The 72,089-nt window shown below is 34.8% G+C and overlaps 1 protein-coding gene across 2 annotated transcripts; it reads left to right on the top strand.

The window, feature by feature from the left end:
• The first annotated feature begins 60,927 nt into the window (after nt 1-60,927).
• On the top strand, nt 60,928-64,208 carry LOC110661770 (uncharacterized protein At2g27730, mitochondrial). 2 transcript variants are annotated; one of them, XM_021820517.2, is made up of 3 exons: nt 60,928-61,250; nt 61,734-61,811; nt 63,975-64,208. In XM_021820517.2, the coding sequence occupies exons 1-3, from the start codon at nt 61,110-61,112 to the stop codon at nt 63,999-64,001; spliced, it is 246 nt and encodes an 81-aa protein (XP_021676209.1). In that variant the 5' UTR covers nt 60,928-61,109; the 3' UTR covers nt 64,002-64,208. The 2 variants fall into 2 exon arrangements, with proteins under 2 accessions (XP_021676209.1, XP_021676208.1); XM_021820516.2 differs by having other exon boundaries at nt 60,938-61,250; nt 61,728-61,811.
• Nucleotides 64,209-72,089: the final 7,881 nt, after the last annotated feature.

Below are 72,089 nucleotides of genomic sequence, written 5' to 3'. Positions count from 1 at the left end.
GCATGCTAATTTGGAGATTAATGAAGAGGGTCAGATGGTAGCTACTTGGCAAGCGAAGCCAATGCTGGCAGAACAAATTAAAACAGTTGCACAGAAGGATGGTAAGTATGTGAAGTTGATGAAAGAGGCTCAGGATGGCAAGAAACTAGAATTATCAATAAATGATGAAGGCTTATTGTTATATAAGGGTAGAATGTGGATTCCTGAGAATGTTGAACTGAGGTAGACCATTTTAAAGGAAGCACATGATTCACCTTTTGCAATGCACCCCGGTGGAACCAAAATGTAGAGAAGTGTGAAAGAGCACTATTGGTGGAGAGGAATGAAGAAAGACATTGCAGAATATGTTGCCAAATGCCTAACTTGTTAGCAAGTAAAGGCAGAACACCAAGTGCCTGTAGGGTTGCTACAGCCATTGCCAATTCCCGAGTGGAAATGGGAAAGAATCACTACGAATTTCGTGACAAGACTTCCACGTACACAAAAGAATCATGATGCAGTTTCGGTTATTGTTGATAGATTGACCAAGTCTGCACACTTTTTGCCAGTGAGGATGGATTACAGCCTGGAAAAATTGGCCAAACTGTACATTGATGAAATAGTGAGGTTGCATGGAGTGCCAGTGTCTATTGTGTCTGATAGAGATCTTTGGTTCACTTCTAGATTCTAGGGTAGTCTCCAAAAAGCCCTAGGAACTAGATTGAACTTCAGTACAGCATTCCATCCATAGACAGACGGCCAGTCTGAAAGGATCATTCAAATTTTGGAGGATATGCTTCGGGCTTGTGTGATTGAGTTTAAAGGGAGTTGGGACACACACTTGCCTTTAATTGAATTTGCCTACAATAACAGTTATCAGTCAAGCATCGGGATGGCTCCATATGAAGCACTTTATGGCAGAAAAGTGTAGAACTCCCTTGTGTTGGGATGAAGTGGGTGAGAGGAAGTTGATTGGCCTAGAATTAGTGCAGCAGGAAGAAAAGGTTAAGCTCATTAGAGACAGACTCAAAGTTGCAATGGATAGACAGAAGTCCTACATTGACCTAAAGAGAAGAGATATTTGGTACAGTGTGGGTGACAAGGTGTTCTTGAAAGTTTCCCCATGGAAGAGGATCATGAGGTTTGGTAGAAAGGGGAAACTAAGTCCTCACTTCATTGGGCCGTATGAGGTTCTGGAAAGATTGGGTCCATTGGCATTGTAACACTCTTATGTTCGGTAGTGCGTTCTACTGTTCCGGTGACCAGTGTTGTCCGGACAGCTAGGATGCCTAGAACTATACTTAGATACGAGTGAGGAGACATAAAATAATGAAATACAAGAAAAATAAAGGAAAAATAATAGCAATGAAATGTAACCAAGTTAAATAAGCCGAGAACTGCAACGATGGGTGACTGCACCGGGATGTTGCGGTGTGGGCCGTTGACTAGCCTTGGACCACGGGGAACCCTGGAAAATATTTTTGGGACTTAAATAAACATCTATTGAAAAATAAATGATATTAGAAATGTCAAAAAAAAATAATTAGTACAAAGAAAAGCGAAAAATCGATAAATAGACAAAAATCGGTGTCACCGAAAAATTAGGAATACAACCCGAAAAGGGGCATTTTGGTCATTTGAAACCTAGAGTTGGCTTTTGACCTAAATGTCCATTAAAAATAAGTAGTGTTGAATTTTGAAAATTCCATGAAAAATTGAAATTGGAATGAAGTGGAATTAGAGAGAAATTAAAGGGTGGACTCATAATCAATCAAAGTTAATTATTTAAATAATTAAATTCACATAAGTGGAGCACTATGGGATATTTTAATACTCAAATGGCCATGTGTATTAACTATTCAGCATCTTCTTCTTCATTTCCATAACATTGGCAAACCCAATTCTTCTCCCAAATTCACCATAGATGGCCATTCATGCAAAGCTCCCTTCCTAGTGATCAAGCCATGGTTTCACCCATCTTCCTTCACTAAAGTTAAACTACACTTCTTGGGCAGCATATTGGGAGTAAAAAGGAAAGGATTTGAAGAAGTTTTAGCAAGCTCCAATAAGAGGTAAGTGCTTATTTTCTTCCCTTGCTTAACTAAAGTTTGTGTTGAGGTTATAGGGAGTATTTTGGTTGAAAAAATCTGAAAGAAATTATTGAGTTTGCAATCTGCCCATTTTAGGCAGCCATGGGAGGTGAGTTTGCTTGAGTTTTTCTTACATTAAATTGGTAGGAATTGATGGGAATTAGTGTTGGTTGAGTCAATTTGAAGTGCTAGCAATTTAATCCTCTTATATGTGTGATTGAATAATTGAATTTAGAGTTTTGGAAGTAATTATGAAAGCCTTGGCAAACTGCCATGGTTAGCAGCTTGTAAACCCTTGAATTTGCATGTGAATTGATGAAAATTATTCATGAAATATGATGGAGTTGAATTGAGGGCAGTATGTGTGTATTTGTTATGCGAGTGTATGTGACAATTTGGTGAGTATGTATATTGAATTTAGGTTGGGTTACATGTTGAATATTAATGGTGCATTGTGTGCATTGAACACTTGAGTGTTCTACCCAAAATACTTGCTGGAATTGTGTTTAGTATTTGTAGAAGTGCTATGAATGAATAATGAAGTCATGAGGAGGAGAAGGAATGTCAAATTGGAAGTGTAATTGTCTTGTGTAGGTTGTTATTGTTGGCAGTACCTAAATTAGGTTATAAGTGCAAAATTGTGAACCCAATTGGTATGAGGCCAATAGGAGGTGAAACTAGACATCAAATAGGCCAACTTTCATTTAGAAATGTTACCAAAATTCTGCCTAGAAACTGACCTTAAAAATGACCAAATCCGGATTAGTGACTTGAAAGCCTGAAAATTGACCATTTGGGCAGTAGTTAGTTTTTTTGCCATAACTCACTCAAAACAGGTCCAATTGACCTGAAATTTTTACCATGAATAGTTTAGACATATATCTACAATTCTTATGAAGACACCAACACCCAGAAATGACCATAAGAAAGTCAAATAGCTTGCACAAGTTTAGGTACCAAAACTGGCCGAACCAAAAGTGACCTAAAAATGACCTAAGCCTACCATTTTAGTGCATGCTGTCCAGCATTGGTAAATTGACCATAACTTGGTCTACACAACTCAGATTGACCTGAAATTTTGCCCTGCAAGCAATAAGATATAGACCTACAAGTTTGTAGTTTGGACTGAAATCAGAAAATTGAGGGAATTAGGTCATCCGGCTAGGTCAAAATAGTTCATCGAAATCTGGCAAATTGCAATAAAATGCAATATACTTAAAAGTGAATTTGGTAACATGTACCAACACTAAAAGGCTATAAAATGTGACATATTGGTAACATTAAACCTAATTCATCTAGAGTGCATCGAGGGTCAACATTTTAGGTTGACTAAGGAAAATAATAGAATTCAATAAATTAATTATTAAGCCTTATTGTTAGAGATAGTTTAAATGAGTATTGAAACACTTCAAATTGTGTGTTTCAGTTAGCAAAGTGTCACACCCTACCCCTCTGTAAGGCATAACATGATCCCGTAGTATACCTAATGAATTACCAACTTCGTCTACTGATAACTCATTAAATACACTACAAGGGATTTTAAAAAACTTTTCTTACTTCTTTTACAGTGGTGAGCACTATTTACAGGTGTTAAAAACCTTTTTTGAACTGAAGTGATAGAACAAACACATTTGAATTATTTGAAATTTCTGTAAAAATTTTGGCAAAGTGCCATCTGTATTTTGGATAAAACAGTTCTTCAGAAAACCTGTAAAAAGCACTTCAATATATTTTCAAATCTCAACTCTAACATTTTTCTCAACACAACATTTTTCTCAACTCAATTCCACAGTGATTTTTCAAAGACTGAGATACAAGAAATATAATACAATTTTTACAAGCCAAAATAACTCATAATTATTTTACAACTTCAATGTACAATTTGAATTTACAACTGCTCAAAACCAAGAACACTATGTACATACAGTGGTCATACATTACAGTACAAAATGCAAAATGTGGTATACTCATTATACCCGATAATCTCTCGCTGGATGTACTAGCAGCCTAGTCTGCTGCCCTGTCTGTCTGTCTACCTGCGACAGCAATGAAAAGCTATCGCTGAGACAATGTCTCAGTGGTGCACAACATTAACCAAATACAACTTTAAATCACAGTTCATAAATCATATAAATGATAGATACATAAAACAATAGTTAAATTCAAGATAATGAATGTTATAAGGAATTTAACACAATATCACAATAAATCTCAGTAATCAAAACGTAGTTAAATTCAAAAGACAGTGAATGTCAATCAGAATTTAAACTCCATTTCACAAATTATCAAAGCTCATAATAACACAATTTAGTCAAATAATTTACGAACACAGTGTTGCCAATTCATACACAACTTAAGCCATGATACAAAATTTCCGATCAATGCCGCGTTGTACACCACGACAAAGCAATCACAACCCCACTAATTGAAATCAATGAGGAAGGGAGCTAGCTATATAATGAGTACTCATCCGATCACCTCAACTGGTAAACCAGAGAGGGAGAAAAATAAACGATCACGACCCCATAAATGGAGAAGGAAAATGAATGATCACAACCCCATAAATGAAGAAGGAATGATGTGATACTGTTATGCTAAGTGTGAACACAAAATCAATTCCAAACATTTTATTCAAATGATTCGTAAGAATCCAATAAATTTCCAAAGTTATAAATTCATTCACAAAATGGCAACACAATTCATAATTAACTTCAAATTTTCACAAATCACACTAAATCAATTTTTCCACAGTTTCAAACTATTTACAATGCTTTTCAAGCAATAAGTATCCATTCAAACACATTTCCATAATTGAAAACAATAATATACAAATAGTCATAATTTATTTCAATTGAAAAATTCAAAAGAAATAACTGTTGTGCACAAACCTCTGATAACTGTCTCCCGGTCTTGACTCAGTGTTTCCTTCCCTTTCCCTGAGTCTTTGCTAACTGAGAAACACAATTTGAAGTGTTTCAGTACTTAATTAAACTGTCTCTAACGATAATGTTTGATAAGTAATTCACTGAATGCTATTATTTGCTTAATCAACCTAATGTGTCGACCCTTTGTGCATTCTAGGTAATTTAGGTTTTAATGTTACTAATATGTCACATTTGATAGTCTTTTAGGGTTGGTACATGTTACCAAGTTCATTTCCGTGTATACTGCATTTTCTTGCAATTTGCTAGATTCCGGGATACTAGTTTGACCTAGCCGGACTACCTAGTTCCCTCGGTTTTTGGGTTTTGGTCAAAACTAAAAACTTGTAGATCTATGTCTTATGGAATGCAGGGCAAAATTTCATATCATTCTGAGTTATGTAGACCAAGTTATGGTCATTTTACTATTGCTGGTCAAATTGCATCAAAATTGGTCACTTTAGGTCATTTTAGGTTCGGCCAGTTTTTGGACCCGAACTTGTGCAAGCTGTTTGACTTGCTTATGGTCATTTCTGGGCTTTGGTTTCTTCATAAGACTTGTAGATATGGGTCTTAAATATTCATGGTCAAAATTTCAGGTCAATTGGACCTGTTTTGAGTGAGTTATGGCCTAAACACTAACTACTGCCCAAATGGTCAGTTTTCAGGCCTTAATTGCACTAATCCGGATTTGGTCACTTTTCAAGCTACCTTGCAAGTAGAATTTTGGCAAGCTTCCTTCATAAAAGTTGGCACATTTTGTGCCTAGTTTCACCTCCAATTGGTCTCATACCAATTGGAGCCACACTCTTAATGTTCTAGGCCAAAATGCATACTGCCCTATTGCATTTCTTTTATTACTCATCAAATATCACTTTTAGCATTTACCAATTCACACATTCTTACCCAATCTGGTTTGTACCATAACCTACACATATTTTACCACATATTGTTGATCATTTTGGCAGCTTACAATCACATTCAATGTGCACCATAAAGTGCAGAATTTATCAACTCATTTACAACAATTTAAGCATCTAACCATAACACTTTTACATGTCCAACTTCACACCATCATACATACACTCAAACTGCCATAACCACTATTACAATTCCACATTATTATTCCATAAACCAAGCATGAATTCCAGCATTCTTCAAGAATTAACAAACTGCCGCAATGGTACCTTTACATTCCATTAATTTCCAAGCTTCAAATTTCAATTTACATTTACATATACTAAGTATACATCACCCAAACAATTTCCTACACAATATACATTTAATCAATCATTTAATTCACCATTTACAAGCAAAAATAAACTGTATTTAAAGTGTTTCCATGGCTGCCAAAAGTACACTTCCCCATTCAACATCAAACTTTAAAAATCTCTCCATAAATCAAACACCCATAACATTCTTACTAACTTTAATGAAGCAATAACCCAAAAACACAAACTTACCACTTTGGAAATTCTTCAAAACCTCTCCAAAACTTGGTTTTCTTATTGCCTATCTAATGCCCATGGTGTGAGGATTAACTTTAATGAAGGAAAGTGCATGGAAAGTGGCTTAGATCAAGCTTGCATGAAGCTTCCACCCATGCGTCCATGGAGGAATTCCATTCTTGGTTTCGGCTGCCCTTTGGAAAGGTTGAAGATGAAGTTTAAATCTATCCAAATGCATTATAAAGGTGTTCCACAATGTGAGTTAGTGGACCACTAACTTTAGGAATTGACTTATTTAATTAAAGTTACCAAATTTATAATTTTGCCTCATTATTTCCACTTTTATATTATGTACCATATTTTTATTTTTCATTACATTTTCAAAGTTTAATATCATTTATTTTTAATGGAAATTTAGGTCAAAAGACAACTCGGGGTGTCAAATGACCACAATGCCCCTGTTCGGGTTGCATTCCCAATTTTTCGGTAACACCGGGTTTTGTCTGTTTTTTGATTTCTCACTTTTCTTTGTACTAATTAATTAATTTTTCTTTGATATTTCTAATGGTATTTGTACTTCAATAGGTGTCTATTTAAGTCCTAAAAATATTTTCCAGGGTTCCCCGCGGTCCAGGGCTAGTCAACAGTCCATGCCGTGACTTCCCGGTGCAGTCACCCATCGCTAGGGTTCTCGGCTCGCTTAACTTGGTTACATTTCTTTGCTATTATTTTTCCTTTGTTTTTCTTGTATTTTCTTTTCTTGTATTTCATTATTTTATGTCTCCTCAATCATAACGAAGTGTAGTTCCAGGCATCCTGGCTGTCCGGACAACAATAGCCACCGGAACAGTAGAACGCACTACCGAACATAGGGGTGTTACACAAAGACTCAGGGAAGAGGAAGGAAACACTGAGTCAGGGCCAAGAGACATTTATCAGAGGTTTGTGCACAATTAGTTTTTAACTAATTTTGTTCTGAATATTTCATATGATTAAATGACATATTTTTCTTATGTATTATGTTTAACAAGCATTGGATTTAATTCAATAATTATTGAAATTGTTATAGTATGTATGAATTTAGCTTTGTGAAATGGTATTTCCACAAGTATTAAGCATTATTGTGAATTGAATAAATTATGTTTTTGGAAAATTGTGATAGAACATGTTTTGAATTGTGATGGGCAATTTGCATGGAAAAATGCAAATTTATGATTTGAATTGTGATGAGCATAAAAATTATTGGATATTGGAATTAACTTTGAATCAAATTGTATTATGATTTATGCTCACTAAATGGATTGTGATATTATTTTATATCTCACTATAGATGCTTGACTAGGTTATTACCCATCTCTCTCATTTGTTGAGAAGACAATGGAGTTAATTGTGTTTTGATTACCATGGTACGTGCACAGGCTTAGATTCTCCTCTTATTAGAGGTTAGATCTAAGTTTTTTTTATGTTATGGCCCTTTCAGAAGATTCATTATTCTGATGTGTACTGTGCACGATGATTCGACCTCCCCGACCATAGGGAGTTAGAATCACCCCGAAGATGGCCCTTTTGGATTAGCCTTGCATAGTTAGTGAGATACAGAACGATTTTTGAGATACATAATGTTTTTGAATAGTAAAGAATTGTGATTTCAATTATAATTTATGTATAATTGATTTTGTTGGAATTACCTTAAATGGGTAGTTATGATTTGATAAATTAAATTTCGTGATTAAAGTCATTTTATACAAATGATTTATATTATTGGCAATGAATATTTTGAGTTTTGGAATTTGATGAGTATTCAGATTTTCAAATTATTTGCTGTAAATTTTGTCAATGTATATTGTACTATATTTTAAATTATAGTTGTGCACCACTGAGTTCACCACTCAGCGATAGCTTTGTATGCCGTCGCAGGTGAAAAGAGCATAGAGCAATTGAGTAAGCTTCTTTGAAGAGACATTCAGATCAGCTCCACGGATACCCATGTACACAGGTTTTGATGTATGCATGTAATAATATGTATGTAAGTTATTTAAGCAGTTGTATAAAAACTCTTGTAAAATATTTTGGTATGTAATTAAATGTAAATTATTGTAAATGTAAATTTGAGATTTCATTTACCTGAATAGTTTTATAATATTAATTTTGAGTCTTATAATCAATGAAATGTTTCTTTTATGATGAGATTGGTTTGAAAATGAATTGATTTGATTATTGAGGTTTGAATTGTGAGTTGAAATGAAGTTATTGGAGTTGTATTTGAGAAAACATATTGGGAATGTGTTTCTTTATAGGTTTTGAAGAACTATGTTCTCAAAATACAACTGACACTCTGCCGAAATTTTGAAAAAATTTTATAACACCATATTTTAATCAATGATTTAAATTTCACGAAAATTGATTTAAAATCACTTGTAGTATATTTAATGGGTTACCGATAGGTGAAGTATGGTAATTCATTAGGTGTACTACGGGATCATGTTACATCTTACGGAGGAGTAGGGTGTGATAGGCATATAGACTTGCATTGCCTCCGGAGTTGGAAAAGATTCACAATGTCTTCCATGTCTCCATGTTAACGAGGTACAGATCAGACCCCTCTCATATTTTGCTAGTAGAGATTGAAGTGAATCCAGACATGACATATGATGAAGAGCCCATAAAGATCTTGGCATATGAGGTAAAACAGTTGAGGAACAAACAGATACCTCTAGTCAAAGTGTTGTGGAACCATCATTCAGGCCAGGAGGCTACATGGGAGCGTGAGGAGGACATGAGGAGACAACACCCACAACTATTCAAAGACTTAGACTAGGTAAATTTCGAGGACGAAATTTATTTTTAAGGAGGGGAGAATTGTAACACCCCGAACCTCCGAGTTATGAATAGTACCATTTTTAGTCCGTGACTAGTACTATTCAAAGACACCTTGAGGACCAAAAATAAATAAAAAATTAATTGAGATAGACATAATGAAAATTCAAGTAAACCAAAGACCTAAGGATTTCACGGGTATAAAAAAAAAGAAAAAAAAAAGGAATATGACCCGATGAGGGGCATTTTGGTTAATTCACTTCAAGAGTTGACTTTTAACCAAAATGTAAATTAAATTAAATAAAAATAAAATATTGAATTATGAAGAAATATTGAGGGAAAAATTAGAGTAAAAGTGAAAAGAAAATAAAAGAGGCAAAAATCTGAATTTAAATTTCATTTTTTGACCTAATTAAAATGTAAAGGACCAATGGGCTTTGGATAACTCATTAAATGAATTAAAAAGGAATAAATAAGTATAAAAGAAGACAAAACCCTCCCTTTCTTTCCCATTTAGTTACCACCCATTCTCTCTCCTTCTCTCTTTCTTTCTTTCTTCTTCTTCCTTCTTTCTCCATTGACACCCATTCTCAAAACTCAATTTCTTGCTTTTCCTCTATGGGTTTTGCATCTAATTGGTAGAGAGCATCAAATTAATATTCGATTTAGAGATTAAAAGCAAGGGGAAATAAGAGATTAGAAGAAAATTGAAGATTTGGGGAGTTGGAAGGAAGTCATCAAGAGGTAAGTTCTTTAATGCTCATTTTGTTATACAAACCTTAAATTAAGTTAGATTATGATGTAATTTCATAAGAAAATGAAAGGAAACATGCATGGAACCTAAACTAGAGCTTTGGCCAAATTAGAGAAAAATTAGGGTTTGATATATTTCAATGAAAATGATGATGAAATCAAGCTTAGTTGAAGTAGTATGCATGATTAGAGCAAAGAAATTGCATGAAATCTGTATAAATTTAATTATTGGAGATTAGGATTCATGGGAAAATTGGGTTTTGGTGCTAGAGAGTGAAATTGGTGTGTGTAGTGTTAAATTATGATCATTTGAAGTTTATTTAGTTTGAATTGACATTGGGTTGATAAATGGAAGTAATGAAATGGCAGGATTAGGGAAAATTGCAAACTTTGGTGTTTGAAAATTGTGGGGTTTGTGCTAGGAAGTGCCATTGATGTGTCAATGCTAAATTATAGTCATTTTGGGTGAATTAAATGTGAATTGAGGTTGGTTAGAGGGAATAATTGAATAAATGAAAATTTTAAACCTAGGGCAGAATTTGCACACTGAGTTTAGTGTGTTTGACAGCCCATAAATTGAGCTACACAACTCCAATTGGTGTGAAACCAATTGGAAATGAAACTTAAGACACAGGGCTAGAATTTTCATGAAGAGACCCACCCCAGAAACTGCCCAGAAATTGCCTAAACCTTAGCTTGAACTTAGAGACACAATTCTGGAGCTGTAGAATTTGACCATGTGAACAGTAAATTTTACATGGCCATAACTCTCTCTAGAAAACTCTTATTTAGGAGATTCTTGAACCAATGGAAACCCAAGGCATAGTAGAACATTTCATATGAATAAATTGAGACGAAATTATAGACTTAACCCAATCAAATTGCTGAGCAAATTTGAATCACCGAATCTGCAGAACTGCAGATTTACCATATGAACAGTAAATTTTGCATAGCCATAACTCTCTCTAGAAAACTCTGATTTAGGCAATTCCTGAACCGATGGAAACCTAAGACATAGTAGAACATTTCATATGAAGAACTTGAGGCTAAATTATGGACTTAACCCAATCAAATTGCTAAGAAAAATTGAATCACCGAATCTGCAGAATTGCAGATTTACCATATGAACAGTAAACTTTGCGTGGCCATAACTCTCTCTAGAAAACACTGATTTAGGTGATTCTTGAACTGATGGAAACCTAAGACACATTAGAATATTTTGTATGGAGAACATTAGACCAAATTATGGACTTAACTTGATCAAATTGCTTAACGAAATTAGATTGATAAATCTGCCAGAACTGAATCTGCAGCATAAACAGTGACATGAACAGTAATCTTATTTTGGGCATAACTTGAGCCACACAGCTCTGAATTAGGCGATTCAAAAAGGAAAATAAAATTAAGACCTAGATGAACAATTTTCGTGTAGAATACCTCACCAAATTATGATTGAAACTAGGTAAAAATTGGGTTCAAAGATTAGGGCACCAAGCTGTCCAAAACCAAAATTTTCTAAAATTTACAAAGCTAACTTGGGATGCATTAGACATGCATGTAATGAGTTTTTGGCAGCAATTGAGATTGGTATTGAGGTATTCTATTTGTTTATTTTCAGTAGAAAAAGAAGTCGGAATGGACAAGGAATAGTGAGTAAAGAGAAAGGAGAGCATTGAAGGTTTGTGCACAACTAACCTTTTTCTTTGTTTTAGCTTCATAAATTGATTTGAATGAGTTTGATTTGAAATGAGTTTATTTTGAATGAGGTATGTTTTTCTCTTGTATTTGAGGAATTTGTGTGTTGCCTCCCCTTTTATGGGTTTTATGATGATTTGAATATGTTATTGTTTTGCAAACATGATTATTGATTTAGAAACTCTTGAAAGTTGTTTTGAAACCACAGTTAGCATGACAGTCCCTTTCGAAACTCCCCAGTAGTAACGGCTACTTGGGGTTGATAATTTATATTGATTATGTCTCCCATTAATAATGGTTAGTGGGGTAAGACTATATGAGTACTCATTAGCTAGCTAGCCCTTCCCTCATTAATAACGGTTAGTGAGGTTGAGATTGCTTTGTCGTGGTGTACAATATAGCACTGATCGTGAAATTTTGTGTCATGGCCTAAACTATGTGTTGATGTTGGCAGTACTAAAGCTTTGTGAATTGTGATTTATGAAGTGTGATTTCTCATTTGAAATATTATTCCAATAAATGGCCTTTATGGACTTAGAACTATTGTGAAGTTTTCATGCTTAAGAAAAATGTGATTTATTATGCTTTGACAAATTGTGTTTTACCTTAAGTTTTAAAGTTATTAGTTATGCACCACTGAGTGATATACTCAGCGATAGCTTCTTTATGCTGTCATAGGTAAGGGAAAGGAGAAGGCTGCCGAGTGAGAGACTTGGAAGCAGCATTTTAGTATTGTTTGTGGGTATATATTGTAGGTATACCCCTGTAATTTCCTTTTGATGTATTTTGTGCTTATATGTATAGATGTACAGACATTGAGCAGTTTGTATTTAAAAGCACAGCATTGCTATCACATTTTGAGTTTGTAACTATTTCGTATTTCACTTTGAAACTTATGAAAATGTAACTCTTGCAATATTTATTCTATCATTATTTCTAATGAATGTTTACATGGAATTTTAACTATTCTCATGCAGTTTTTCGCAAAAGAATTGATAAGATAAAAAGCTATGATTTGTTTTAAAATCCTTTGTAGCATAACTAATGGGTTATCGGTAGGTGGAGTTCGGTAATTCATTAGGTATGCTACGGGATCATGTCATGCCTTACCAGGGATAAGTTGTGACATGTTTTAGAAAGAGATCCCTTAGGCAAATCCCACATCGGCAAAGCACGGAGATGGTCTTGGGTTCAAAAAGTAATGATATATAAAATGGGGGAACTAATAACTAGAGGCGCCTTTTGGTGGAATGGCCTGGAGAGTTGGAAGAACTCCTGGGTTAAGGGTGCTCGCTTGAGAGAAATCCTAGGATGGGTGACCTCCTGGGAAGTTCTCCATTCCATCTATTGGACAAAACTGTGAAGCTTATGGCCAAAGCGGACAATTCCTCTAGTGGTTAGAGCCCGATCGTTACAATTGGTATCGGAGCCGCTCACGTGTCCTCTTGGGCGATGGTGGGGCAAACCTCAGCGAGGACGCTGAGTCCCGAAAAGGGGGGGAGAAAGGTCCCTTAGGCAAATCCCACATCGGCAAAGCACGGAGATGGTCTTGGGTTTAAAAAGAATGATATATAAAATGGGGAAACTAATCACTAGAGGCGCCTTTTGGTGGAATGGCCTGGAGAGTTGGAAGAACTCTAGGGTTAAGCGTGCTCGCTTGAGAGAAATCCTAGGATGGGTGACCTCCTGGGAAGTTCTCCATTCCACCTATTGGACAAAACCATGAGGCTTATTGCCAAAGTGGACAATTCCTCTAGTGGTTAGAGCCCGATCATTACAGGATATGGATCCTTCTTCGCAAAGAGCAGTTGATGAAGAGGTGGAATCCAGCAAGTTGCATTAAAATGCACTAAACAAGGAAATGAGTTTGGTAAAATGTACCAACCCTAAAACCCTATCGAATGTGACATATTAATGACACTAAAACCTAATTTACCTAAAACGCATCGAGGGTCGGTATATTAGGTGATTGAGCAAATAATAGCCTTCAGTGAATTAATTATCTAACATTATCGTTAGAGGCAAATTAATTTAGCACTGAAACACTTTAAATTGTGTTTCTCAGTTACTAAAGACTCAGGGAAAGGGAAGGAAACACTGAGTCCGCATCAGGAGACAACATCGAGGTTTGTGCACAACTAGTTTTCAACTGATTTTACTCTGAATAAGATTTCCTATGATTAATTGTATGTTATTGATTTAAATTGTGTTTGTGCACAATAGTATTTCTTTTGAATTTTTCAATTGAAATGAATTATGACTATTTGTACATTATTGTTTTAAATTGTGGAAATGTGTTTGAATGGATATTTATTGCTTGAAAAACATTGTAAATGATTTGATGGATACGATTGATTGAAAAGCACTGTAAATGGTTTTTGTGGAAATTAAAGATAATTATAAATTGTGTTGCCATTTTGTGAATGAAATTATAACTTTGGAAATTTATTGGATTCTCACGAATCATTTGAATAAAATGTTTGGAATTGATTTTGTGTTCACACTTAGCATGACAGTATCATATCATTCCTTCTCCATTTATGGAGTTGTGATCGTTTATTTTCCTTCTCCATTTATGGAGTCGAGATCGTTTATTTTTTTTTCCCTCTCTGGTTTACCAGTTGAGGTGATCGGATGAGTACTCATTATATAGCTAGCTCCCTTCCTCATTGATTTCGATTAGTGGGGTTGTGATTGCTTTGTCGTGGTGTACAACGCGGCATTGATCGAAAATTTGTGTCATGGCTTAAGTTGTGAATGAATTGGCAACACTGTATTCTTAACTTATTCGACTAAATTGTGTTGTTATGCAATTTGATAATTTGTGAAATGAAGTTTAAATTCTTATTGACATTTACTGTCTTTCAAATTTAACTATGTTTGATTATTGAGATTTATTTTGATATTGTGTTAAATTCCTTATGACAGTATTGTCTTGAATTTAACTATGGTTTTTAAGTATCCACTATTTATATGATTTATGAATTGTGATTTAAATTGTATTTGGGTAATGTTGTGCACCACTGAGACATTGTCTCAGCGATACCTTTTTATTGCTGTCGCAGGTAGACAGACAGATAGGGCAGCAGACTAGACTGCTAGTACCTCCAGTGAGAGATTTTTCGGGTATAACGAGTATACCGCTTTTTGCATTTTGTACTGTAATGTATATTCACTGTATGTATATTTTGTTTTTGGTTTTGAGCAGTTGTAAATTCAAATTGTAACTTGAGGTTGTAAAATAATTATGAGTTATTTTGACTTGTAAAAATTTGTATTATATTTCCTATATCTCAGCTTTTGAAAAATCACTGTGGATTTGAGTTGAGAAATATGTTGTATTGAGAAAAATGTTGGAGTTGAGATTTGGAAAATAATTGAAGTGCTTTTCTGAGTTTTTCAAGAACTGCTTTGTCCAAAATACGATGGCACTTTGCCAAAATTTTCTGAGAATTCCAAATAAACCAAATGAGTTAGTTGTTTCACTTCAGTTCACCAAAGTTTTTAATACCTATAAATAGTGCTCACCACTGTAAAAGAAGTAAGAAAAGTTTTTAAAATCCCTTGTAGTGTATTTAATGGGTTATCAGTAGACGGAGTTGGTAATTCATTAGGTATACTACGGGATCATGTTATGCCTTACAAAGGGGTAGGGTGTGACATGTTTTGGTGGTATCAAAGCAAAGTTTTTAAATTCTGTTTTCACCTGTTAATTGAATGTTCTTTCTTCATAGTACAACTGCTCAATATCATTGTTTGATACATACAGTACATTACAGTATAAATATGCACTAACGAGAGTAAAAATCCTTGTGTTATTTGTTCAGGAGATCTAGAATCCTCGCATTGACTATGGAAGAGGGTGATCGTTCAGTCGATCAATCTATTGAAGCTGAGGTGCAAGGGGATGCCCCAGCTGTACATAATGTCAGTGGTTCGGCAGCACCAGCCCCTGCAGTACCGCAGTTTCCTGCTCAGTTCGCTCAGCAGATGGCTGCAATGTGCCAACAAATGGCTGGTAATATGCCTACTCAAGTCCCAATACAGACACCAGTGGTACAACCACAGTCTCCTACCAGGCAGTATGACAAATTGATGAAATATGGGGCTACAGAGTTTAAGGGGACAGTAGATCCTCTAGAAGCTGAACAATGGTTAGAGAGGATGGATAGAGTATTCAAGAAACTGCATTGCACAGAAGAGCTCAGATTCGAATACTCAGTATCTCTACTACAGGGGGATGCTTATGACTGGTGGAAAACCATTCCCCACAGTCTGGTAGAACCAGCAATGCTAACATGGAATGACTTTCTCAGGGAATTCAGACAGAAATATGTCCCTGATGCTTATGTAGACCAGAAACTGCAAGAATTCCTAAGTCTGAAACAGGGGGGCAGATCAGTGGCTGAGTATGAAAGAGAATTTTCCCGCCTTAGCCATTATGCAGTAAGTCTACTTGCTACCAGCAGCGAAAGATGCAAGAGATTTGAAACTGGCTTGAAGCCCAGTATCAGAGTACAAGTGATCGGCTTCAAACACACTAACTTCTCTGAACTTATTTCTCAAGCTCTAGAGTTGGAAAGAATTGAGTTTGAGACTGCTCCTGAGAATAAGAGATCAGAGAAGACAGAGAAAGAGGAAAAAACAGTAGAACAGAGTTCCAGTGGTCCCACTGGAAAGAGGAAGAACTATGAGGGACACAGCAGAGGTGACAAGAAGTCGGGTAGGGGAAGACATTCAGGACAGAAACCTCCTCTATCTGGTCAACAGAGTACCGGAGGTTCCTACCATTCCCACCAATGTGAAAATTGTGGAAGATATCATGGTGGGATATGCTATAAGGCTATTGGAGCCTGTTATAACTGTGGAGGCACAGGACATTTTGCCAAGGACTGCACCAGTAGTCGTAGAGTTGGACCACCTCCTACTACTGCAGAAGGGTCAGTTCAGAGCCTTGTCACTAGAAGTTCACAACCACCCAGCAGAGGTAGAGGTAGGGGTAAAGGTAGCCCAGCAGGCAGTCAAGGCACAGTGAAACACTCAGAGCAAGACAGTGCTCCAGTCAGAATGTATGCAATGAGACAGAGGGAAGAGGCCGAGACATCTGATGTTGTGGCTAGTACCTTCTCAACTTTTAACCAAGATGTGTTTGTGTTATTTGATCCAGGTTCTACCCATTCTTATGTGAGTGCTAGCATCATTGATTGCATTGCTGTTCCATGTACAAAAATGGACTTTGAGGTGCTAGTAACAAGTCCGCTAGGACAGGAGGTCAGGGAAATAAATTTTGATGCATTAGTGATTAGTCCTTTAGGATAAGGATTGTGATAATAATTGAAATTAGTTTAGGAAGAGTTTATCAGCGAAAAGTATTTCCTGACACACTATAAATTATAAAGCTAATTGGCGAGCCTACTTAATGTAAGGCAAGAGGACGTAAAAGTAAGTTACAGAAATAGAATTGCTCTAGATGAAGGCAGAGATGTTACTGTTAGTAATTGTTAATGGATATTGTAATCAGAATAAGTTCGGATATCAGTGAATTCGAAAAGGATAAAAGATAGGAAAGTTTGATCTATTGAGTAAGCTGCAGATTTCAGTACTAACTTGAGATTATTGTGTAGAGCTACGTACTACCCGATAGTATATCTAGATGAGAATAGTTGCCAACGGCATCTGTTTTGGTATAGTTATGCCAGGACAGAATTTAATTGTTAGAAATAAGTTTGAAAATCCTACTTAGGGATCCAAAACTTAAAAGTTAGAATATCGAAAGGTTATAGTTCAGTACAAAAAGAAGTTATAGAATATTGACAGATAAAAAGAGTTATGGAAGTAGAAATTTGAACAGTTGATTCATATATAACAAAGAAATATTACGAATGTGAGGAAGACTATGGATTAGAATGGTCAGAGGACCCATGACTGATGAATGATTCTAACATGACCTCAAGGGTCATTCAAGAAGCAACGTGAACCGAAATATTAGACAGCATGATAGTAAGAGGAGATTGGTGTTATCCAAACAAATTAAACATTGTATTAGATTGTTAAAAGACTTACACAAATTTGAGAAAAATAAGATTATATGATCGTATAGAAAGGAGAAAATAAACGTATGGCTATTGTAAGATGGCTATTGGGTAAAATTTCGAGACAAAATTTATTTAAGGGGGGGAGAATTGTAACACCCCTAAGTTCGGTAGTGCGTTCTACTGCTCCGGTGACCAGTGCTGTCCGGACAGTTAGGATGCCTAGAACTACACTTCAATATGAATGAGGAGACATAAATAATGAAATACAAGAAAATAAAATACAAGAAAAACAAAGGAAAAATCATAGCAAAGAAATGTAACCACGTTAAGCGAGCCGAAAACCCTAGCGATGGGTGACCGCACCAGGAAGCCATGGCGTGGACCGTTGACTAGCCCTGGACTGCGGGGAACCCTGGAAAACATTTTTAGGACTTAAATAGAACCTTATTGAAGAATAAATATCATTAGAAAGATCAAAGAAAAAATTAAATAATTAGTACAAAGAAAAGTGAGAATTCGAAAAACAGACAAAACCCAGATATTCAGAAAAATCTGAATGCAACCCGAACAGGGGCATTATGGTCATTTGACATCCCGAATTGTCTTTTGACCTAAATGTCCATTAAAAATAAATAATATTACACTTAGAAAATAAAATGAAAAATTAAATTGAGGGTACCTAATACAAATAACCAAAATGGAGTGAAAAATGTGTAAATAAAACATGTAAGCTTATTATATAGTTAAAATTGAGCGAGTGGGCCACTAAAGGAATATAATAAACACATAATGGGGCAGGTGTAAGTCCACTATATCCAGCAAAATGTTCATCTTCCTCACTTGGTCCTCCCATGCCGAATTGAAGAAGAAAAATCCTCCATGGCCATTTTTCAATCAAGCTCCATGCACTCCTCCATTTCAACTCCAATCACCTAGGGTTCTTCATTAAAGTTTTTCTACACATCACAAGGAAGAGTTTGATACCAAATTTAAGAAGTTTAAGCAAGGTTTAACAAGCTCCAACCATAAGGTAAGTTAGCATTTTTGAAGATTTCTTTGATAAACTTTGTATACATGTTATGGGTGTTGCTTTTGTGAAGGAAATTTTTAAGTTTGAAGAGTATTGAGATATCCATTTTTGGGCAGCCATGTAATCATGTATTGATGAAGTAATTGTACATATATTTGATGAGAAATGGTGTTGATCATGGTGATTTAATATCCTAGTGAATTATTTCACATGTATATGGTGATTTTGCACTTGGAATGGAAATTGATGAATTGTAGGACACTTGGGTATTGAGGAAGATTTTTCGGCAGCCTTGGAACTCTTGGATAAGTGTATGTGTTCATGAAGATATAGGCAGAATTGTAGCATTAAGGATTGATGGATATGTATATGAAATTGTTGTGTAAAGTGTATGTAAAAACTAGTAATGTTTATGTGTATGTGTAATTGTATTTGGACTTTGGAAATTAGAATTATATTTGGTGTGTTGAGGATAATTGTAATCTGCCCAAAGTAATGTTAATGTAAAGTGGAATATGTTTTTGGTAATGTACCAAAACAGATTTGGTAGGGAAGTAAACATATTTGCAAGGTAAGTGTGTGATTGATGTGTGTTTAAGCAAGGTAACTAAGGGCAGTGTACATTTTAGCCAATAAGTTTAAATGTGTAACCTCAATTGGTATGAGACCAATTGGAGGTGGAACTAGGCACAAAATGTGCCAACTTTCATTGAGAAAGCATACCAAAATTATGCTTGCAAGGTGACCTAAGAAAATGACCAATTCGGATTAGGTACAATTAGGACCTGAAAAATGACCAATTGGGCAGCAGTGAGTGTTTAGGCCATAACTCACTCAAAACAGGTCCAATTGACCTGAAATTTTAACCATGAATAGTTAAGACCCATACCTACAAGTCTTATGAAGACACCAAAGCCCAGAAATGACCATAAGCAAGTCAAAAAGCTTGCACAAGTTCGGGTCCAAAAACTGGCCGAACCAAAGTTGACCAAATTGACCTAAAAATGACCTAATTTGATACCATTTGACCAGCAATAGTATAATGACCATAACTTGGTCTACTTAACTCGGATTGACCTAAAATTTTGCACCGCGGTCCATAAGACATAGATCTACAAGTTTGTAGTTTTGATGGAAACCCGAAAACCGAGGGAACTAGGCCGTCCGGCTAGGTAAAACTAGTATCCCGGAATCCAGCAAGTTGCATTAAAATGCACTAAACAAGGAAATGAGTTTGGTAAAACGTACCAACCCTAAAACCCTATCGAATGTGATATATTAATGACACTAAAACCTAATTTACCTAAAACGCATCGAGGGTCGGTATATTAGGTGATTGCGCAAATAATAGCCTTCAGTGAATTAATTATCGAACATTATCGTTAGAGGCAAATTAATTTAGCACTGAAACACTTCAAATTGTGTTTCTCAGTTACTAAAGACTCAGGGAAAGGGAAGGAAACACTGAGTCCAGACCAGGGACACAGTCATCAGAGGTTTGTGCACAACTAGTTTTCAACTGATTTTACTCTGAATAAGATTTCCTATGATTAATTGTATGTTATTGATTTAAATTGTGTTTGTGCACAATAGTATTTCTTTTGAATTTTTCAATTGAAATGAATTATGACTATTTATACATTATTGTTTTAAATTGTGGAAATGTGTTTGAATGGATATTTATTGCTTGAAAAACATTGTAAATGATTTGATGGATACGATTGATTGAAAAGCACTGTAAATGGTTTTTGTGGAAATTAAAGATAATTATAAATTGTGTTGCCATTTTGTGAATGAAATTATAACTTTGAAAATTTATTGGATTCTCACGAATCATTTGAATAAAATGTTTGGAATTGATTTTGTGTTCACACTTAGCATGACAGTATCATATCATTCCTTCTCCATTTATGGAGTTGTGATCGTTTATTTTCCTTCTCCATTTATGGAGTCGTGATCGTTTATTTTTTTTTTCCCTCTCTGGTTTACCAGTTGAGGTGATCGGATGAGTACTCATTATATAGCTAGCTCGCTTCCTCATTGATTTCTATTAGTGGGGTTGTGATTGCTTTGTCGTGGTGTACAACGCGGCATTGATCGGAAATTTGTGTCATGGCTTAAGTTGTGAATGAATTGACAACACTGTATTCTTAACTTATTCGACTAAATTGTGTTGTTATGCAATTTGATAATTTGTGAAATGAAGTTTAAATTCTTATTGACATTTACTGTCTTTCGAATTTAACTATGTTTTGATTATTGAGATTGATTTTGATATTGTGTTAAATTCCTTATGACAGTATTGTCTTGAATTTAACTATGGTTTTTAAGTATCCACTATTTATATGATTTATCAATTGTGATTTAAATTGTATTTGGGTAATGTTGTGCACCACTGAGACATTGTCTCAGCGATACCTTTTTATTGCTGTCGCAGGTAGACAGACAGATAGGGCAGCAGACTAGACTGCTAGTACTTCCAGTGAGAGATTTTTCGGGTATAACGAGTATACCGCTTTTTGCATTTTGTACTGTAATGTATATTCACTGTATGTATATTTTGTTTTTGGTTTTGAGCAGTTGTAAATTCAAATTGTAACTTGAGGTTGTAAAATAATTATGAGTTATTTTGACTTGTAAAAATTTGTATTATATTTCCTATATCTCAGCTTTTGAAAAATCACTGTGGATTTGAGTTGAGAAATATGTTGTATTGAGAAAAATGTTGGAGTTGAGATTTGGAAAATAATTGAAGTGCTTTTTACAGGTTTTCTGAAGAACTGTTTTGTCCAAAATACAGATGGCACTTTGCCAAAATTTTTACAGGAATTCCAAATAAACCAAATGAGTTAGTTGTTTCACTTCAGTTCACCAAAGTTTTTAATACCTGTAAATAGTGCTCACCACTGTAAAAGAAGTAAGAAAAGTTTTTAAAATCCCTTGTAGTGTATTTAATGGGTTATCAGTAGACGGAGTTGGTAATTCATTAGGTATACTACGGGATCATGTTATGCCTTACAAAGGGGTAGGGTGTGACACCAAATGGAGTGATTTAAAAAAGGAAATGCAACTAGACAAAATAAGAAACAACTTTCATGTTGATCAGTTTGCCAAATTCCCATTGCAAAATTGACCAATGAAACAGTAAAGACAAGGCATAAAAACTAAAAATTCTGCCCAACTAACATTAAGCTTAGAAATGGTATTAGCAACCAATACCAACAAATTTTGAATGCAAAATGTGGTATGTTGATGATATTGGAACCAATGTACCTATTGCCTATGTAAAAGTCAACATTTTTGTTGACCAATGAATGGAATAGTAACACTAAAACTTAAATTTTAAAAATTGTGAAACTTAAAAGTGTAAAATGCCCTAGTATACCTAACAAGATTGGTTTGGATAGCTTGGCATGCCAATAGGGTTCTGTTAGCAGTATTGCATATGGCTTCATGCCATTCTGTGTTTCATGGCTTCCCATGCCATTTTGTGACATAATAGCCTTTGGCTATGTTATTTGAGTTGTTACACTCAGGTTTTAACCTTGATGATTATTACAGCTTATTAGTTGTTCTGTTGCACACCGGGAGACACAATGTGACCGATGGTGTGATGGTCCGAGGTACTTAGTACTCAGTGCCAGTTTACCCATTTATCCAGTCCAGTCGTCTAGTATGGGTTACTCGGGCAATGTTAATAAACCTTACCAAATTTTAATTGAATAATACTATAAATAATATCAGAAATTAAGTCTACCCAAAAATGAAATTATACATTCTGCATAATTATTTTATTCTATTTTATTTTATTTTATATTGTCACCACTAAATATATGAAATTTTATATTATTGGAATTTTCTGCATAATGTATGTTGAGAAATATTTATGAATATGCTTAGTGATGAAGTGAACAGAAAAGTTTTGAAAATAGTATTGTGATTTGAGATTGAGATTTTCATATTGACTTGAATGTGTATAATGGAGTTTGGATTTGGAAATTATATTGGAAGTGTTTTTAAACAGGTTCAGAAGAACTGTTTTTCCAATTTATAGCCGGCACTCTGCCGGATTTTCTATAAAATTTGCAGAAAAATTTAGATTTATCAAAAAAATTGAAAATAAATGAATTAAATGGGATAAATTGCAATATAAACATAAATTGGTGCTCCGGCACATTGAGCGGCATAACTTGTTCGGCTACACTGTAGACGGGTAAGGAGTGTCACATTTAGTGGTATCAGAGCATCAGTTTAGGCATTTCTGGGCCTAGATAGAGTGCATACCATTGCATTACATTTGTAAGTGTTGAGGTGACACTGATGCAGATCTGTTTGTTTTCTTATTTTGAATAGGATATAGATCCTGCTTCGTAAGGAGCAGTTAATGAAGAGGTGGAGAGTCGTGCTCCACCTAGGGCTGAATCTGGGGACAGGAGAGAAGTTGCTCCACCAGCAGCTAAGGCACCTGCCCAACCTCAGTTTGCTCTATTTCAGCAAATGACTGAATTCTACCGGCAAATGATGGGGGCAATTCCACCACCACAACCACAGCCACAACCACCACCAGCACCACAGAATCTCATTTGGAGAAACTGCGAAAGCATGGGGCTGTGGACTTCTTTGGGAAGAGGGAGGATGATCCCATGACAGCAGAAAACTAGTTGGATAGAACAATTAGAGTGCTAAAACAACTTAACTGCACCCCCGAGCAGAACCTGGAGGGTGTTGTGTCCCTACTTCAGGATGATGCATATCAGTGGTGGGACACAGTAACCAGTGAGGTGCAACCTGAACGGATCACATGGGAATTCTTTCTCACAGAGTTTAGGAAGAAATATGTTAGTAAAGTGTATTTGGAAGAGGGAAGAAGAGAATTTATCAGTCTGAGACAGAAGCAATTGTCAATGGTTGAGTATGAGCGTGAGTTTGTCAGACTGAGCAGATATGGGAGGGAGATAGTCCCTGCAGAGGAAGAGAGGTGCAGAAGGTTCGAAGAAGGGCTCAATGACAACATCAAAGTCATGATCACAGCATTGGAGATTACTAATTTTGCTAAGCTTGTAGATGCTACATCAAAAGTGGAAAGGGTCAGAATCAATGAACAAAATAGAAGGGAAAGACAGCAGAAGATGGGTCCAGGTCAGTCCAATGCATTTTCTGCGCCCAGTAAGAAGAGTAAGGGTCCTCCTGCTCAGAGTTCAGGATGACCATAGGATCAAGGTCAGTCTCAGGGGCCCAGACCACAGTTCACACCTAGGAGAGGCCAGTCCACACCATCAGTGGGCAGCTCTCCAGGGATGGTGTTTAGGGGACCAGCCCCTGCATCTTCTGCTTATCAGTACTATCAGAAGTGGCATAAGGGGGATTGTTGGCGAGTGACCGGTGCATGCCTACAGTGCGGATTTATAGAACATCAGATCAAGAATTGTCTGAAGAGGACTACTACAGTTGCTCCAACACAAACTGACAGACCTCCTCTTGCACCACAAAGGGGTAGGAAGCCCGGTAAACCTGAGGCAGCTGGTCCATTACTGAGGCCTGCATCTGAGTCAGCTAAGAGGCCAGACACTAGAATACCAGCTAGGGCCTATGCCATCAAAGCTCAAGAGGAGCAAGATGCCCCGAATGTCATCAGGGGTACGTTTTCCCTCTACAACACTTCTGTGCATGCATTGGTAGATCCAGGATCCACTCATTCCTATATTTGCATCAAACTACCCGTAGAGAGGGGAGTTCCAGTAGAGGAGAGTGATCAAGACATTCTGTTCACAAATCCACTGGGCCATAGTGTGCTAGTGAATAAGGTGTATAAAGGTTGCCCATTGAGGATTCAGGGGTATGAATTCTCGGCAGACCTAATTGAGTTGCCCTTCCACGAGTTTGACGTGATTTTGGGAATGGATTGGTTATCACGTCATCAGGCAATAGTTGATTGCAAATTGAAGAGGATTTCTCTGAAACTTCTGAGGGTAATGAGATCACTGTTGTGGGTGAAAGGACAGATTTCCTGTCCAATGTTATCTCAGCCACAATTGTAAGAAGATTAATGAGAAAAGGTTGTGAAGCTTACCTAGCGCACGTGGTTGATACTAGGCAGGCTAAGCCGAACCTGTGTGATATAACCACAGTGAGAGACTTCCCATATGTGTTTCCTGAAGAGTTACCCTTTTTACCACCAGAAAGGGAAGTCGAGTTTGCTATTGAGGTAATGCCAGGTACAGCACCTATTTTTATTGCTCCTTATAGGATGACACCCACTGAATTGAGGGAGTTGAAAACTCAGTTGCAAGAGTTGCTTGATAAGGTGTAACACCCTCCCCGTAGCAACTCCGTACATTCTACTGTTCCGGTGACCGGTGTCGGTCCGGACAGCTAGAACGTCTGGAAAAATATTTAAACTAAAGCGAGAAACCATAAATAACTCAAATATTGACAAGAAAAATTTAGTAAAAATTTTAGAAATAAAATACAACTAAGTCACACGAGCCGGTGCCCAAGCGATGGGTAACCCAGAGGGAAGTTGCGGTTCTCGCAACGAGGAGCCCTAGACCCGGGAAAAAAATTCATAAAATAATTTTTGGAACTCCAGAGAAGGGTCATTGAGGTTCCTATGGCATTAGAATGCCAAGAAAATACCTAGAAAAATTTTTCAATCGGTACAGACAATTTTGACCCGTTAAGCCAAACGGAGGGCATTTTGGTCATTTCGCCTTCAGAGGTGATTTTTGGCCGACTTGTCCAGTTAAGTAAATAATTATTATGATATAAAATGTGAATAAATATCACTAAAAATTGAATTGAAAATGAGTAGAAAAGAAAAGAAAAAAAATGAATTAAATGGGAATTTATGACATCACATGATGTCATTAGTGTGCCTTCACCCACTCAAGTGTTGACACATGGCTATAATCCATTTAAAATCAATCAAATGGGCAGAAAATGAATGAAAAATGCAGCTTTCTTCTTCTTCCCAATTTTAGACGTGAACCTTTTCTTCCTCCATTAAAATTCATTTCATTTTCTCTCTTCCAAACCTTGAATTCTCACCACTAAACCTTAAGTCTCTTCATTAAAAATTATCCTTACCTCTTGGGAAGGTGTTTGGCAGCCAAGAAAACAAAAGAAAGTGAAGAATTTACAAGGGAAAATTCTGCCCTCCTAAGGTTAGTGCTAAATTCTTACTTCTTCCTCTTATAATGATGAAAATAAAGTGAATTACACTAGAATTACATGATAAATGATGAAAATAAAGTGAGTTATACTAGAATTATATGATAAATGATGAAATTGATGGATATATGTTAGACTAAGAATCCAGCCAGCTTGTGTAGGAGTAGGATTTGAAGTGTTTTATTGTAAATAAAATGGATAACTTGCTTGATTATGATGAGAAGTGTGATTAGTATGTTTAATTGGTGTGTGTTGTGTGAACCATGAATTTGAGCTAGGGTTTTGGGAGTAAAATGTGGACTTGGCTTATGAAATGATTAATGGACATTCTAATGGTCAATTAGTGACCATTTAAGGCAAGTTAATCATAATTTGAAGTGAGCTAATGCATGGCAAAGTGAAATGGGAAGGCTGCCCAAAGATAGCAGAAATGAGGCTGTGAGTCCAGCCTGTTTGGACTGCCATATCATTGGCTGTGTTGGTCCAATTGGTGTTTGGCCAATTGGACATGAAACTAGACTTATAATGGCACATTTTTGCTGAAGAAACCATGCCCAAAAGACCAAAGCAAGTGGACCAAAAGTTAGCTCCAATCCGGATACCCTGCAACAGCACCTGCAGAAATGACCAAATGAATAGTAACTGTTCATTTGGCCATAACTCACTGTAGAAATGGTCAATTGACCTGAAATTTTTACAGCAACAAGTTAAGACATAGACAAACAACTTTCATGAAGAAACCTACCCCAAATTATGGCCAGAACCAATTCAAAAATACAATCACAATCACTGTTCATGTTACTGTAGATATGGTAACTCTGCAGTTTTGGAAATCCGGCCAGCTGTGGTTTTTGGACCATATCTGGAGCTCAAAAACTCCAAATGGAGTGATTCAAAAAAGGAAATTCAACTAGACAAAATAAGGAACAACTTTCATGTTTACCATTTCCTCAAATTTCCACTGTAATAGTCCCTAATAGAACAGTAAACTTATGGTACAAAAACTGAAAATTTTGCCATTTAGTGCTAAGTTTGGAAATGGATTTGGTGATCAATTCTAAAAAGTTTTAAATGCAAAATGTGGCATATTGGGAATGCCAAAACCCATGTACCTATTTTCTATCCAAAAGTCAACATTTTTGTTGACCAATGGGTGAATAGTGACACCAAAACTTGAAGAATTCAAAAGTATCCAATAAGCTTGGAAATGGTATTGGCAACCAATACCAACAAATTTGAAATGCAAAATGTGGTATCTTTGAGAACTTAGATTCAATAAATTTATTATGTATTAAAAAGTCAACAATTTGAGTGAATAGTAATATGAATAGTAATACAAAGAGACAAAGTACAATAACTAGATTGGTAGAACAAATTAAGGTATGAAAATTTAGAAATGCATCTAGGGAACTTTAAATTGCAATTGACAATTAGTACTAGCGAAGGTAAAACTCAAAATGTGGGATCTTGGTGTAATTAGAATTAATATATCCATTAAGTATGAAAAAGTCAACATTTTGGTTGACTAGTAAGGGAATAGTAATCAAAATGATTAGTAAATTAAGATGAAGACCTAGAACCAATTCTAAGCTTAAATGGTTAGAATTGTATGACAAATGTAGACTATGCATCCTAGTCAAAATTGTTAAAAAGAAATTAAGACCATAAATTTGAAATCCATGAAATGTTTATGGATTACTTGCAACATGAAAAAAATAGTCACCTAACTGATGTGAATAGATAGTTAGGGCTTATATGCCCATCACAAATGGAATTCATAAAATATTAATAACTCAACTGGAAATATAAAATTTGAAATTACATAAGTAGATTCTTGAATGTATAAATGAGAAAAGCAAAAATGTTTTGAATACAATGGCACATGCAAACCATTGTTTAGAATTGTGATTAATATGAATAACATAATGAATGAATAAAGGAACTATATTAATGCATGAATGAGACATTAGTTCTCATTATTGTAGAGAGGAGAAGCATTTTGAGTACAATGGTATAAAAGGATAATTGATGTGAATTGTGATCATATAAATGATCAAATGAATGTATGAACTATAATTGAAATTTATCATGAAATAATAAACTCATAAAACACAATATATTAATATTTAATGATATTATGTGCCCTTGTATTGCCTAGACATGTGTGTCAGATTGGATAGTTTGGCATGCCAATAGGGTATTGTTTTAGCAGTACTGCGAAAGGCTTTATGCCTATATTCATGGCTTTATGCCCGTATTCATGGCTTTTATGCCCGTATTCATGGCTTTTATGCCCGATTATGTGTTATCATGGCTTTTTAGCCATACTGACTGCATACATGGTTGACGTTCTGCGTCCCATGGTATGACGGCCCGAGGCACCGCGGTGTCCAGTGCCAACGACCCGTTATCCAGTTTAGTCAGCCTGTCGTAGGTTACTTGGGCAGTGTATTTATTGAGATAAGTTAAGAATATTAGCAATTTAAAATATTAGAAATCAAATAAAATAAATGAGTGAGATGACCTAAAATAAATTAGAATAGTTATTTATTAGAAAGAATCAAAATGAACTGGACCGTTATTAAAATTTACTTATTATGAGATAATCTAAAACAACCTAGCAAGTATAGAGAAAATGCTAAAAGATTAGCAAAGAAATTATACCATACATAAATATTGCAAATGTGACTTACATGATAATATAAGCATAAATTTAACTGAGTATTTTTATTAATTATGTATATTGTACATTATCACTGTGAATTTAGGAATTAAACGCTTCCAAAGCGGAACAAATTAGAACAAAAGATAATTAATATTAGACACATTGTATTAAATTAAATTGATTCTTAAATATTCAAATTATGCTTCATTCTTTCTTTATTTGTATATTTTATCTTCTTGCTATATTATTGCACCACTAAGCAGCAATGCTTAGCGCGATGGAATTGTTTCCTCGCAGTACAGAAAGTTAAAGCCCAGCGAATACTAAACAGAAATTTTGGAGTCTGGATCTGCAGAGTGTCAACGTTTGTCACCTCCTCAGCAATGCATGTAGATAGGGCCCATATAAATCATATTTTGTATTTTGTATAAAATGCTAGATATTGTATTATGATGTAAATTATGAAATTTTGTAATTATTTTGTAAATTATGTAAATTAAGGAAATTTGAAAATTTTGTTTATGTAATTTGAGAATGTTTACATATGAATTGAGTATGAATGGAAATGATTATGAAATTGAGTTATATGAATGAGATGTGAATTATGAGATGAATGATTGAGAAATGAAATTGAAAAATGTTGAGATTGTAACATGCCTTGCTCGGCTACACTGTAGTCGGGTGAGGGGTGTCACATTTAGAAATTATTTGGAAGTGTTTTTAACAGGTTCCGAAGAACTGTTTTCTCCATTTTTAGCCGGTACTCCTCCGGATTTTCTTTAAAATTTTTGGAACCTCAAATAAATAATAATTTCGATAAATGGCTTAAATAAATTATATTTCACAAGTTATATTCAAAAGGAAGAATAAAAATGAATTAAGATAAAATAGAGTGCTCGGCACACTGAGTGGCATAACTTGCTCGGGTACACTGTAGTCGGGTAATGGGTGTCACATCAAATGACCATAATGCCCCTGTTCGGGTTGCATTCCCGATTTTTCGGTAACACCGGGTTTTGTCTGTTTTTCGATTTCTCACTTTTCCTTGTACTAATAGTTTAATTTTTCTTTGATATTTCTAATGATATTCCTACTTCAATTGATGTCTCTTTAAGTCCTAAAAATATTTTCCAGGGTTCCCCGCGGTCCAGGGCCAGTCAACGGTCCATGCCGTGACTTCCCGGTGCGGTCACCCATCGCTAGGGTTCTCGGCTCGCTTAACTTGGCTACATTTCTTTGCTATTATTTTTCCTTTGTTTTTCTTGTATTTTCTTTTCTTGTATTTCATTATTTTATATCTTCTTACTCATATCGAAGTGTAATTCTAGGCATCCTAGCTGTCTGGACAACACTGGTCACCAGAACAGTAGAACGCACTACCGAACTTAAGGGTGTTACAGGAGAAATGGGACTTTGACCATGTGATAATGAAAATAGGTTTTAAGGGTCAATTAGTGACCATTTGGTTCTGTTTAAATCAAAAATGCAGTATGTTGAGTAGTGTAATTTGGGTTTGGTGTGGCTACCCATGGTGACCTGCAAAATTAGACAAGAATCTAGCAGGTTTGGGTAGCCATAACTTGAATTGTAGAGGTTTAATTGGTGCAAGGCCAATTGGACATGAAACTATACACATAATGGCACAATTTTGGTGAAGAAACCATGCCCATAAAACCAAACCAAGTGGACCAAAAGCTTGCCCTAATCCGGGTGACCTGCAGTCTGCCTGGGCAAAATGACCAAATGAACAGTGTTTGGTCATTTGGCCATAAATCAGTGTAGAAAGGTTCAATTGACCTGAAATTTTACCAGAAACAAGCTGAGATATAGACACAACTTTCATGAAGAAAACTAACCCAAATTATGACTAGCACATATTCAACAAGTGAGTTGCAGTCACTGTTCATTACACTATAGATATGGTCAGTCCAGAAATTCTGGACAAAATTTCAATCCGGCCACTTGTGGTTTTTGGACCATAACTTGAGCTACAAAACTACAAATGGAGTGATTCAAAAAAGAAAATGCAACTAGACAAAATAAGAAACAACTTTCATGTTGATCAGTTTGCCAAATTCCCACTGCAAAATTGACCAATGGAGCAGTAAAGACAAGGCATAAAAACTGGAAATTCTGCCCAACTAACATTAAGCTTAGAAATGGTATTGGCAACCAATACCAACAAATTTTGAATGCAAAATGTGGTATGTTGATGATATTGGAACCAATGTACCTATTGCCTATGCAAAAGTCAACATTTTTGTTGACCAATGAATGGAATAGTAACACTAAAACTTAAATTTCAAAAATTGTGAAACTTAAAAGTGTAAAATGCCCTAGTATACCTAGCAAGATTGGTTTGGATAGCTTGGCATGCCAATAGAGTTCTGTTAGCAGTACTGCATATGGCTTCATGCCATTCTGTGTTTCATGGCTTCTCATGCCATTCTGTGACATAATAGCCTTTGGCTATGTTATTTGAGTTGTTACACTCAGGTTTTAACCTTGATGATTATTATAACTTATTAGCTGTTCTGTTGCACACCGGGAGACACAATGTGACCGATGGTGTGATGGTCTGAGGTACTTAGTACCCAGTGTCAGTTTACCCATTTATCCAGTCTAGTCGTCTAGTATGGGTTACTCGGGCAATGTTAATAAACCTTACCAAATTTTAATTGAATAATACTGCAAATAATATCAGAAATTAAGTCTATTCAAAAATAAAATCATACATTCTGCATAATTATTTTATTCTATTTTATTTTATTTTATATTGTCACCACTAAGCAGAATTGCTTAGCGCGTCGCTTTTGTCACGCGCAGGTACTGGAGACCTAGCTGGGGAGCCCAACAGACATCAGACGGGGTGAGCCTTCAGAGCTGCATCCGGAGTCTAGAGTCACCTCACATCTGCACTGCGTATGGTAAGACATTAGGATTTTGGGTAGCATTTTATATTTTGCATTTTGTATTAGCTTTGGGTTGTAACTATAAACTCTTGTAATTATGTAATGATGTAAATATATGAAATTTCATATTATTGGAATTTTCTGCATAATGTATGTTGAGAAATATTTATGAATATGCTTCAAGTGATGAAGTGAACAGAAAAGTTTTGAAAATAGTATTGTGATTTGAGATTGAGATTTTTAAATTGACTTGAATGTGTATAATGGAGTTTGGATTTGGAAATTATATTGGAAGTGTTTTTAAACAGGTTCAGAAGAACCGTTTTTCCAATTTATAGCCGGCACTCTGCCTGATTTTCTATAAAATTTGCGAAAAAGTTCAGATTTATCAAAAAAATTGAAAATAAATGAATTAAATGGGATAAATTGTAATAGAAACATAAATTGGTGCTCCGACACACTGAGTGGCATAACTTGCTCGGCTACACTGTAGACGGGTAAGAGGTGTCACAAAGATGTAGCAGTTTTTGTGTTTGTTTTTACTTCATTTTAGTTTTATTTATCTCATTTTAATTGGTTTGTGAATTTCTAATTGGTAGGAAGCTTTTTAATGATGTCATCCTATGTCATAAATCCAATTTAATTCCATTTTCTTTTTACTTTGTTTTCTTATTTTCATTTCTCATTTTTAATTACACTTCTAGTAATATTTATTCACATTTTATGTCATAATAATTATTCACTTAACTGGACAAGTCGGCCAAAAATCTCCTCTGAAGGCGAAATGACCAAAATGCCCTCCGTTTGGCTTAATTGACTAAAATTGTCTGTACCGATTGAAAAATTTTTCTAAGTATTTTCTTGGCATTCTAATGCCATAGGAACCTTAATGACCCTTTTTTAGAGTCACAAAAATTATTTTATGAATTTATCCTCGGGTCTAGGGCTCCTAGTTGCGAGAACCGCAACTTCCCACTAGGTTCCTATCGCTAGGGCACCGGCTCATTTAACTTAGTTGTATTTTATTTCTAAAATTTTTTCTAAATTTTTCTTATTAATATTTGAGTTAATTATGGTTCCTCACTTTAGTTTAAATATTTTTTTCATGACGTTCTAGCTATCCGGATTGACACTGGTCACCGGAACTGTAGAATGTACGGAGTTGCTACAAGGAGGGTGTTACAACTCTTCCCCTCTAATTTAAATTCTGTCCTCGAAATTTACCTGATGCAAACAGTTGAGGAAACTATTGCCTGATCATCTCTTCACTTTCCCAAGTTGCCTCCTCGGTTTTGTGGTGCCTCCAAAGCACTTTCACCAGTGGAATCTGCTTATTCCTCAACTCTTTCACTTCCTGAGCTAGGATCCGTATGGATTCTTCTTCATATGTCAAATCCGGTTGTACTTCAATTTCTTCAATGGAGATGACATGTGAAGGATCTGAGTGGTATCTTCTTAGCATAGACACGTGGAACACATTATGGATCTTGTCCAGCTTTAGTGGTAAAGCTAGCCTGTAGGCCATTGGACCCACACGTTCAACGACTTCATATGGGCCAATGAACCTAAGGCTTAACTTACCTTTTCTTCCAAACCTCAGTACCTTCTTCCATGGTGACACCTTGAGAAACACTTTGTCACTAACCACATATTCTATTTCTTTTCTCTTCAGGTCGGCATAAGATTTTTGTCTGTCTAAGGCAACCTTCAGATTGGCTTTGATTAGCTTTACTTTCTCCTCAGTCTGTTTCACCAGGTCTGGCCCTACCAGTTTGTCTTCATCCAATTCAATCCAGCACACTGGAGTTCTACATTTCCTCCTATATAGTGCTTCATACGGGGCCATTTGGATACTAGCTTGGTAGCTATTATTGTATGTAAATTCTGCCAGTGGGAGGTATCTATCCCAACTTCCCTCAAATTCAATGACACAACTCCTCAGTATATCCTCAAGGACCTGGCATATATTTCACGTTATTATTATCATTTCAGTTCAATATTTGTCTTAGTTCAATTGGTTTCAATTGTTTATGTGACACCCATTACCCGACTATAGTGTAGCCGAGCAAGTTATGCCACTCAGTGTGCCAGAGCACTCTATTTTTATCTTAATTCATTTTTATCGTAGTTTTGAATATAACTTGTGAAATATAATTCATTTATTGAAATTGTAATTTATTTGAGGTTCCGAAAATTTTAAAGAAAATCCGGCGAAGTACCGGCTAAAAATTGAGAAAACCGTTCTTCGGAACCTGTGAAAAACACTTCCTATATTCATATTCAATCATCTCAACTCCATTTATCAAAATCTCAACAATTATCAATTTCAGTTCTCAATCATCATCTCATTTATTAATCATGTACAAGTCATAAATAGACATCCACTCTTCCATTCACAAATACAATTTTCATTATTTACATGAATATCGAAATTTATTACATAAGTTCAAATACATATGAGAAAATAGAAATTAGTTACAAAATATCAAAATAAAATCTAGTGTCCTATCAATGCACTGTGGAAGGTGAGGTGACACGGACACTATGCAGAACTGTGAACGGCCTTACCCAATCTGTGGTCTACTGGGCCCTCTGTCCAAATCTTCAGTACCTATGCGTTGCAAAAGCGACGCGCTAAGCATAAAGCTTAGTGGTGCCAATAATACAAGAAAATATAATATGCAAATAAAAATAATAATTTCCTTGCTATTGTGTTCATAAGAAATGAATAATTACTAACTTATTGTTTAGTCGAGGGCTAATCATGTTTTATGATATTAACTTCTTCATGCATTTCGTTAATTATTTTCTTCGTGATCTTGAGCTTCTTTGTATTTTTGTAATCATTCCTGATACTTAATTTTCATATTTTCTTTAATAATCAGTTCAATCACAGTTATACTTTTCCATGCCCAAGTAACCTATACTGGACGACTGGACTAGATAACGGGTCGTTGGCACTGGACACAGCGGTGCCTCGGGCCGTCATACCATGGGACGCAGAACGTCAACCACGTATGCAGTCAGTATGGCTAAAAAGCCATGATATCACATAATCGGGCATAAAAGCCATGAATACGGGCATAAAAGCCATGAATACGGGCATAAAGCCATGAACACAGGCATAAAGCCTTTCGCAGTACTGCTAAAACAATATCCTATTGGCATGCCAAACTATCCAAACCAATCTTGTTAGGAATACTAGGGCATTTAATACTTTAAAATGTTAATATATTGTGCTTTATGACTTCGTTATTTCATGATAAATTTCAATCATAATTCATACATTCATTTGATCATTTATATGATCACAATTCACATCAATTATTCTTTTATACCATTGTACTCAAAATACTTTTCCTCTTTACAATAATGAGAACTAATGTCTCATTCATACATTAATATGGTTTATTTATCCATTCATTATATTATTCATATTGATCACAATTCTAAACAATGGTTCACATGTACCATTGTATTCAAAACATTTTTCCTTTCTCATTTATACATTCAAGAATCTACTTATGTAATTACAAATTTTATATTTCAAGTTGAGTTACTAATATTTTATGAATTCCATTTGTGATGGGCATATATGCCCTAACTATCTATTCACATCAATTAGGTGACTTATTTTTCATGTTTCAAGTAATCCATGAATATTTCATGGATTTCAAATTTATGGCCTAAATTTCTTTTTAACAATTTTGACTAGGATGCATAGTCCATATTTGTCATACAATTCTAAGCATTTAAGCTTAGAATTGGTTCTAGGTCTTCATCTTAATTCACTAATCATTTTGATTACTATTCACCATACTAGTCAACCAAAATGTTGACCTTTTTATACTTAATGGATATATTAATTCTAATTACACCAAGATCCCACATTTTGAGTTTTACATTTACTAGTATTAATTCCCAATTGCAATTTAAAGTCCCCTATATGCATTTCTAATTTCAAATTTTGAATTTCAAGTTTTGGTGTCACTATTCACCTCATTGGTCAACAAAAATGTTGACTTTTGCATAGACAATAGGTACATTAGTTTTAACACTCCCGATGTACCACATTTTGCATTTAAAACTTATTGGAATCAATTACCAAATCCATTTCCAAGCTTATTTCAAGTTTTCATGTCACTATTCACTTCATTAGTCAACTAAAATGTTGACTTTTGCATAGAAAATATGTACATTGACTTTGGCACTTCCAACATACTACATTTTTCATTTAAAACTTGTTGGTTTTGGTCACTTTCTCAAAGCTTAGGTCATTTTGGCAAAATTGCCAATTTTCGGTTTTGGTGCTCCGAAGTTGCACTGTTTCATTGGTCGATTTACTGTTGGAATTTGACAAAACTTCCTTCATAGAAAATGTTCCTTATTTTGTCTAGTTGAATTTCTTTTTTTTTTTTTTTGAATCACTCCATTTGGAGTTTTGTAGCTCAAGTTATGGCCAAAATAAGTTTCATCGCTCACGTGTCTTATTCTGCTTAAATTTTGGGTTTTGGCAGATTTTGGTCCAACTTTGGTCAGTAATTTGACCAAGTTAAGTTCATAATTTGGTCTAACTTTCTTCATATGAAATGTTCTACCATGCCTTAGGTTTCCATCGGTTCAAGAATTGCCTAAATCCGAGTTTTCTAGAGGGAGTTATAGTCATCCAAACATTACTGTTCAAATGTAAATCTGCAGAGTTGCAGGTTTGATAACTTAACTTTGCCCAATCATTTGAATGGGTTAATGGCATTATTTGGGGTAGGTTTCTTCATGAAAGTTGTTTGTCTTTATCTTATCTTGTTGCTGTAAAAATTTCAGGTCAATTAACCAAATCTACAGTGAGTTATGGCCAAATGAACAGTTACTGTTCATTTGGTCAATTCTGCTGTGTCAGATGCAGGGTGTCCGGATTGGGGCCAAGTTTTGGTCCTCTTGCTTTGGTCTTTTGGGCATGGTTTCTTCAGAAAAAATGTGCCATTATAAGCCTAGTTTCATGTCCAATTGGCCAAACACCAATTGGACCAACACAGCCCAAGTTATGGCAGTGCAAGTGGACTGAATTTTCAGTCCCTCTGCTGCTGTCCTAGGGCAGCCTGCAACTTCACTTTGCAATCCTATTTTTCAGTCCATTTTATGGTCAACTTACCTAAAATGGTCACTAATTGACCATTAAAATGTTCTTTCACAATTGCATAAGCTAAATCCAAGTTTCACTCCCAAACCCTAGCTCAACAATTTCAAAATCATGCATTTTCACTTTATTTCATCAATCTACTTAGCAAATACATATTGTGGGCAGCCCTATTACCCATTTAACTTCATTAAATTCAACACCATCAAACCCTAACCATGGCTGCCAAAAATAAGGGATGGCATACCAATGTCTTTCATCAAGTTTCTTTGTCATTTAATCACCAATATAGTGCTTAAACATGAAATTGAATTGAAATTTAAGGTTTTGGTCACTAACCTCTTGTAGGGCAGATTTTTCCATGTTAAATCTTCATTTTCTTGTACTCTCTTGGCTGCCAAACACTTCCTCTAGGTCCAAGGATTCATTTTAGTGTTGGGGTCTTGAGGAAATATGGTGAGAAAGCATGAGAAATGAAGCTTTTGTTTGAAAATCAATGGAGGGAGAAGAGGGAGAGATTCACGTTTTGGCTGAAGAAGAAGAAGGAAACAACAGAATTTTGAGTCCATTTGTCTCTTTTAATTGTTTAAAAAAAGACTTATTGAATGGTGATTGGTGGAGGGTATGTAAATGACATCATGTGATGTCATTATCCCTAATTTCCTTCATTTTTCTTTTCTTTTCTTTTCTACCACATTTCAATTTAATTTTTAGCAATATTTCTTCATATTTTATGTCATATTAATTATTTACTTAACTGGACAAGTCGGCCAAAAATCACTTCTGAAGGCGAAAATGACCAAAATGCCCTCCATTTGGCTTAACGGGTCAAAATTGTCTGTACCGATTGAAAAATTTTTCTAAATATTTTCTTGGCATTCTAATGCCATAGGAACCTCAATGACCCTTCTCTGGAGTCCCAATAATTATTTTATGAATTTTTCCCTGGGTCTAGGGCTCCTCGTTGCGAGAACCGCAACTTCCCTCTGGTTACCCATCGCTTGGGCACCGGCTCGTTTAACTTGGTTGTATTTTATTTCTAAAATTTTTACTAAATTTTTCTTATTAATATTTGAGTTAATTATGGTTCCTCACTTAAGTTTAAATATTTTTCCGAACATTCTAGCTGTCCGGACCGACACCGGTCACCGGAACAGTAGAATGTACGGAGTTGCTACCGGGAGGGTGTTACAGTTTACCTAGATTACTCTTTCTGATTGTCCATCCATATGAGGATGGAAAGCTGTGCTGAAATGGAGTTGTGTACCCAAGGATTCATGCAACTTCTTGCAAAATCTCGATGTAAACCTTGGGTCTTAATCAGATATGATGGAAAGTGGAATTCCATGTAGTCTAACTATCTCACTGATATACAATTCTGCTAACTTCTCTAGTGAGTAATCAGTCCTAACTGGCAGAAAGTGTGCTGACTTCGTCAATCTATCTACTATCACCCATACTACATCATGCTTCTTCTGGGTGAGAGGTAGACCACTTACAAAATCCATGGTGACTCGATCCCATTTCCATTCAGGTATGCATATAGGCTGTAGCAAACCTGATGGAACTTGATGTTCTGCCTTGACTTGCTGACATGTCAAGCATTTAAGTCACATAGTCAGCTATATCTTTCTTCATACCAGGCCACCAATACTGAAGCTTCAGATCATGATACATTTTTGTACTTCCTGGGTACATAACATAAACACTGGTATGTGCCTTTTTTAGAATATTGGCTTTCAATTTCCCATCATCTGGTACACATACTCTTCCTTTGTAGTACAGACACCCATCTGCTTTCACCTCATAGTCAGTTACTTTTCCTTCTGAGATGTTACTCACAATAGCCTTTAACTTCTCATCTGCCTTCTGCCCGTCTAAAATCAGCTGTAGCAAGTTTGGCCTCACTTGTAACTCAGCCAAAATAGCTCCATCTCGAGCTAAGGATAGACGGGCATTCAATGATCTCAAAGCTGTGATGGATTTTCTGCTCAAAGCATCTGCAACTACATTTGCCTTCCCAGGATGATAGTCAATCACACAATCATTGTCCTTCAGGAACTCAATCCATTGCCTCTCTGTGAGGTTGAGTTCCTTCTGGTTGGCAAGTATTTCAGACTCTTGTGGTCTGTGTAAATGTAGCACTTTTCACCATATAAGTAGTGCCTCCATATCTTCAATGCGAAGATAATTGCTGCAAGTTCTAGATCATGGGTATGGTAATTCTGTTCATGTGGCCTTAGCTGCCTGGAAGCATAGGCGACCACCTTCCCCTCTTGCATCAATACATACCCTAACCCATCATGAGAGGCATAACTGTAGACCACAAAGTCCTTTCTCGACACTGGCTGTGTTAATACTGGTGCCTCTGTCAACATAGCCTTTAACTTCTCAAAACTGGCCTGACACTTGTCATTCCAGTCAAATCTGACATTCTTATGTAACAACATGGTCATTGGAGCAGCTATTAAAGAAAATCCCTTCACAAATCTTCTGTAATACTTAGATAGCCCCAAGAAACTTCTGACCTCAGTTGTATTCCTGGGAGGCTTCCATTCCATCACTGCTTCTATCTTCTTGGGATCCACTCTAATCCCATCAGCTGACACTATGTGTCCAAGGAATGCAATCTCATTCAACCAGAAGTCACACTTGGACAACTTAGCATATAGCTTCTTTTCTCTCAGAGTTTGCAGAACAATCCTCAAATGCTCATCGTGTTATTCATTGGTCTTGAAATACACTAAAATATCATCAATAAAGACCATTATGAACCAATCTAGGTATGGATGGAAGATACAGTTCATAAGGTCCATGAATACCGCTGGTGCATTTGTTAGGCCAAAGGGCATCACTAGAAACTCATAATGCCCATACCGGGTCCTGAATGCAGTCTTTGGCACATCTGCATCCTTCACCCTCAACTTATGATACGCTGATCTGAGATCAATTTTTGAAAATACTCCTACTCCCTTCAACTGATCAAACAAATCATCAATTCTAGGCAATGGATATTTATTCTTCACTGCCACTTTATTCAACTGCCGGTAATCGATGCACAACCTCAAAGTCCCATCCTTCTTTTTCACAAACAGCACTGGAGCTCCCCATGGTGACACACTGGGGCATATGAACCCCTTATCCAGTAACTCCTGTAACTGGATTTTCAGTTCCTTCAATTCTATGGGTGCCATCCTATAAGGAGCAATAAAGATTGATGTTGTACCCGGCAGTATCTCAAAAGCAAATTCGACTTCCCTTTCTGGTGGCAAGCCAGGCAATTCTTCAGAGAACACATCTCGAAAGTCTTTTACTGTGGGCATGTCACACAGATTTGGCTTAGCCTGCCTAGTATCCACCACATGTGCTAGGTAGGCTTCACAGCCTTTTCTCATCAGTTTTCTTGCAACTGTGGCTGAGATGACATTGGACAAGAAATCTGTCCTTTCCCCGACAACTGTGATCTCATTACCCTCAGGAGTTTTCAAAGAAATCCTCTCTAATTTACAATCAACCATTGCCTAATGACGTGACAACCAGTCTGTTCCCAAAATCACGTCAAACTCATAGAAAGGCAACTCAATCAGGTCTGCTAAGAATTCATACCCCTGAATCCTTGATGGGCAACCTTTGTACACTTTTTTCGCCACTACATTGTGGCCCAATGGATTAGTGACCAGGATGTCATGGTCACTCTCCCCTACTAGTATCCCCCTTTCTATGGGTAAGTTGATGCAGATGTGTGAATGAGTGGATCCTGGATCCACCAATGCATGCACAGATATATTGTAGAGGGAGAATGTACCCCTGATGATGTCTGGGGCATCTTGCTCCTCCTGAGCTCTTATGGCATAGGCTGTGGCAGGTGCTCTGCCCTCTTGTCTCTCTGCTGGCTCAGATACAGGCCTCTGTGATGGTCCCACTGCCTTAGATTTGCCAGATTCCCTACCCCTTTGTGGTGCAGGAGTAGGTCTGTCTGCTTATGTTAGAGCAGCTGTAGCAATTTTGCATGGACAGTTCCTCAACTGATGCTCTATCGACCCACACCTTAAGCAGGCACCAGTCACTATCCAACACTCCCCCTTATGCCACTTCAGGCAATGTGGACATGCAGAAGATGCTGGGGCTGGTCTCCTGAACCCCGTCCCTAGAGAGCTGCCCACTGATGGTGTGGACTAACCTCTCCTAGGGGTAAACTATGGCCTGGGCCCCTGGGACTGACCCTGACCTTGAGGTTGACCTAAACTCTGTGCAGGTGGACCTTTGAACTTTTTTCCTGGTGTGGGAGATGAGCTAGACTGACCCGGGCTCCTCTTTTGCTGTCTCTCCCTTCTGGTCTGCTCACTTATTCTAACCTTTTCAACTTTTAATGTAGCTTCTACTAACTTGGTGATGTCTGTGATTCCCAAAGTAGTAATCATGATCTTTATGTTATCATTTAATCCCTCTTCAAATCTCTTACACCTCTCAGCTTCATTAGGGACTATCTCCCTTCCATAGCGGCTTAGTCTGACAAATTCTTTTTCATACTCTGCCACTGTTAGCTGTCTCTACCTCAGGTTATTGAACTCTCTTCTTCTCTCTTCTAGGTATACACTACTCACATATTTCTTCTTGAATTCTGAGAGGAAGAAGTCCTGTAACATCCTCATTTTAGCTAGTCCGTACGGTTTACTGTTCCGGTGACCAGTGTCGGTCCGGACAGCTAGAACGTTCGGAAAAAATATATTTAAACTAAAGTAAGGAACCAAAAATTAACTCAAATATTAATAAGAAAAAAATTTAGGAAAAATAATTTTTGGGACTCCAGAGAAGGGTCATTGAGGTTCATATGGCATTAAATGCCAAGAAAATACTTAGAAAAATTTTTCAATCGATATAGACAATTTTGGCCCGTTAAGCCAAACAGAGGGCATTTTGATCATTTCGTCTTCAGAGATGATTTTTGGGCCAACTTGTCCAGTTAAATAAATAATTTATATAGCATAAAATATAAATAAATATAGTTAAAAATTTAATTGCAATTAAATAGACAAGAAATGGAGAGAAAATGAAAGAAAATGGATTTATGACATCATTATGATGTCATTAAAAACTCACCCAACCAACCCAATATTGACACATGGCATAAGTTTACTTAAAAGAGACAAATGGGCTGGAAAAGGAACAAAAAAAATCAGACTTCTTCTCCCTTTCTCCTTCCTTACGTGACATACCCACCATAGCCACATTTTCAAGCTTTTTCAAAGCTTGATTTCACTAGTTCTCACCCCACTAAACCCTAAACTCCCAACATAAAAAAGTGTTCTTGCATCTTAGAGATTTTTTTGAGAGTAAAAAGAAGAGGAAAACAAGAGCTTTAGCAAGTGGGAAAATCTCACTCCTTTGAGGTTAGTGACCTAACCATGAATTTTTCTTTAAATTCATGTTAAGAACTTTCAATATATGTAAATTGTAAAGAAAATTTGTTGAATACCATTTGGATGGAAACCCTAGATTTATGGTAGCCATGGTTAGGGTTTGTTTTTAGTGAGTTAATGAAGTTAAAAGACCATCATGGCAGCCCACAATATGTACCCACTAAGTGGATTGATGAAATGCAAGTCAAATGCATGATTTGAGATGTTAGGGTTAGGGTTTGGGTATAAAATGGAGACTTGAATCATGTAATTATGAAAGTGAGTTTTAATGGTCAATTAGTGACCATTTGGTTATGTGTAAACAAGAAATGAGGTGGTTTAATTAGTGGGAATTGCAGTTGGTGTGGCTACCCAAGGTGACCTGCAGAATTGGACATGAGTCCAGCAGGTTTGGGCAGCCATAACTTGAATTTTAGAGGTTCAATTGGTGCAAGGACAATTGGACATGAAATTAGACACATAATGGCACAACTTTGGTGAAGAAACCATGCCCATAAAACCAAACCAAGTGGACCAAAAGCTTGCCCTAATTCGGGTGAACTGCAGTCTATTTCTGCAGAATGACCAAATGAACAATGTTCATTTGGCCATAACTCAGTGTAGAATGGTCCAATTGACCTAAAATTTTACCAGCAACAAGTTGAGATATATACCAACAACTTTTATGAAGAAACCTAACCCAAATTATGACCAGAACCTATCCAACAAGTGAGTTACAATCACTGTTCACTGCACTGTAGATATGGTCAGTCCAGAAAAATTTCAATCCAGCTAGTTGTGGTTTTTGGACCATAACTTGAGCTACAAAACTCCTAATGGAGTGATTCAAAAAAGGAAATTAAAATAGACAAAATAAGAAACAACTTTCATGTTGATCATTTTGCCAAATTCCCACTGCAAAAATGACAAATGGAACAGTAAAAATAAGGTATGAAAACTGAAAATTCTGCTCAATTAACTTTAAGCTTAGAAATGGTATTGGCACTCAATACCAACAAATTTTGAATGCAAAATGTGGTATGTTGGGAGTATAAAAACCAATATACCTATTGTCTATGCAAAAGTCAACATTTTGGTTAACTAATGAAGTGAATAATAACATCAAAACTTGAAATTCAAAAATTGTAAAACTCAAGAGTATAAACTGCCCTAGTATACCTAACAAGATTGGTTTGGATAGCCTGGCATACCAATAGGGTTCTGTTAGCAGTACTGCATATGGCTTCATGCCATTCTGTGTTTCATGGATTTCCCATGCCATTCTGCGAAATAATAGCCTTTGGCTATGTTATTTGAGTTGATATGCTTGGGTTTTGACCCTGATAATTATTACAACTTATTAGCTGTTCTGTTGCACACCGGGAGACACAATGTGACCGATGGTGTGATGGTCCGAGGTACTTAGTACCCAGTACCGGTTTACCCATTTATCCTGTCCAGTCAATTAGTATGAGTTACTCGGGCAATGATAATAAACCTTATCAAATTTTAAGTGAATAATACTACAAATAATACCAGAAATTAAGTCTACAATAAAATGAAATCATACATTCTGCATAATTATTTTATTTTATTTTATTTATATTGTCACCACTAAGCAGAATTGCTTAGCGCGTCGCTTTTGCCACGCGCAGGTACTGGAGACCTAGCTGGGGAGCCCAGCAGACATCAGACCGGGTGAGCCTTCAGAGCTGCATCCGGGGTCCAAAGTCACCTCACATCTGCACTGCATATGGTAGGACATTAGGACTATAGGTGGCCCTTTTGTATTTTTGCATTTTGTATTAGTTTGGATTGTAACTATAAACTCCTGTAATTATGTATTAATGTAAACATATGAAATTTCATATTATTGAGATTTTCTGCATAATGTATGTTGATAAATGAAATGTTGAGAATTATTTGTGAATATGCTTCAAGTGATAAAGTGAACAGAAAAGTTTTAAAAATAGTATTGTGATTTGAGATTGAAATTTGAGATTGACTTGAATGTGTATAATGGAGTTTGGATTTGGAAATTATTTTGGAAGTGTTTTTAAACAGATTCAGAAGAACTGTTTTTCCAATTTACAGCCGGCACTCTGCCGAATTTTCTATAAAATTTGCTGATAAATTCAGATTTATCAAAATTGAAAATAAATAAATAAAAAGGGATAAATTGTAATAGAAAGATAAATTGGTGCTCCGGCACACTGAGTGACATAACTTGCTCGGCTACACTGTAGACGGGTAAGGGGTGTCACAAGTCCCAAGTTATTACTTCTGGCTGCACTTCACTAGACATTGTATCCCACCATTGGTAGGCATCATCTTGCAACAGAGATACAGCAGCTTCTACATTTTGCTCTGCAGTGCAGTAGAGTTGTTTTAAAACCCTTCCTATTCTGTTCAACCAATTTTCAGCTGCAACAGAATCATCTTCTCTCTTGCCAAAGAAATCCACTGCTCCAAATTTTTTCAGTCTTTTCAGATGTGATTTCTGCTGTGGAGGTGGTGGTGGTGGTGGCATTACCCCAGCTATTTGTCTAAAGAATTTGGCCATTTGCTGGAACATGGCCTATGGAGGCTGAGCAGGCTCTACTGGAGCTGGTGGAGCAGGTTCTCCCCTACCCCCAGTGTCAGCTGCTGCAGGTGGAGCATGACTCTCCACTTCCTCCTCAACTGCCCTCTGAGATGTGGGGTCCATATCCTATTCAAAATAACAAAGACAAACAGATTTGCATTAGTGTCACCTCGACTCTTACAAATGAAATGCATGGTATGGATTCGATCTAGGCCCAGAAACGCATAAACCGTGCTCTGATACCATAAATGTGACACTCCTTACCCTTCTACAGTATAGCCGAGTAAGATATGTCACACAGTGTATCGAAAAACCCTATTTTATTTCAATCATTTTTATCCTTCCTAATTTATTTCTTTCATAGTTATGAAGTATAATTCATAAAATATCATTCATTGAAGTCATTTATTGAAATCATAATTTTATTTGAGATTCCACAAATTTTATAGAAAATCCGGCAGAGTGCCGGCTAAAAATGGATAAAACAGTTCTTCGGAACCTATGAAAAACACTTTCAAAATTTTCAATCAATCCCAAACTCTATTTTATCAACAAAATCTCAATATTTCTCAAATATACTCCCATTTCTCATCATTTCATTTCATAGGATATTCATGTATAAGTCATAAATAAATATTCACTTTTTCATTCTTAAACACAATTTTCACTATTTGCATTAATACCAAAATACATTACATAAGTTTCAATTACATATGAGAAAATAAAAAGTAATTACAAAATACCCAAAATGAAACCTAGTGTCCTACCAATGCACTGACGTCGATGAGATGACACGGATATTACGCAGAGCTGCAGATGATCTCACCCAGTCTGTGGTCTACTGGGCTCTCTATCGATCTCTCCAGAACCTACGCGTGGCAAAAGCAACGCGCTAAGCAATAATGCCTAGTGGTGCCAATAATAGAATAAAAAGAAATAACAGAAAATAAATATGCAGTGCATGTTCTAATATCTTATGCAGACAATTTTTCGATCATTATTGGTAATCTTATTTATTTTGTACTCATTATATTCATAATTTCATTTAATTTATTTACTTTCATTTTTTGGTTGCCCAAGTAACCTATACTGGATGACTGGACTAGATAAACGGGTAAACTGGTACTGGGTATCAAGTGCCTCGGGCCCTCACACCATTAGTCACATATCTATCTCCCGGTGTGCAATAGAATAGCTAATGAGCTGTAATAAATATTAGGCATAAGGCCAAGTATCATCATAATATCAGAATGGCTAAAAGCCATAAAATCACAGAATGGCATAATGCCATGTGCAGTACTGCTAACTAAACCCTATTGGCATGTCAACCTATCCAATCCAATCTTGCTAGGTGTACTAGGGCATGTTACACTTTTAAATTGTACAATTCTTGAAATTTAAGTTTAGGTGTTACTATTCATTTCATTAGTCAACTAAAATGTTGACTTTTGCATAGACAATAGGTACATTAGTTCTAATACTCCCAACATACTACATTTTGCATTCTAAAATTGTTGGTATTGGTTGTCAATACCATTTCTAAGCTTAGTGTTAGTTATTCAAAATTTTTAGATTTCAAGCCTCATATTTACTGTTCCATTGGTCATTTGTACAATAAGAATTTGACAAAATTGTCTTCATGAAAGTTGTTTCTTATTTTGTCTAGTTACATTTCTTTTTTTGAATCACTCCATTTGGAGTTTTGTAGCTCAAGTTATGGCCTAAAAACCATAACTGGCCGGATTGGACAGAATCCAAAATTCTGGGCAAAACTAGTTCTGTCAGATTTGGTAACCTAAGTTTAATTGGCAATTTGACTAGGTTATGGTCAGAATTTGGATTTTTATTCCTAATGAAAGTTGTATTCTATGTATCAGCTTTCTACTGGTAAAATTTCAGGTTAATTGGACCTTTCTACATTGAGTTATGACCAAATGAATAAATACTGTTCATTTGGTCATTTTGCCCAGGCAGAATGCAAGTCACCTGGATTAGGGCAATTTTTAGATTAACTTGGTTTGGTTTTCTAGGCAGGGTTTCTTCAACAAAGTGGTGCCATTATGTGTCTAGTTTCATGTCCAATTGGCCTTGCACCAATTGAACCTCTACAACTCCATTTATAGCTGCCTAAACCTACTGGACTCACAGTCTGTCCTGCAGGTTAGCCAAGGCAGCTTACCCAAACTCAAATATCAAGCCACAACTCACTTCATTTCCTTCTCACACACATTCAAATGGTCACTAATTGACCCTTAGAATACTGATTCACCATCAGTTGAACAAAACTCTAATTACCCCTAAACCCTAACTCTCCAATTCTCTTAATCTTGCAACACATGCTACTCCCATTAAAAATTCATGCATATACATGTTAAATAGCATTAGGAGGTAAGTTTAAACTAAATAAAACATAGAAATTTCCCTTGCTTCCAAGCTGGGCAAATTTCCTTTTTAGCCATTACCCATGATTTCTTCAATTCTTCTTCATATTTACAACTTAATTCAACTAATCCACACAATTTAAACACTAAATCTTGAAGTTAAGAGCACTTACCTCTTGTAATAGTTTTCAAAAGCTCCAAATCTTCTCTTTTCCCCTTTCTTTTGCTGGTTAGATGTTGCTTAAGGTGTGAGGAAGAGGTTTTGTGAAGCAAGATTAAAATCTTATGGTGGTTTATCAAGGAATTTAGTGAGAAATGTTGATCAACAATGGTGAGAAGAGAGAGGAAGGGAGCCAGCTGAAAATTAAGAAGATGTAGTAGATTTTGTGTTTGTTTTTACTTAATTTTAGTTTTATTTATCTCATTTTAATTGGTTTGTCAATTTCTAATTGGTGGGAAGCTTTTTAATGATGTCATCCTATGTCATAAATCCAATTTAATTCCATTTTCTTTTTACTTTGTTTTCTTATTTTCATTTCTCATTTTTAATTATACTTCTAGTAATATTTTTTCACATTTTATGTCATAATAATTATTTACTTAACTGGACAAGTCAGCCAAAAATCACCTCTGAAGGCGAAATGACCAAAATGCCCTCTTTTTGGCTTAACAGACTAAAATTGTCTGTACTGATTGAAAAATTTTTCTAAGAATTTTCTTGGCATTCTAATGCCATAGGAACCTCAATGACCCTTCTCTGGAGTCACAAAAATTATTTTATGAATTTTCCCTTGGGTCTAGGGCTCCTAGTTGCGAGAACCGCAACTTTCCACTAGGTTACCCATCGCTAGGGCACCGGCTTATTTAACTTGGTTGTATTTTATTTCTAAAATTTTTTCTAAATTTTTCTTATTAATATTTGAGTTAATTTTGGTTCCTCACTTTAGTTTAAATATTTTTTTTCCGGACGTTCTAGCTGTCAGGACCGACACTGATCACCGGAACAGTAGAATGTATGAAGTTGCTACAAGGAGGGTGTTACAGTTTTCCTTTTTAGGTTTGAAGAACTGTTTTCTCAAAATATAGCCGGCACTCCGCTGAAATTTTGAAAAATTTTTATAACATCAGATTTTAATCGATGATTTAAATTTCACCAAAAGTGATTTAAAATCCCTTGTAGTATATTTAATGGGTTACCGATAGACAAAGTATGGTAATTCATTAGGTGTACTACGGGATCATATTACATCTTACGGAGGAGTAGGGTGTGACATCCAATACCACCCAATTTAAGTCCAGGATCTCTCTTGTGCTTTACCGATGTGGGATTTGCCTAAGGGACCTTTCTCCCCCGCTTTTGGGACTCAGCGTCCTCGCTGAGTTTTGCCCCACCATCGCTCAAGGCCCTAAGGCAATGCCCCAGTGATTCCATTGGACGCGGCGAAAAGCTCCCTGATAGATGGGAAACACATCCCACATCAGAATGGGAGTGGAAAGTAATGATATATAATATGAGGAAACTAATCACTAGAGGTGCCTTTTGGTGGAATGGCCTGGAGAGTTGGAAGTATACTACAATTGGTACTAAATTTTTGTTTCTTGAATTCTTAGTTGATTTTAAGTGATAAATATACTACAATTGGTATTAAATTTTTGTTTCTTGAATTCTTAGTTGATTTTAAGTGATAAAATATACTACAATTGGTACTAAATTTTTATTTCTTGAATTCTTAGTTTCTTGAATTCTTAGTTGATTTTAAGTCATAAAATATATTGTAATTAGTACTAAAATATACAGCAACCAGTATTGAATTTTTATTTCTTGAATTCTTAGTTGATTTTAAGTGATAAAATATACCGTAATTGGTACTAAAATATATTACAATTGGGTTTTAGGTTATTAGATTTGATAATTTTCATGATATTGTGGCAATTTGATAATTGTGATTTATTAATATTATTGTTTTGCTTTTATTATTTGTGTTTAGGGTATTTTGAGATGAGTTATTATGCTAGCAGTGATGCTGCATCTGTTACTCAGCCATCTGGTAGCTGTAAAGGTACTATTGTTTCTCAGCCAATAGAGTGTGTCCCTATCCCATCATCTAATAATACTAGTCTTGATATAAAGTAACTCCAACCAATCCCACCTAAAGCCAATTAGCTGTTACAAATACAAATCCCACCCATAGCCTTCCTCCAATTAGCCAATCAGGAAAGAAAAGGAAGTTGACATCATCTGTTTATGAGCACTTTGATAGGGTTAATCACAATGGGGATGATTTTACATTTTTTATCATCATTACAAGTCGAGCCTTAAGGCTAATAGCAAAAATGGCACCAAGTCTTTGCATAGTCATATAGAAAATTGTGCGAAGAAGAACAATCAAGACATATCCGTTTGTCTACAAAAGCAAAAATAGATTTCTTTAGATAGAAAAAATGATTGGAAGATATAATTTGTGAATTTTACAATTAATCAAGAGCTTTCAAGAAGAGAATTAGCATCTGCTATCATATTACATGAGTACCCTCTTAATTGTAGAACATTTTGAATTTAGAAAATTTGTTGCTAGTCTTTAACCACTTTTCAAAATGGTTTCTCGAAATACTATTAAGAAAGATATTTTGAATATCTATGATATTAATGATGAGAAACTATACAAACGGTTGGAGAAACTAAAGTGTCGAATAACAATTACCATAGACATGTGGATATCAAATCAAAAGAAAGGTTATATGTCCATCACTGCACATTATATTGATGATGCTTGGGTGCTACAAAATTGCATTTTACAGTAATTTGCTTATCTTTCTTAAATGCTTAATGAACATATATTTTTACATATTGATTATATTTGTTTCGTTGTCAATATGGAGATTTGTTTATGTGCCAACACCTCATACCAAGGAAGAGCTTGTAAGACATTTGATGGATGCTTTTACCAAATGGAATATAGAGGCAAAGATTTCTACAATCACCATAGATAACTGCTCTATAAATGATAGTATGATCTCTATAGTTCTTGAAAATTATATGGCTATCTTTTATGTGATGAGGCCATATTACATATGAGGTGTTGTGCGCATATTTTGAATCTTGTTGTGAGGGATGGGTTATCCACTATTAAGCATTCACCTGCAAGAATTAGGAATAATGTAGCATTTTGGTTAGCCACTCCTTAGAGAGTTGAAAATTTTTAAGAAATGGCCAAACAATTGAAGCTTTCATATGGGAAAAAGTTGAGTTTAGATTGAAAAACTCATTGGAATTCAACATATTTGATGCTTCAAATAGCAATTCAGTATAAGGATGCCTTTCCTTGATTGAGGATTAGGGAAAAACATTATACTATTATACCTAATTGGAACTTGCAAACAAGGTTGCAGAAAAATTACAAAATTTTTATACCATCACTCAATTATTAGGAGAAAATATCCAATAGCCAATTGTTTCTTTATTCAAATTTGTGAATTGAGAAATAACATGATAGAATGGATGAATTCTGATGATGAGATTACATAGGCCATGTCCAATAAAATATTTGAGAAGTTTGAGAAATATTGGGGTGTGGTTCATATCATTTTAGCTGCAGCTGTGATATTGGATCAGCGGTATAAGATGAAAGTGGTGGAGTTTTATTTTCCCATAATTTATGGTGAGAATGCATGGAGTGAGATTGACCAAATTAAGACAACTTGTTATAATTTGCTCACTGATTACCAATCTCAATTTAAGTCAAAATCTCATGGAATGTCTTCATTTCGCCTACTCAAACGACAGAAACTCAAGCTTTTATAACTCCAAATTTGTGTAATCTAGTTGCCTTTCTTCTCTTTTCCTCTAGTAATGTTCATGTGAAATCTAAATTAGATCGTTATCTTGATGAGCCTATTTTGCCTTGGATGCAAGAATTAGATATTCTTTGTAACAGCCTGATCCTTCTCCAGTTAGTATTGTCCGCTTTGGCCCATGGGCCTCACGGATTTGTCCCTTGGGAGGTTTCATTCCCAAAAGCGCGCTGACCAGGTGAGGAAGGCTCCCACATATATGGCCCAAATCTTTTCTTCCCATTTCCGATGTGGGACACGAAGTTTTCACCCCAGTGCGTAGCTGGTTGAACAAGCACGTCCCAACCCCATCCCTGGGTCGTGACAAGCCCACCAGCTTCCGCCTAGTGCGTCCTCGCACCACACACCGTACTAGAGGGAGTCCAGCTCTGATACCAAATTGTAACAGCCTGATCCTTCTCCAGTTAGTATTGTCCGCTTTGGCCCATGGGCCTCACGGATTTGTCCGTTGGGAGGTTTCATTCCCAAAAGCGCGCTTTTGGGAATGAAACCGGGCCAAAGCGGACAATACTAACTGGAGAAGGATCAGGCTGCTACATTCTTAATTAGTGGAACGCAAATCGGATAAAATATCACACATTGTAGTTGATTGCTCTAGATTTCTTAGTTGTGCCAATGTCTACAGTTGCATCTAAGTCTGCTTGTAGTGCTAATGGCAGATTTGTTAGTATTCATCGAAGTAGACTCCGTGAGGATACCTTAGAAGCATTGATGTGCTCACAAAATTAGTTATGGGCAAAAATTAAAGGTAACTATCACATATATAAACTCTTTTAATATTTATATTTTTCACTTTAAATGTAAAACTAATTGATGCTTAAATAATTTTATTTTCTTTCTTTTAATGTTTTAGCTACTTGTTTAACTGAGGAAGCAAGTTATTTATGTGATATTGAGGAAGATGTGGATTGAAGAATGTATTTTATAATTTCAATACGAGTATGTGTTTTTCTTTAAATTGTTGTGCATAATATATGTAACACCCTCCCTGTACCAACTCCGTACATTCTACTGTTCCGGTGACCGGTGTCGGTCCGGATAGCTAGAACGTCCGGAAAAATATTTAAACTAAAGTCGGGAATCATAATTAACTCAAATATTAATAAGAAAAATTTAGTAAAAATTTTTGAAATAAAATACAACCAAGTTAAACGAGCCGGTGCCCTAGCGATGGGTAACCAGAGGGAAGTTACGGTTCTCGCAACGAGGAGCCCTAGACCCGGGAAAAAAATTATAAAATAATTTTTGGGACTCTAGAGAAGGGTTATTGAGGTTCCCATGGCATTAGAATGCCAAGAAAATACCTAGAAAAATTTTTCAATCGGTACAGACAATTTTGACCCGTTAAGCCAAACGGAGGGCATTTTGGTCATTTTGCCTTCAGAGGTGATTTTTGGCCGACTTGTCCAGTTGAGTAAATAATTAATATGACATAAAATATGAATAAACATTACTAGAAATTAAATTGAAATTGAGTAGTGATGAAAAGAAAAGAAAAATCAAAGAAAAGCTCATTTATGACATCTTGATGATGTCATTTAAAATTGCCAACCAATCACCATTAAGTAACCATTGGACTAACTAATAAAAGAGCTAAATAAAGACCAAGGAAGACCAAAAACCAGCTGCCTTCTCTTCAGCAAAAAACGTGAGTTTCTCTTCTTCCTCCCTCCATTGATGTTCAATCAAGCAAGCTTAATTTCCTACCTTGTTACACCACTAAACCCTAACCCCTTTCATTAAACCTTGACCATATCACTTGGGGAAGCTTTTGGCAGCCAAGAAGAAGAAGGAAAGTGAAGTTTTAGCTTGAAGAAATCTGCCCTACAAGAGGTTAAAGTGAGGTTAGTGCTATCCTTTCACTCTCACTCCTTTAATCCTTGTTAGAGCATCATTTTAAGTTAAGAAATTGTAAGAATTTGAAGTATATTATATGTGTTAGGGCATCTTCAATTTTTGGAAGCCCTAAGGAAGGATGTGGTTGATTGTTTTAATGAATTTAGAATGGATAGAAATGATGTTTAAGGTATGAATATGCATGGATGTTGAATTAGCGTGCTAATTGAGGTTTATGGGTAATTTAAATTGGACATTAGGGTTTTGAGAAGTGAAACTTGGATTTAGCTTATGAAATTGTGAAAGAACATTATAAGGGTCAATTAGTGACCATTTTAGGTATGTTGACCATGAATTGGACTGAAAAATAGTATAGCCAAGTGAATGTGTAGGCTGCCTTCTTAGTGCAGCAGAGTGACTGAAATTTCAGTCCACTTGCACAGCCATAACTTTGGCTGTGTAGGTCCAATTGATTTTTGGCCAATTGGACATGAAACTAGGCTTATAATGGCACATTTTTGCTGAAGAAACCATGCCCAAAAGACCAAAGCAAGAGGACCAAAACTTGGCCCCAATCCGGACACACTGCAACAGCCCCTGCAGAATTGACCAAATGAACAGTAACTGTTCATTTGGCCATAACTCACTGTATATTTGGTCAATTGACCTGAAATTTTTACAGCAACAATTTAAGACATAGACAAACAACTTTCATGAAGAAACATGCCCCAAATTATGGCCAGAACCTAACCTAAATGGCAGTGGCAGTCACTGTTCATGTTACAGTAGATATGGTAATTTCTGCAGAATGGAAATCCGGCCAGCTGTGGTTTTTGGACCATATCTAGAGCTACAAAACTCCAAATGGAGTGATTGAAAAAATGAAATTCAACTAGACAAAATAAGGAATAACTTTCATGTTTTCCATTTCTTCAAATTTCCACTGTAAAAGTTCCAAATAGAACAGTAAAGTTATGGTACAAAATCTGAAAAATCTGCTCCTTTTGTTTAATGCTTAGAAATGGTATTAACGCTCAATGCCAACAAGTTTTAAACACAAAATGTGGTATGTTGGGAGTGCCAAAACCAATGTACCTCATTTCTACCTAAAAGTCAACATTTTAGTTGACCATAGAGGTGAATAGTAACACTGAAACTTGAAATTCAAAGATTGAAGAATTTTAAAGTATCGAATGCCCTAGTATACCTAACAAGATTGGTTTGGATAGTTTGGCATGCCAATAGGGTTCAGTTAGCAGTACTGCACATGGCAATATGCCATTCCGTGATTTTATGGCTTTTAGCCATTTTGACATTATATTGAGACTTGGCCTCGTGCCTAATATTATTTACAGCTTGTTAGCTGTTCTGTTGCACACCGGGAGATGCATATGTGACCGATGGTGTGACGGCCCGAGGTACTAGATACCCAAAGGCGCTTACCCGTTATCCAAATTCCGATGCCTAGTGTAGGTTACTTGGGGCAACCAAATGAATAAAAGTGGACAAAGTAAATGATATACAAATACCAAACAAATAAAACGTACACATTCACTACACATTTAATTTCTTGCTATTTTCTTTTATTATATTATTGCACCACTAAGCATTATTGCTTAGCGCGTTGCTTTTGCCATGCGTAGGTACTGGAGATACAGATCGTGAGCCCAGTAGATCACAGACTGGGTGAGTCCATCCTGCAGCTCTGCACAGTGTCCGTGTCACCTCAACTTCTGCGGTGCATTGGTAGGACATTAGGTGTCATTTTGACATTTTGTAACTTAACTTTGTTTTTCTCCTATGTAATTAAACTTGTGTAATGTATATTGATGTTTATGTAAATTATGAAAATTGTACTTGTGAATGGAAAAGTAAATGTTTACTTGTGATTTATATGTGATCATCACATGTGATGGATGATTGAGAACTGGAATTGAAATGTTGTTGAGATCTTAATATTGAGATTTTGATGATAAATTGAAGTTGGGATTGTTTGGTAATTATTTGGAAGTGTTTTTAACAGGTTCCGAAGAACTATTTTCTCCATTTTTAGCCGGTGCTCCGCCGGATTTTCTTTAAAATTTTTGGAACCTCAAATAAATAATAATTTTGATAAATGGCTTAAATAAAGTATATTTCACAAATTATATTCAAAAGCATGGTATAAAATAATTAAGGTATATTAGAGTGTGCCGGTACACCGTGTGACATTACTTACTCGGGTATACTGTACACGGGTAAGGGGTGTCACAATATATATTATTTTAGAAAGTGTAATATGCTCATTCTTTTTTTATAATTTATTTTTAAAGGTATTGAAGGAATTTTCATCATGCCATGGGATTTTGGAGTTCCAAGATTGTGCTTTTATGAGTTATTTTAGAAGTTTTTTATTTCTGAACTTATTTTTATAATTTGTGATTTAATTTGTTATTGTTTTGATAGGGATTTAATTTGAAATGATTTGGCATGTACTATGATAATTTGGTCATGTTTTATGTATTAAGTTTGTCAGCTTAAGGTTTAGTATTATGTTTATTACTTATTAAATACTGAATTTAAAATGTTAATGTTCAGGTTTGGGTTGGTATCCGATCCATTTAGATATGTTTTCCATTTTCTAGAAAAATGCATAATAAAATTATCGAGTTTAGGTAGTATGCAGGTATTATTCATCAGGTTCGGGTATTAAAGATAGATTTTATTCAAGTTTGGATAGCTCATATATTACACAAGTTTAGGTTTGGGTACGTTAAATTTTGTGAGTATCCTACCCATTGCCATCCCTACTTGGTGCTTGAGGTGCCGCCATCCTTGCTAAGGTTTGTGTGATTTGTGTTAACTGATCAAAGATCTCTTTTTTTTTTTTTTTTTTTTTTTTTTTGCCTTTTAAGCCTTAAAAGATGTGCTTGATTCAAGGTAAGACCTCTTGGAATAGGTTAAGGAATTTCATCATCATCAACCATGTTTGTAACTTCTCACACTCACATCACATGTTTGCACTCCAAAAGGGTTCAAAGTGCTGCCTACTTAGACTTTGATACCAAACTGATATCTCTTATGAAGGAAAACGAACAAAAGGTATGCTTAAGTTGAATATGTAATTCAACCAAAAGGAAAACACAAGAAAAACTTAATTTGAAAACAATTAAAGACATAGGGAAAGAAGCACTTCACACTACAAAACAAAGAAACAAACTAAACTAAAGGTAAAAAGAGTAACTAAAGTGAAAACTCTCAAATACACACTAAAACACAAGGACTATGATTCAGCCAGACTAACTCATTTTGGGTTTTATGTTTTAAATTTGTAAAAAGTTAAAAAAAAAAAAAAAGTTAGAAAGTAGAAGGATAAGTAGAAGAATGAAGTTCTTGGATAAGAAGAATCACCATAAAGAATTCTAAACTTCCAAAGGTTAGAAGCCACACTTGTTCCAAGCTAAGGTAAATGATAAGTCTCAATAATTTACCACAAACACATAGGTTTAGTATGAATTTTAGCAACAGTTTATTATTGATCATTAAAGCTAGGGTTGACAATTCATGTTAACATAAAAATGGTTAACCCAAACACGATCTGTTTAATAATCATATCAAAATGCTCAGCCCTAACACGGATATGTTTATGACACAGTTTATATGACACAACCCATGAAATCCATTTAAATAAATAGGTCATTAATGTGTCATATGACGTGACACATTATGTTTCACTTATTTAAATCTCACATGACATGACATAGCTATCCCATTTGATACGTTTAACCTATTTAACATGCTAAGACACATTAACAAAAAAAAAAAAAAAAGAAAAAAACTCATCAAATTACATCACCTAAATATTCAAAAAAAAAGCCAAACATCCAAATATCCAATTATACAAAAAAAAAAAAATCCAAATATCCAAACATCAAGAAAAAAAATCCTCCAAACATCATTCAAATATCCAAACATTATCCAAATGAACAAGTTAATTAAAATTACACAACCATAATAAATGCTCAAGTTCACAACATTATTGTCTTCCATAAGATTATTGTTGATGAAGTTGGCGCATTAAATTATGAATATGAATCTTCCAACATTAAACCTATAAAACAAATTATAAAAAATTATTAAAATTATAGAGCAAATAAGAAATGAATGTAAATATTATTAACTTACCATAGGATCATTGATAAACATGCCTGACAATTGATCAAATAAGCTCCACACTTGAAAAGTTAATCTTCTTTTACACTTGCCTTTAGCTTTCATCTTTTAGCTTTCATTTTCTCATCAATTTTTTCTAAACCCTATTATATCATCTTCCTCCTCATTTGTTGTATCTAATGTTAGATTCATGCTGTTTGATTCAAGATCCACTTCAATACCATCAACATTCATCTATAAATCAAAACGCAATTACACTCAACTTATAAGCATATCAAACAAGTGAAAATCACCACTTATACTTAAAAACTTTAAATTAAATAAATAAAATTCTATTTATTTTCAGCCAATGGGTTACTACAATTAAAAAGTGCCACTAAAAATAAATGCACTAATTAAAATTTTAAAGTTTGAACCAAAATTATATATATATATATATATATATATATATATATATATATATATATATATATTTGTGTGTGTGACTATTATATTTTATATATTTCAAAATTTTCACAAAGGCTATTCGGTTTGCATCAAAATTAAAAAGAAATGTGACGACAATTATTGTCATTTTCTAATGTCTTCAAAGTGTCACTTCTAATCAATGCCCTAAATTAATTAACTTTTTGAATTATAAATTTCTGTTTTGACCAAAACCAATATTTCTCTCTTAGACAATTAAGATAAAACGTAATCATTGCTAATTCATTGCTCTCCTTAAAATAAAGAGATTTCATACTCCACATTGTTAGATTATATAGAAGTTAAAAATGGGTTTTATTTTGTGGATGAATTTGTGATTTTCCTAAATCAAAACCCTTATTTGAGCAATACAAAAAGTTACCCTTTGGCCCGTCTAAAATCACACAACTTGTCATTATTCAACTAAATGATCAACTCCTCTCACCAAGAATGATTTTGGAATGTGAAGAGCAGGATTAAGATGAAGATTTTCCATGCCTAAAAAAAAGTTAAAAAAAACTAGATATTACTAAAGCAAGAAGTAAATTCGGAAGATGCAAGATTTGAGTAAGCCAAATCTTAAAAGGTAGTGAAAGGAAATTGTATAATCAAATCTGGTCAACAAGAGAAATAAATAACTTCGAACTCTCCTCTATCTACTTCCATCAACTATGGTTAAAAAGAAACAGTCAGAAAGTAACTTTAAATCCACAAAAAATACAACAAAATTTTAAACAATATATAAACAGAAAAATAAACTATGAAACCAACCCTTATCTTGAACACAAGAAAGATGAAGAAAAAAGATTCATGAAAAGAACCCAAGAAATAAGTGTTGCAAGTTTAAGATGATCTTTTTCTTTCAAAGAATAACCCAAACACAAATCATCATTCAAAGAACAATAGAAGAAAATAATTTCTAATAACAATGAATAACAAATAAAAGATGATAATCTCGTAACAAACCTTGCCAAGCGGCTAGTGAACGGCAATAAGATTGATGGTATTAAAAAATATTAAAAGTGACTTCTTTAGTTTTCACAGACCCAAAGAGATTAAAATCGAGAAATCTAGATTGATTTATGATGAGTGAAGACTATATAATGAAGATACAGAAAAAAACGATGAGATAGAGAGAATGAAGGAGTAGGTAGCTATAACAAACTTGAGAGAAATGATTTTAGGTGTAGGCTTATCTATTTACACTTTCTTGTATGTGTGTAATAAAATGACATAGTTTAGCAATATACATAAATGGGTCATAATAGGTTTAAAGAGATCAAAATAAAATAGGTTAACCTGTTAACCTGTTTAAATAAATGACATGTTTAATCAGGTTAAGCGAGTTAACCCGATTGAATTTGTATTTTTAGCATGTCTTAAATGGTTTGACTCATTTATACTAATGACTCATTTATACTAAACCCAAACCTACCTAACTACATATCGTATAAATGGTCGTGTCAAAAATTGCCAGCCCTAATCAAAACTAAAGAAAGTATTACATAAAGTAGCTTATTTATAGGTAAAGAGTTCCCTTACAAATTAGGAAGAAACAAACTCAAAACTAAATATAAAAACATGTTCTAACTAAGTAGGAAATAAGTAGAAACTAAACCAGAACTTAAAGAAATACTAAACAAGAAGTACATGAATTACACAATAGAAAAACATAAAGTAGAGTTTCTTCTAATTAAGGTTGACCTAAATTCTCAAAAGATAGAGTGGTAATAATCCAATTCAATCTTCGAAAGCAATCTCCCAAAAAGGAAGTCTTCTTGGTCGAAGACTTAATTCAATCTCATGTTGGTCTTCTTGACCCCAAATAGACTTAATTCATCCCTATTTGCATAGCCCATATTCATGCATATCGAATATTTCCCATGCAATCTCATGTTGTCAAGCTTATGTTCGTGGTGTTTAGGAAATCCAAGTCAAGAATTTGAATATGACTCATAATGTGGCACATCATATAAATCATATAATTGACAGAAAAAAGTGATCGAGAAAAATAGTTAGTCATAAAAATGAAAAGCAAAAGTAGAAACAAGATCAAAGAAAACGAAATATCTAAAGAGGAAAAAAATTCTTATTAGTAAAACAATTCCAAAAAAAAAATATCTACTCAAAGATTGCCTCACAAAGTTTAATCTCTTTACATTCTCCCAAAATTAAGGACAAGCAATTATACCATTGAATGTTACCGAAACATTTCCTACAAATTCCAAAAACAAATGACATTGCAGCTGGACCTATTCTTAATCTCCAATCCTATTAGGCCACAATAATATATGGATCCGTTTCTAATATGTACTAAAATCAAATTTATGTCTCTTGTTTAAAATTTTGATATTCAAACATGATATAGTTATTTGAAAAAAACATCAAAGTTGATGAATGTACAAAGTTTAATAAAGTAACTTGAATTATTTTTAGATAAAATTTATGATTTAAATTTTAATAAATTATATTTTAAATTATATATTCATTTAAAATAAGTATTTAAAAAAATTAAATAATTTAATTGAAATGAAAATTTATTGAAAATATAATTTTTAAAATATAGTGCTTTGAGAATATTTATAAATTATATCAAATCATATAAAAATAAATTAACTTTTTTTTATATTTTTTTTGAAAATTATGTTAAAAGAATTTTTATAATTATTTATTTTGTAAAAAATTACTATAAATAAATTTAATTTTTACAAAATTATAGACCATATTATATAAATTTTTAAAATGTACTAAAATATATCACTTGTTATTAATTATTTCTACTATTTAAAAAGACATTATTATTCAGTTAATTACTTTTAATATTTTATATTTAAATAATAACTATAAAAATATTTATATAATTATTGAAATATAAAATAAATAATTACTTTAATATAAAATTTGACTATGAGGATTATTTTATTAATAAAATAAAGTTTAAGAATTAAATTATTTTAAATTAAAAAATTAATAGAATTAATGATGAATTTAAACGATATTGATTAATTTGGATTAATATGTTAATAAAATAAAAACCTAAATTATTATTAATTAAAAAATAAAACTGTATCTGTAATTTTAATATATTTTATTGATTAATTTATAATTTATACATATTTTTTTATTTCAGATATGTATGTAAAAAAGGCACAAATTTATTAATTTTTTATTAAAAAACAAGGTATATCCTACGTGTTCCTACTTCCTATTCCTAAATTCCAAAGCAACTAATGATTCCTTGCCCCGTTTTGAATACATCACTTTCTAACTTTCACCGTTAACTCGAAACATGACCCGAACCTGCTCTAAAATTAAAACCCAGAGGTCAGCGATCAGCTTCTAGGACTTTTACCCTTAGCCGTCAATATGAAAAGAAAATGAAGAGAAATTGAAAGAGAAAAAAAATATATTTTATATTATTTAAATAAAAAAATATAATTTTTATTTGAAAAAAATAATTATTATATTTTTATTTTTCATAATTATATTATAAAAAAATATTTTAATATTTTAATCATTATTTTTTTATTTTATTTTATTTTTTATTAATTTAAAAAAATATTTTAAATTAAAGTTTTTATTTATTTTTCTCCGTTTCTCATCAATTATCTCTCCTATTTATTATCTAAATAAAAAAATTTAAGAGAAATCAAATTTCTTTTCCTTTTTCCCCTCTCCATTCCTCTCAATCCAAACAAAGGATTAATATGGAACCCTGACGAGTCTCCATCTATATTTCGTTTCAACAAAGTAAGAGTTGAAGCGTTTTAATCATCGCCAAAACTCAAGAAATGGCGACCAGATTTGCACTGAGCCGACTTTGTATTACTCGTTCGATGGATTCAACTCGGGGGGCAACTCGCTACTTCAGCGATGGCAAGGGCCGTGTCCTGAGCGAAGAGGAACGCGCTGCTGAGAATGTCTATATCCAGGTTTCTTTATCTTCTTCTTTTCTCTCGCTTAAATTTTTAATCACTTTTGTTAGTTTTTGCATAAGTGCCTGATTGGTTATCAAGAAAGTCTGGGGAAAATAGAATAAAATCCAAGTATTACAAGGTAAATTTCGTAATAAAGCATCCAGTTCAAAAATGCCTCTCCATTTCCCCCTCCTTTGTTGGGTTCAGGTGATTTCTTGATGATGCAGCCCATCAGATGGCTGCCCTTTATTAATTGCAATTGACTGAGGTGCCTAGTGATTTTAAAGCTTTAAGATATTTGTGTGTATCAGATTAAGGTGATATTCATGTTTTCATTTGCTCCCTTCATCATCTATGAGACTTGGACTAATTTTGCGGACTTTCATTTCCTCATTTATTTGTTTGATTTTATTTTTATGATTGATATCCCAAATCTTCTTTTTTTTTTTTTGGTTGAGTGTTATTTTATGAGTTTTGAACATTTGTACAAAGAAAAAGGAGAGGGAGAGGCTGGAGAAGCTGAAACAGAAGGCTGAGAAAGAAAAGGCAGAGAAAGAGAAAGAAAGTGCTGAAAAGGTATGGACAGATTTTTTTTCTTTATTTTGTTTCAAGTGTTCAAAACCGCATGGCTTTATACACTAAGAATATTTGATGGCATCACACTAAGAATATTTGATGGCATCAATTAGAGAAGTGGGTTTTCTTTGATATCCAATATCTGTTTTATGACTTACCCTTGTTTGTATTGGGTGCTAATATTGTATAGTATGATTTTAATTGTTAACATGTTTGAAAAAATGGTATGGTATAGAATAGTTTAATAATCTTTTTTGTTGGTCTGGTAAAATAAATATGAAGTTACTAAAATACCCTTATTATTTTTTTAAATATATAAATAAATATTGTGTAAAATGGGAATACAAAAATTTTAAATTATCTCAAACCATTGATTTTTGTGATTTGAAAACATGTGGTAAAATGATGGTTATGAAATCATCATTTTACAAGAACCACCATTTTTCTCAAGAACAATTTAAACAAATAAGAAGTATAATCATATCATACAATATGAAACTATAATAAACCATCATCTCTTGCTCTAAATCTGCTTTCTCATGAGTTGTTTAATTGCTTTTGAACTGGAGAAATTACAAAAAAGAATTTACCCTAAGATCAAAGTTGTTCTGGTGGTTTAGAACTTTAGATGGATTAAAATAATGGAGGGTATTTTTAATGTAGGCCTAAATTTTCTTTCTTTTTTGTTTTTTTTTTACCTAATTTTAAGCTTTAAAATTCGGAATTTTTTGATGAATTTGGCTTTATTATCCATACAATATTTTGATTGAGCGCATCTCCAAATTATTATGTTGATTTTATTACCTGATTTTGGACAAATTTTTCCATTGAAACTATTTAGACATTAGGTTTTCTTCCTTTCAAATTGGAAAACTATCCCATGGCAAGGTGAATACTTGTTTTAGGCTAAAAAATTTGAACTTATTTTTCTTATTGGGTCCTACTTATCGATGAGCAAGTGGGCATGTAATAAATGTGTTAGCGTCCAGGTTACCTTATTAGAAGTACAAGGATGTTTACATGTTTGTGATTTGGTGTTAATTTAAAGTTTTTATCATAGAAATCAAAATTAAAAATTTAGAGTAAATGTCCACAGCCTGGGACTAGATGTCTTGATGTCATCAGTGTCTGCCACTTTTGCTCATAAGAATGTTATATAAAGATTTTAAAAAAGGGAAAAAAAATAAAACTTGAATGAAAAGAAGAGCCATGGTGTATTGTTTAATTCTGGTTGACGCTAGGAGGGCAGATTGAAAAACTGGCTTCCAGTTCTCACTAGTTTGAAAATCAAGCCTAGTAAGACAGATTGAAAAACTGGCTTCCATCTTTCACTTGTTTGAAAATCAAGCCCAGTAACTGTAGAGGATGACAAGGTGAATAGTCTTGGTTTTACTAATGTCAATCTAAAGGTTCTGCAATCTTTGAACTAGACTGGCTTTCTAATTAACTTTTTCCTGTTTCTTTTTGTGGTTTGAAATATGACCAAATGGGTATCTAACCTAAAATAATCAAGACCTTTGGTCTCTTTTAATTGTCTTAGTCTAGGAAGTTATGCTGTCAAACATGCATCTCTTAACTATGTCTGCTTTATTTGCCTTTTACATTATTGATTATGAAATTTGGAAGGGCAAATATGTGGCTATTGTAGTTCATTTTAAAATATGTTGGGAAAAAAAACTTCAGGACTACCCTTTTAGGGAGAAAAAAAAATTACAGGATCATTTGCACCAAAAGTTTAAATACTGATTTTAAATTGTGGGTGCTGTATTATACTATTGCGTGCCCCTTGACACTCTATCATTGCTTTAACATGAGGTTGAGATTTTTTTTTTTTTTTGAATTGGATGCAATGAGTTGTTATCAATTAGCTTACTTTGGGTTTCAAAATAAAAATTCCTTACCTCAAAATCTCAAATCCAAGCTGATTATGGATCCTACTTGAATTCCTCAAGTACATGTTGCGTGGCTAGTGATTAGTGTCATAGATAATGTTATTGTCACTTAAAACTACCAATTTCATTGGTTTGAGGTCTGATGTTCAATCTTAATGTTGCGGGGGATGGATGCAAATGGAGAATGTTTAGTTTAGCAAATACATCAACTATTTTGCTGAAAACTGATGTCCGTATCAATTTATATGCCCATATATTTCCTCTTTTGCAGAAAACTGAAGGGAGCCATAAGGATTGAATTCATCATTTGCACTTATGGGGACAATCTTGCTGTAGAACAATCATCAAAAGTAAAGATGTGAATTTAACTCGTGATGATGATCTTCCTAATGTCTCCTGAACTGTTGTAAACTTGTAGCCGTAACCGTGTTGTTGAATTTGGCTGTTCATGTTTTGAAAACTTAAAATGTTTGTTTGCCTTAATCTTGATCTGAACTTTTTACCATTTCTTGCAATCTAACTGTCTGAATATACATATTCATAATCTGGATATTAATAACCCTATAACTTTTGAATCGCATTTAAAGGCCCAAATTGAAAATCTGCTTCCTGAAACTGAAAATTGGTGGATTTTGAATCTCTAATTCTATCAAGCATATAAAAGCTTATTATTAGCAATTTCATTTCTTCGTTCGGTCTGCATCATATACGTTCTTGACGATGAAAATCATGTCAAGAACAAGGCAGTGAGATACCAATGAAGCTATTGTCTATCAATTGCTTCTGTTCTTCGCCTGTTGGGTACCGATAGACATAATTTTTCTCGAGTAAATTTTACATGTTGTTCCTTAACTCAGGGTGGCATCTCGCAACCGTATTTAAATTTAAATTTCTTTATTAAAAATTTAATCTCAATTTAGGTAAACTTAAAGTCATGATAGCTTGCTATTACAACATCAAAAAAAAAAATAAATAAATAAAAATAAATAAATAAATATATATATATATATATATATATACACCGTGTGTGATATTTTGTAGTCCACATAATTTAGTGATCTATTAAATAACGTCCACTTGACAATTTAGATATTGATTACTTTAAAATTTAGTTTTGTTCTTTTTAATTTTTAAAGTTTAGATTTTCAATTTCTTTTTTTTATCTATAATTAGTATACATAATTAATTTAAAGTATAATATAAATAATTTATTAATAATTAAAATTTAAAATTAAATAGTATTTATATCTATTTCTATTAAATAATTTATTTATTAATACTTGAAAATAAATTTATTTTACTTTTCTTGAATTTGAGTATAGAGCTTATTAAAATTTCTCTTTTTTTACTCTTTTATATTAGTAATTTAATTATTCTCCATTTTTTAAATTTACAAAATCTATTATGTTTATATTCATAATGATAAAATCTTTTTTCAAATATTTTTCTGTTTGTATGCATAATTATATACCATACTTAAATGTTTTTATAAAAGATATATAGTTTGAAAATCAAATAACCATAACAAAGAGATATGATATTAACGGTATAACTTTTCAATGATTTACATATTTAATTGAATGTTGTTTTTAAAAAATGCAAAATATTATAAAAAAAATTAAAAATATACAATTGCTAAAAGTATAAAAAAAATTTCAATCTTAAAAATAAACTTATTGTCATGATTCAATTTCTGGACTGGACATGCACTAGGACTTAGGTCGACATAAGGCCCTCGAAACTCGTAGTAAGCCTAAACTGTTTACAAACCTATAATAAAGCCTAAAAAGGAAGACCCAACATCAAGAAAATAAATAGATAGAGTCCGGCTATAAAAAAGATAATTCAATGGAGAGAAAACTCACTCGACCTGTATCACAAACAAAACCACAATTGTGGAGCTCACCCTCACACACCAAATCAACATCTAATATCAAAATGGGAAGCTCAGCTCATCCAATATCACGCAAGTATCTTAAGTCAAATACAATAATTTTACATTATAAAAATACCATTATAGTTGTTGTGGAATTCTAGTGTAAAGCCCCTCACCATAAGTAGTTCATATATTCTACTGTTCCGACGACTAATGTCTGTTCGGACAGCCAGAATGTCTGAGACTATATTTAAACTATAGTGAGGAGGCGTAAATTGATAGAATAAATATTGAGAAAATATAGAAAAAATTTAGAGAAAATAAAATAAAATTTAGAGAATTTATTAATTAGTACAAAAATAATAATAATAACCCGATGAGAACCATGAAGGGCATTTTGGTTATTTCACCCCAGAGTTAAATTTTGGCCTAAATGTCAAATTAAAATTTGAGAGAAATAAAATAATTAAAATAAATTAAAATTTTAAATTTGTGAATTTGAATTAGGAAAATGAGAAGAGAAAAAAGAAGAAAAGAAAAGAAAAAGGCTAATGACAAAAATAAAATAATAAAGTGCAACAAATAAATATATATATGTAAGACACTAGAGACAAAACCTACCTACCAAAGCCTTCTTCTTCCTCTTCTCTTTCTCTTTTGGCCGGCACCCTTGTTCTCTTCTTCCACTATTGTTGTTCAAGCTTTGAGCTTGAATTCCACCTCATTTACTCATCAAAAACCTTAGCCCTCTTCATTAAAAATCATCTCCACCCTATAAGGAAGCTCTAGATACCCATAAGAAGAAGAAAAGTTAAAGTTTGAAGTTAGGTCACAAGAGGTTAGTGCCTAATCTTCCTTTCTCCCTTTATTAATCCTTGAGTTAAGGTTAAGATGAAGTGAAATTTGTCAGAAATTAAAAGAAATTGGTGAGTTATGAGGGGAGTGAATTTTCGATACCCATGGTAAGTGATGGACTTTAATGACTTTAATGTATATAAATTTATTTAGTGATGTTGATTGATGCATTTATAAGTATTAGAAGTTGATTTACATTGAGATTTCATGAGATTGAAATTGTGAGTTAGGGTTTGACCTAACTTTGGTACTTTTGTATTATAACTTACAATTGGGATTGTTGAGATGTGTTGATAATATTTAGAAGTGCCTTGAATGTCAAATTGAAGTAAGGAAGTTGGAGGAGATTGAATATTGGGAGTGCCATTTTCTGCAGGTTTGGGACTCAATGAGTCCAGTGTGTTTGGTGAGCCATAACTAAAATTGTGTGACTCTAATTAGTATAAGGCCAATTGGAGGTGAAATTATACCCAAAATAGCCCATTTTTTATGAAGACACCATACCCAAATTTCATCAAAATCCTGACCAATTTTCTGCCCAAATCTAGATGACCCTGCATAAAACCCAGAAAATAACCAAATGAACAGTACATATTCATTTGGTCATAACTCCCTCTATACTGGTCTAAATGACCTGAATTTGATACCATTGGAAAGCTTAGATATAGGGCTACAATTTTTTATGAAGACCATTGAACTCAAAAATGCCAAAAACCAAACCAAATAGCTGGCTCAAGTTGGGTCACAAAACTGTCTAGAATTAGGTCGTCCAAAAACTACTGGACATAAACTTATCCGACCAGTTTTGGCAAAATGACCATAACTTGGACTACAAGAACTCAAATGTAATGAAACCAGTGGCAAAATGTCCAAAAGACATAGACCTGCAAAATTGGTATTTTGACCAAAACTCAGAAATTAAGAAAACTAGGTCAAATAGTTAGAACAATTCACAGCATCAAAACCTAGAATCTGACCAAACTTCATTTGACCCCATAACAGTCTTTTAGTCATAACTCCCACTAAAAAAATCTAATTGGGATGAGCCATACCTTTCTAGAAATCCAAGAGACAGGGCTACAACTTTGTTTTAGGAACCTTCCTCAAATTATGAATTTAAGAACCTCAAAAAGTGACCTGCAGTCACTAACCTGAACTGAACACCTGTTGGCACAGGGTACATGAGTCCAGGTTAGTTAATTGGCTCTAAATAATTCCACAAAACTTGAAAAATTGTGATACAAATTTCTCAATGATCATAATACATAGGGAAACAATTTCTATGAAGACCACTATACCTAAAAGTGACTGCAACATGTTCCATTAATTAGGTAATTTTTAAGTCCAAAAGCTGCCTAGTTAAGGAACCAGAATCTGGAAATAAATCAGTTATGGTTATCCGACCATAACTTGAGTTTTAAGAACCCAATTGACATGATTCAAAAGGAAAAATGAAGATAAGATATAGAGGAACAACTTCCATGAAGGAAGCATGGCCAAACAGTGGCTACAAACTGATCAAATGGATAGGTGAAAGTAAGACACAAAAATTGAACCTAAAGAAAGGTTCATGAGATAAATTACCTTATGGTAGGGAATTTAACCCTAACAAGCCATTAAACAATAAATCACATGAAAAGAGTATGTGGGACCTATTTTCCCACTATAAAGTTGTAACACCCTCCCTGTACCAACTCCGTACATTCTACTGTTCCGGTGACCGGTGTCGGTCCGGACAGCTAGAACGTCCGGAAAAATATTTAAACTAAAGTTGGGAATCATAATTAACTCAAATATTAATAAGAAAAATTTAGTAAAAATTTTAGAAATAAAATACAACCAAGTTAAACGAGCCGGTGCCCTAGCGATGGGTAACCAGAGGGAAGTTGCGGTTCTCGCAACGAGGAGCCCTAGACCCGGGGGAAAAATTATAAAATAATTTTTGGGACTCCAGAGAAGGGTTATTGAGGTTCCCATGTCATTAGAATGCCAAGAAAATACCTAGAAAAATTTTTCAATCGGTACAGACAATTTTGACCCGTTAAGCCGAACGGAGGGCATTTTGGTCATTTCGCCTTCAGAGGTGATTTTTGGCCGACTTGTCCAGTTGAGTAAATAATTAATATGACATAAAATATGAATAAATATTACTAGAAATTAAATTGAAGATGAGTAGTGGTGAAAAGAAAAGAAAATGAATGAAAATGGGACTTATGACATCACCATGATGCAATTAAAACCTCTTCCACCAATCACCTTTCACCAAATACACTTAAAACACAAAAAAGGCTGAAAATGAAATTAAAAATCTGCACATCTTCTTCCACAAAGAGCTTAGCCGAAAATCTCTCATCTCTCTCTATGAAAATTTTCTTTCTTCTCTCTTTCATTCCCATAAATTCTCACCATTAAAACCTAAATTGCCTTCATTAAAAATTGTCTACACCTCTTGGGGAAGTGTTTGGTTACTAAGAAAAGTTAAGAAAGTAAAGGAAAATTTCAGATTTGATGAGAAAAAATTCTGCTCACTAAGAGGTTAGTGCTATCCTCTCACTCTCACTCCTTTAATCCTTGTTAGAGCATCATTTTAAGTTAAGAAATTGTAAGAATTTGAAGTAAATTATATGTGTTAGGGCATCTTCAATTTTCGGCAGCCCTAAGGAAGGATGAGGTTGATTGTTTTAATGAATTTAGAATGGATAGAAATGATGTTTAAGGTATGAATATGCATGGATGTTAAACTAGTGTGCTAATTGAGGTTTATGGGTAATTTAAATTGGACATTAGGGTTTTGAGAAGTGAAACTTGGATTTAGCTTATGAAATTGTAAAAGAACATTATAAGGGTCAATTAGTGACCATTTTAGGCATGTTGACCATGAATTGGACTGAAAAATAGTATAGCCAAGTGAATGTGTAGGCTGCCTTGTTAGTGCAGCAGAGTGACTGAAATTTCAGTCCACTTGCACAGCCATAAATTTGGCTGTGTAGGTCCAATTGATGTTTGGCCAATTGGACATGAAACTAGGCTTATAATGGCACATTTTTTCTGAAGAAACCATGCCCAAAAGACCAAAGCAAGAGGACCAAAACTTGGCCCCAATCCGGACACACTGCAACAGCCCCTGCAGAATTGACCAAATGAACAGTAACTGTTCATTTGGCCATAATTCACTGTAGATTTGGTCAATTGATCTGACATTTTTACAGCAACAAGTTAAGACATAGAGAAAAAACTTTCATGAAGAAACCTACCCCAAATTATGGCCAGAACCTAACCTAAATGGCAGTGGCAGTCACTGTTTATGTTACTGTAGATATGATAATTTCTGCAGAATGGAAATCCGGCCAGCTGTGGTTTTTGGACCATATCTGGAGCTACAAAACTCCAAATGGAGTGATTCAAAAAAGGAAATTCAACTAGACAAAATAAGGAACAACTTTCATGTTTTCCATTTCTTCAAATTTCCACTGTAACAGTTCCAAATGGAACAGTAAAGTTATGGTACAAAATCTGAAAAATCTGCTCCTTTTGTTTAATGCTTAGAAATGGTATTAACGCTCGATGCCAACAAGTTTTAAATACAAAATGTGGTATGTTGGGAGTGCCAAAACCAATGTACCTAATTTCTACCTAAAAGTCAACATTTTAGTTGACCATAGAGGTGAATAGTAACACCGAAACTTGAAATTCAAAGATTGAAGAATTTTAAAGTATCGAATGCCCTAGTATACCTAACAAGATTGGTTTGGATAGTTTGGCATGCCAGTAGGGTTCAGTTAGCAGTACTACACATGGCGATATGCCATTCTGTAATTTCATGGCTTTTAGCCATTCTGACTTTGTATTGAGACTTGGCCTTGTGCCTGATATTATTTACGACTTGTTAGTCATTGCATTTTGCCGGGAGATGCATATGTGACCGATGGTGTGACGGCGAGGTACTAGGTACCCAAAGATGCGATTTACCCGTTATCCAGTCCAGTCATCTAGTGTAGGTTACTTGGGGCAACCATATGAATAAAAGTGAACAAAGTTAATGAAATAATGAATATACCAACACCAAACAAAGAAAGCATACACATTCTATACACATTTATTTTCTTGCTATTTTCCTTTATTATATTATTGCACCACTAAGCATTATTGCTTAGCGCGTTGCACTTGCCACGCGTGAAATCGAGATTCCGATCGTGAGCCCAGTAGACCACATCGGGTGAGTCCATCCTGCGATTACGCATGCTGTCCTTGTCACCTCAACTTCTGCAGTGCATTGGTAGGACATTAGGTGTCATTTTGATATTTTGTAACTTAACTTTGTTTTTCTCCTATGTAATTAAACTTGTGTAATGTATATTGATGTTTATGTAAATTATGAAAATTGTACTTGTGAATGGAAAAGTAAATGTTTACTTGTGATTTATATGTGATCAACACATGTGATGGATGATTGAGAACTGGAATTGAAATGTTGTTGAGATCTTAATATTGAGATTTTGGAAGTGTTTTTAACAGGTTCCGAAGAACTGTTTTCTCCATTTTTAGCAGGTGCTCCGCCGGATTTTCTTTAAAATTTTCGGAACCTCAAATAAATAATAATTTCGATAAATGGCTTAAATAAATCATATTTCATAAATTAGCTTCAAAAGCATGATACAAATTAAGTAAGGTATATTAGAGTGTGCCAGTACACCGTGTGGCATTACTTACTTGGGTATACTGTACACGGGTAAGGGGTGTCACATTTTGTGGTATCAGAGCACGGTTTAGGCGTTTCTGGGCCTAGATTGAGTCCATACCATGCATTGCATTTGTAAGAGTCGAGGTGACACTAACGCAGATCTGTTTATCTTTTTTATTTTGAATAGGATATGGACCCTTCATCTCAGAGAGCCGTTGAGGAGGAAGTGGAGAGTCATGCTCCACCTGCAGCAGCTGAGACTAGGGGCATGAGAGAATCTGCTCCGCCAGCTCAAGCAGAGCCTGCTCAGCCTCCACAGGCCATGTTTTAGCAAATGGCCGACTTCTTTAGACAAATGGTTGGGGTAATGCCAGCACCACCACCACCACCACCACCAGCTCCACAGCAGAAATCACACCTGGAAAGGCTAAGAAAGTTTGGAGCTGTGGACTTCTATGGCAAGAGAGAAGATGACTCATTGCGGTGAGAATTGGTTGAGCAGAGCAGCGAGTCCTAAAACAACTCCACTGCACTCCAGAGCAAAACCTGGAAGCTGCCATATCTTTGCTGCAAGATGATGCTTATGAGTGGTGGGACACGGTGTCCAGTGAAGTGCAGCCAGAAGCTGTAACTTGGGACTTCTTTCTCTCCGAATTCAAGAAGAAATATGTGGGTACTGTATACCTGGAAGAGAGAAGAAGAGAGTTTATTAACCTGAGGCAGAGACAGCTATCAGTGGCCGAATATGAGAAGGAATTTGTTCGATTAAGCCGCTACGGAAGGGAGATAGTCCCTAATGAAGCTGAAAGATGTAAGAGATTTGAAGAGGGACTAAATGACAACATCAAGATCCAGCTCACTGCCTTGGGAATCACAGAATTTACCAAGTTAGTGGAAGCTGCAATAAAGGTGGAAAAAGTAAGAATCAATGAGCAGACCAGAAGGGATAGACAGCAGAAGAGGGGCCCGGGTCA

The sequence above is a fragment of the Hevea brasiliensis genome, chromosome 8 (assembly GCF_030052815.1).
Source record: "Hevea brasiliensis isolate MT/VB/25A 57/8 chromosome 8, ASM3005281v1, whole genome shotgun sequence".
Lineage (NCBI taxonomy): Eukaryota > Viridiplantae > Streptophyta > Magnoliopsida > Malpighiales > Euphorbiaceae > Hevea > Hevea brasiliensis.
Note: the sequence above shows the minus strand (reverse complement) of the source record. Positions and strands in the feature narration are given on the sequence as shown.

Excerpts from the sequence above, each read along its gene's own strand:
- LOC110661770 (XM_021820516.2), top strand. The coding sequence starts at position 61,110 with ATGGCGACCAGATTTGCACTGAGCCGACTTTGTATTACTCGTTCGATG. Across the intron at positions 61,251-61,727 it reads CTGAGAATGTCTATATCCAG|AAAAAGGAGAGGGAGAGGCT; the intron begins GTTTCTTTATCT and ends ATTTGTACAAAG. Across the intron at positions 61,812-63,974 it reads AGAAAGAAAGTGCTGAAAAG|AAAACTGAAGGGAGCCATAA; the intron begins GTATGGACAGAT and ends CCTCTTTTGCAG.